The following is a 72,089-nucleotide window of genomic DNA, read 5'->3' on the forward strand; positions in this document are numbered from 1 at the left end:
ACTCGGGAGCAAGAATTTTTTTTTAAGAAGAAAAAAATCAACTCACAATTAGTTTTAAAATTGGTATGCGAAAACAAAATAATAATATAAAAAAATTACCTAGGCCCAACTTCATGGCTCAGTTAACCGTAAGCATAGAATCTGCGCTTACGAAAGCAGGAAATACCGCACTAATGATTTACCGGTTCGCATAAGGGAATGTTGATTTTGCACTTGCGCACATCGTGTACACCTTGCCCAGAAAGTCGGCGCTTACACAGTAAGCGGAGAATGGTGGTATTCGGCGGTAAGCTGGCCTGGTTACGAGGATGGTAATGAAGTCATCATTCATTTCTGTATAAACATAATTCATACATGCATGCGACTGACATGGAAGAGCTGGTAAACAAACAAGTTGCTATAATGTGTGATCGCTTCTGTTTCTGAGTTGTGTTTTTTGCATCAAAAGGCACTTTGATGTTTTTACGTTTGGAATCCCTGCTTGTTGTCTAATCCTTTATAGTAATAAATAAATACCATAAACTAACATGTGAACATTTCATTTCAAAAGGGGTAGCGTTTTTGAGATATTGCCGAAAACCTGCAAGTGTTTTGTGACGCAAGGAGAATAATGCAATTGCAATTCCCTATATGAGAAGCGTTACCGCTTGGGGGGGGGGGATAACAAGTGATATCTTTTTCCATAACCGCAGTACTTGTATCTCATATCCAACGCTGGCGACCAAAGAAGTTTTTGGAGCCATTAATATACGATACCCTTGAGTAAACCTATTGCCGCTGCAATATTATATTTTGTTTCTAAATTACTCTTTTTCTTTTATAGATTCGTCGACTGCATAAAGCCTGAATCCAACCATGTTTTATTTGGCGCCACACCAAGCGGTGATGATCGCAATCAACTTAATCGCCTTAGTTCTTGGTGCTCCTGGTAACGTTTTAGTACTTCGTGTGTATTTTAGTAAACCTCGTAAGACCAGCACTCATATCTTGATCATGGGACTCGCTTTAAGTGATCTTTTGTCACTGTTTGTGACTTTCCCGCTTGAAATAGTCGCCTGGACGAAAGAGTATGACATTACCAGTCAACCTTTCTGTAGAGTGTTGAGTTTCTTCTATCATTACTTTGCACAGTGTTCGGTGCTAATCACTGTAGCTATTGCAATAGACAGATATTATGCAGTTTGCCGTCCACATCAATGGAAGATGACAACTAGAAGAATTCAAATCATTCTCACCACGTGTTTCATGCTGAGTTCAGTAACAAGTTTTGCCGCCATTTTCTCATACAATACAACTGAACTAAACTATGAGGCGGCTTCAGTGTACTACGAATCAAACAATGTGAATGAAACAGTCACGATATCACTTTGTGACAGAGACACAACTAGCGGATTTAACCAAGCTGTATTTATCATCCATACAGTATGGTTTGGTATGTTGTTCTTGGTGTTATTGGTAGCATACATTAAGATTTATTTGACGATTCGGAAACGGGTAACTGCTGGACCAGTATCTGATGGTGATCCATCTAGAATGAGAGTAGTTCGACCAGCAATCCGGTTCATATCACACCTTACAGTGGTCACCAACAGGACGGGGAGCGCCAACCAGAACCAAGAGGAGCAATCTCAAGATAGAGGATCAAATCACGGATCCAGGGAACAAGATACTCATTCAACGGACGATTCCTCGTCACATGCTGCCGGGAAAACCCTCTCAGAGACGGCCAAATCACACTGGCTGCAAAGCGAGAAGACAAAAACACCCACCGGCAAAAGTGACAATGCCGTCGCACGGGCATTCTTAATGGCTGGGGGTTTGCATCGTCCAGTGCTCCCGTCCATTGGTCAAGCTAATGAAGAATTAAATGGCGTAAACCATTCAAGTCCAACTGGAAATACTTCTGTGCCTACTACGCCCATCGGCCAAGTTACCGAAGGTTTCAATGGGATAAACCAAACGAGTCCAAGTGAAAAAACGTCCATGCCTACCGCGCCCAACTTACTACCAAGTAGTCGAAAATCAACGGCATGGAATAAGATTTCTCTAATAAACAAGAAGCCAGTTGTAGCTGCTGTTGTTCAAGGCGAGACATCTTCAGGACGAATACTAGCTCAAGATGGAAGTACACAAGAACATGACCAACGTGGTGCTGATAGTGTAGATGTCAGTCAGCAACGAACTATTCTTGGACCTCTTGCAAAGGCTTTACAGAAGAGAACAGGTGCAGCTACCGCCATGAATCTTAAGATTCAAAAGAAGACAACGAACATGCTTCTTGTTGCTGCACTGACTGCAGTGATTACATGGCTCCCTACTGTAATTATTGAAACAGCGATGCCCAACGTGCATCAAATGATTATTACTCAGCCGGAGTTTGCAAAAATTATGATTTGTTTCATGGGGTGGTTATTTTTATTTAATTTTGTGACTAATCCAATTGTTTACAGTCTCATGAACGACCGTTTTCGGGACGAATGCTCAAAATCATTTCGCAAATGCAAGTTGTGCTCTCAGAAAACAAAAACTGAACAAAAGGAGTAATATGTCACAAAGTTAGATTTTATTTATTAAAGAAAGTGCTTATTACGTTGACACTTTTTTAAACATCTGTCTTATCTTTGTATAATAACAAAATAATAATAAAATATTATTTATATAGCGCCTTATGCCAGGCCTTATGGCGCTTACCACTGAAATATACAATATTTTTAAAAACAGCTCTAAATATAGAAAAGGCAGTTTAAAAACCACAAGAGGGTAACAAATTTAATCTAAACAAAACCACCAGGAGAAAACCATGTTTAAAGAATACTAGAGGATGGCAGGTTACCAGCACCTGGCCCTTACGTCAAGAACCGAGCAACAGCATACATAAAAATACAACAAATATTTAAATACAATGACAATAAATATCAAGGTGGTTTATGAAGATTGTTTCCAACAAGTCAGAAACATCGAAACACAGCGGGGATGTGACCCGAGAATGTTGCGGAAAGTAGACAAACAAGTGAGTGAAATGGTTTAATTAAGGGCGTGAACGTTGATGCATGACCGGAGTAATAATAGGTCGCGCTTTTAAATAATTAACGATAACTGTTTCTATTGTTACACGTGGACAAATTTAGTTATGATAATATATCTATCGGGGACTCTTTTTGGTGCCGAGTTTTTAACGAGGTTCAGCCCATCGCCGTGTGCAGTGTACCTCAACTCACATGCTGAGGTTTATTTCCTAGTTTGTGTGAAAAACCACATCAAGGAAACAAGAGCTCATATTCAAAACACCATGAAGCATAACAATTACTGTTCTTCTTTGATAAATAGCCCTTATTAGTTTGTCTTCGTAGTTACCTATTACGAAAAATAATGTTCAGAATTTGCGTGGCACTTCGTAAGTTTAGTTTGGTTTTGACTGACTGCTAAATGACCTGAAAACACTAACATCGCTCTAAAATCATCAAGGTTTGTTTTAAAAGACGAAAAACATTCTTTAAGACGAACTTCATTTTGAATAAGAGAAAATCAGGAAGGCATCATTAATTACTCTCACCGCGCTGCCGTGAATTTATTGATTTAACTACTTTTGCTAACATTTTTTTTTTCCGACGTTATCGTTTGCTTCATTTTGTAAAAAAAAAAACAACGTTTTCTCACTGTGTTTTCCTGTGGCTTTTTCGTGACCAAAAGTAAATATTAACGTCGGTGCCAGTTAGTATATTCGTTATTATTCATAACTCAGTTTATTATATCATATTGTTGTGACTTGTATTTGCCTCTGCCGAAGGCCCGGTTCGGATGAAAAGCTAAGGCCATCTACCCTTCTAATTTTATTTAAGTGTTGCATGTATTTATATAATTTCAGTATTGTCAATGTGCATAACTACAATTAATTGTTTAAGAATGGTGGAACAATTAAGGTATGCACAACTTGGGAAGGGCGTGTCTACCACCTTAGCATGAGAGTAAGTATTTGGTTGGTCAATATGGGGTAATTTCAATCGTTTGTTTAATATTAAAGCGATAAATTGGTTGTTCTGTAAAATCTGCAACGACCGCTATTATTTATAATTAATTAATTGTTTTATTAACACCTGCCATCAAGCAAGGAACCAATTTGATATTTTGAAAAATCAAATCATTGTTTTTCTCATCGATGTGTCGAAAGGTGCAAATTAGTATCGTTGTATACCATGTTTTTGGAGGGGCACTATTGTTGTCACGCAAGATGGGGAAATTAATTTTGTTTCTGAAAGCTTGTATATAAAAGCACAAACATGCTCAAGTTATCGGCTACCATCATTATTATCGTCTTTTTTGATTGGTTATTATTTTGTTTAATACGCACTCTTTGAAATTGCAACAGGCAAAATATTTGAAGTGATGTTTTACCTTCCGTCATATTTGAAAAGGGTGCATGTAAAGTAAGTACAAATTGCCCGAATTGCCAACATTCAAAAATTCCAAGTAAAGAGTACAAAGGAATGATTTGGTAAAGGATTTGGGGTTGAACAAACCCAATTTTACTCGAGTGGGAATAAGCCATTTGCGTTTTAGCCTTAGTCTGGTACAATGACGTGCTCGATCATCACTTAAATTCGAATTCCTCAGACTAGAGACAGTGCTACGTCAAATGAATAGGGGCAAGCTTTTTCTTAGTAGCGTCGAGACGGTGAACACCCATACACAATTCTGAATAGATGTGTATGGTACAATGACCTGGGTTTGCTCATCTGGAGGTTGCTATACAAAAGCTTGCCCAGAACCATTTTTACATATCAACTGTCTCTATAGTCTGAGGAATTCAAATGTACGAGATTTATTGTGACTAAGCAAGTCATTCATATTCAAATCTGACTTGCAAATGGCTTTTTCAGCTTTTTGCATCGGGGATAAAGAATATTATTACTATTTTATTTTATTATTTATATTGTTTTTACACGAATAATCCGTTTGAATCAATACCATACTGTATTGCACGCAGCATATCACCATTTGACCCACCAGTTCGACACTTAATTGCTTGTGGCAGTTAAATACTGTCAAAAAATAAATAATAAATTGTCAAATTCAGAATTACATTTCCACCAGGCGCTTTAAAATATTACAAATACATGTATAGCCCCAACACCAGCGTGTTATTTTTTTTTAAAGTCTGAATGCCAAATCCTGTACAGTTTTTTAAAAGAAATTAATCTGAAGGCAGTTATTATTATTTGTTACCCTTGTTCCAAACTGGTTATGTATACACATCATTATTACACATAGTCGATCATACTACTTTTGAAACGCTATGGCAACGACCCTTGGCAACCGAATATGATTTCCTCTTTGAGCTAATTACATATTTCATCATGCATGACAGAGTCAGTAGAGCTTCATTGTTGCGTTTCCATGACAACCAAAGACCGAATTGCCTTGTTTTCACGTCTGGTTATCGATCACACAGCATGTGCGGCCTTCTCTCTACAGGTTGTCGTCTCAGAAAACTGTCATTTACATAATGTCTAATTTGGTTGAATTTGGGATAATTCAGTCCTGTAGTTATATTTTTCTTACCTATGTTGTTTATGGTCGTCAGTTAATTAATTCACCTGGGTTTGAACCAGTTAGTGATCAGACATAACGTTTTCAGAATAATCCATACCAAGTTATGATTCTGGCCCTTAGATCAATCAACGTAACAAGCGCAACATTTTAAACTGAGACTTTGGTGTTTTGTTTTCAAAGTTCTCGACAAAATCATTGCAAAACATCTGACATAAAGAACACAAACTTGAAGTGGTCAATGATTTTGTTTCAATGTACTTCAGATAGGGGATTAAACGTGCGTTTTGTTTGACACATGGAAGCACTAATGACAACAAAAACAAAGCCTGACCAAGAATACCAAATATCACAGACGGGTGTAATTGGAAAATAAATCATAAATTGACAAAAATAAAATGTGAACCAATAAGAGATTATTTTATTTAGGGATTGGATCTGGTACCAGGCGGTAACAACTCATTGCCTGTCAAGTGTACAAAGCTCTTCCACAAAAGAGAGTTACCTAGTATCACTTGATTATACCAATGATGGCACTTTGGACTATTCTGTGAATAACACCGCAAGTTAATCATTCACGTTTTCTATGTGGTTGCATTGCGTCCGGTTACTGGGCATTCCCTCTGATGCCCAAATCTAAGACTGTGTCTTTGTAGCACTTGTTCCAGAACTTGTATCCTCCGTCTGGTTACTAGACGTCTTGCTTTCCAACATCTTCTTCCTAAGTTCGTTTTCCCTGAATGTCCGATGGAAGAGTGAGTCTATAACGGTGTCTTTACTATAACCTTCAAGATGTCCAGTCCACGATGGTTCATGGAATGTAATGTCATACATATTGGCCCATTTGGCAAATACAGCCTTCTCTGTAAAGTATTTATGTCCATGTCTTAAATCAGCCTCGCTCCTGGAGTAGTACGCGCATTCACGCTTAACCTTGTCGTAATAGTGGTAGGGTTGAGTGTCATTTAAATTCTCACTGAAAATGGGGAAACAAGAATGGAAATAATGATATTATTTCATTTCAATATTTCAACGATAATTTAAATGAGTTGAGATGTTTTCCCCCAAATGATCTTCTGATCAGTAACACATTAAAGTTGTTTTTTGTTGTCTCTTTCTAGCGATTCATATGAAGAGCTCGTTTGTGCACTCAGAACAACAACACCAACCACAACAACACCACCACCACCAACAACAACAACAACAACAACAACAACAACAACAACAAAACAGAAAAAGAAAAACCCCAAAACAAACAATAAAATAAAACAACAAAACAGCAGAACAACAAAACAATAAATCAACAACAACAACAACAACAACAACAACAACAACAACAACAACAACAACAACAACAACAACAACAACAACAACAACAACAACAACAACACCAACAACAGCAACAGCAACAGCAACAACAACAACAACAGCAACAGCAACAGCAACAGCAACAGCAACAGCAACGGCAACAGCAACAGCAACAGCAACAGCAACAGCAACAGCAACAACAGCAACAACGACGACGACCACAGCGACATCAAGAGCAAAGAAGCAATTAAGTCTAGTACATTAGTGTTGATAAAGTAAGCGTATAGTCGGTTACCTGCAAAAGTTTTCGTGTATCATGCCATAAACTTGGATAGACTGACACATGTCCAGAGCAAACAGCATAGTTCCCCAACCTGTTGACATCCAAAACGATCCCGACGATCTGCAGAAAAATCATCAGAACATAAAAACTTGGATTTATAATTATCTGATCATTCTGATGAAAATGCCGAGTACCATCATGTTTGATAACCAAACCCCACCCCTTCCCCACCCCACCCCATTCCTTGTGTGGGAGTGACCTGATGTTTAAAAACACCTTTTAAATTCAATGTAATTTCTTGGCAGGCAAGGTATTGCACTAATCGTATAATATTTTTTACATTCTGTTAACATTCAATGTTTCGCAGAGAATAAGCTTCGAGATTTGCACCTTTCTTCATATCAAAAGTTGATAAAAAAGGTAGAAGTTTAATCTTCACACAAATTACTATTTTGTGTTCTTCCTTTGAGCTGTGTACGGATCGTAGCTGCATAAACTCCAGACAAGGTGATTCTTTCGTCAACATATGACAGGTCAAAGTACATGTCAAAATGTACAATTAAAATGTTCATGCAATCTAACTGGATGTAGGGAAACAACGTCCTGCAATATAATAGATGTTAAGTTTGCATCGGGGAATAGAAGCATCTTTTTCTTCACATAAACCGATGTGTGTTAGCACTGTATACTCAGTATACTCAAGCATAACTATTAACTCTTGTGGGATTCGAACCACCGAACCTTGCAATTCTAGAGCAGCTAGTGTCTTGCCAACTCATACCAACTTTGAACGCGCTGGTTCCTGCCTCCGTGGTTGGTCTGAACATGGAGGTAGAAACCTCCATGGTCTGAACGACCTCGTCTGAATTATTACCCAATTAGTATAGTAGACCTGTTGACAAGTCGTTAATAGTCTGCAGCGGTGAGATAGTCGAGTAGTGGTGGTGATGTAATAATTCAGGTTTCCGCGATCGAATGCTGCACCCGACTTCTACTCGCCATTAAAATGGGATCATAGTCGTGACAGCAGTAGTCTCGTGGGGCCGGCAGTCTGCGGGGAGACTCGGAATCGCTCGGTGATTGAGAGCGAGAGAGTCGGAACGCTATCAGGGCGACAGACAATTAACGACTTGTCAACAAGTCTAGCAGCATATATGGTTCTACAACAAACAATAGCTTCATAGTACCGATAATTTATTAATCTCAGTATATTATCAGTTGTTATGATGATGTCCGTGATAATAATATCTACTCCCTGTATTCATACACTGCAATTGCAATCTAGAGAGATGTTCACGTAATGTTTGAATTATGAGATTAGTTAATGGAAATTGTATCGTTATTATTAATAGCTGCCGTGAATTAAATAACGTCATAAGCCGTATAACCATGGATCATGCAGATAAGAAACAGATGGATTAAAAACTGAATAATGTTTCTGCTAACAATTGCAACGACTCTATAACGGCCAACCTGTTCACTTAAGTTCGCTTTACCACCGGTCTGCCCTGGGGTGGATTTCACAAAGAGTTAGGACTAGTCTTATCTCGAGTTAGGACCAGTTACTCGTCTTCACTTAGGACTATCTATGCAATTTGTATATCTCCTAGGACTAGTCCTAACTCTTTGTGAAATCGACCCCGTCTGCCCCGGCAAATGGGAATAGCCAGCCCGCTCTATAGGGTAAGCGGCAAAACTACCGGGTATTCTTCTTGAAACGTGCAACCGATATCCCATGTAATAGAAACACAATGTGAACGCGCCCCGGGGATAGCCGTGGGGTGAAACAAGTCTTGGGCCTCCCCAGGGCTGAATTCCACGGGGATGAGATGCAATGTGAAATGTTATTTGGATTAATGAAAGTTATTTGATCTAGTGACTATCTGATCAACTTACTTTGTAATATTCAGTTCCTTGTAGAACATAACCTCGTTCCTTTTCATCACCTCCTCCCCAGATAGGTACACCGCAGCGTGAGGACGTGTTAAACAGTTTTTCATGCAAAACTTATTCAATTCCTTCTTGGTGATGTTCCACCCATAATGCCACACGATTACTAGGTCAGATCTGGTCGCTACGTCATCAAGATATTTACTTCTTTCTTTGACTTTTTTCAGCATGCTTGGTAAGTTTCTATGACCTATGACCCGAAATGTAGTCCTAGAGCCAACATCGGCCTCGTACTTGTGGGTTGGGGCGGTATTCATGCGAATGACGCAATCTGCTTTGTCTATGACGTCTCCGACCTGTGACCCTAGTAGTCGACCAGCGCTGTTAACTATTGAACAGGAGTTACACTGGCGAGGTGTCTGTTGGATAAACACAAAGATCAATTAATACACAATATCCAGCATGGATTGAGATTGGGTGTTTTCCGCATCCATCAACAAAAGGTCGATATAAGGAGCTGCCTTTAGTGAGATCAAAAACAAACTGTCATTTGGTGGAAGTGGGATAATGTCAACAATAATCAATCAGTTCAAAATGGCTTTAATAACCGAATGGTGACTTTATATTTTGATATAAAACTCCTCTTGAATTCAAAGTGCATTATTGCACAATAATATCACATGAAGAAAGAATACAACTTTCTGGATCAAAGACACCAGAAACTATTGGTAAATTGTCAAATACCCTCATTTGGTGTATCTTCACATGCAAAAAATAACCGACCTGTAAAAAATTGAGCTCAATTGGTCGTTGAAGTTGCAAGAGAATATTTGAAGAACTTGTCACACGAAGTTGTGCGCTTGATTTCGGGATGCTTGATTTCGGGACCTCAAATTCAAATTCTGATGTCTCGAAATCATATTCAAATATTTTTAAGGTAAGGTAAGGTAAGGTAAGGTTCATTTATTTGCAACCACATTATGGTTGGATTCATTAAAACAAAAAACTTAAACTTACAAAATACATCACAAAAACAATACATGTATTTCCAAGATGAAGGTTCAAAGAGTAAACGTTACATATCAAAGAATGGCCAGTGAAAGACATTACCTCTTTCTCAAAAACTACGATACTTCAGAGGGAGCGGTTTTGTCACAATGTGTTATACTATCAACAGCTCTCCATTACTCGTTACCAAGTAAGTTTTTATGCTACAACTATTTTGAGTGGTATCCGTCCAGTGCCTTTAAACCTCGTTAAATAAAAGATTTTCACGGAAAAATAATTTCTTTAAACAACTAAAAAAAAATTGTTGAGTCGACCTTGTGACTGCACGAAGAGTGCTTGACATCCCCCCCCCCCAACAACGGTCACATAGTGGCGAACTGTGTACAGACTTCTTCTGATAGCGCCCTCTGTTGAATCATCCTCCTTCAGCCCATGTAGATTCTCCATGGGAAAATTTCCCCATGACAACGGACTCAAATAATTGACGTCATGCCGTTTTTTATAACGGCGTCTTTGTTTAAGGGCAAGTCACAAAAATGAAAACGTCACTACAGAATTGGATTTTACGGTGTAAGCATTTTATGTAGGCCCCCTAACTGATTTTGTTTTCAGTTTGTGTTTAACGACACTAGACACTATTGGTAATTGTCAAAGACCAGTCTTCTCACTTGGTGTATCTCAACATATATCCATAAAATAATCAACCTGTGAAAAGTTCACACCCCAAAGAACACCCTTGCCAAACGAAGTTGTGTGCTTTTAGATGCTTGATTTCGAGACCTCAATTAATTCTAAGTCTGAGGTCTCGAAGTCAAATTCGTGGAAAATTACTTCTTTCTCGAAAACTTTCTACTTCACTTCAGAGGGAGCCGTTTCTCACAATATTTTATACTATAATTTTTTAGTACATACCAATGTGTCCACTGCCTTTAAATGGTGAATTACAGGAAGTGCTTACACTGACAGCTAATGTTTGTGAGTAAAAACCAATTCTGTAAGGTTCTTTAAAAAAGAGAGAAGGTTTTTGACCCTTTATGTGGATTTACAGTTCAAACATTGTTTGCCCATGCCCACCCCTCCCATGTGTTGTTCTTTAAAAAATTAGCCCCATCATACCCCTCTTCATTCTACAACTTCAAACACCACATCCGACCCTTGCCTACAATAAAGCAAATCCTTGCTCTCCCATGACCGCGTCCTCTAGTTTGGGTCCTTTTTGTAACACAAAACACAATGTTCACAGATTGACATTATTCTCACTAAAACTCGGTTTCACTGTGTTCTGTGTGTTACCTTTCATACTTATATTTTCTCGTGATTATTTTGTTTGTGCATAGATTTTATGGTTCAGCGAATAATATTTTGGCAACAGCAAACGTTTGTCCCTTTGAGTTGAATGCACGAATTATTATCTCAGTTCTTCTCACGTAGCTAGTGAGTTCAAAACGTGAGGTCAGTAACAATTTTTCTGCACGTACACCATGTAGTTTTAGTTGGAAGCAGTTTGCTAACAGCCATTTATATTACCTTTTGAAATAAAATCAGTAGTTTAAAAGGTTTGCTTGCTACAGAAAACAAAAATTAAGATGATACCTGTATTTATTTATACAATCGGATAACACTTTAAACAATATTAATTACTCGTTAATTGAACACAATTTGTCCCGATGTATGAGTTAAACCTCTACTTCCCTGACATGTATAACTTCACAGATTAAATTATTAGCAGTCTTAAATTGGTATCTCACAACTTTGAGCGCACTTTTCTCAAGACAGGGGACTTGTGATAACTCGGAATCTCGTCTTTCAGAGATGTCACACCTTTGAATTCTGTAGTTCCGAGCTGGCTATCTTTGCATACCGTGTTTTCGTTATAGAGTATCTTTTTTTGATAAACGAGTTTCCGAGATGTAATAACACGGAATCCCGTGTCAAACCTTTGAATTCTTTATTTCCAAGTTGTTATATTAATTGTTTGCATTCCCTATTTTTGAGGTAGAGTATCTTTGAAATCCGAGTTTCCGATATGTGATAATTTGTCAAATCCGTTATTCCGAGTTATTATATCTTGCATGAGATCTTTGCAATTGTTCAATGAACAATGAAGTCTTACCTTGTTTGATTTGTACGTCTTGTAACCCTGGGGTCCAATCCATTCTGCTAATCTTGCTTTTCGTCTTGATTCAACTGGTCTTAAAGTTGTAGAGTCTCCCCCTACGGATGGAGTTGTTAAGTTTATGACTAAGTCTTGATTGTTACTGGAAGGCTTGCATCTGATGTCATCCGAATCGCAATGATTACGAACTGAAATAACAACTGACATCCGACTGGATAGTTCGTCGAAACATAGCATGGCAACTACACTTAGTACAACGTACAAGCCGACAATTGCAACGAATGCTTTCATTTTCTGTGAATTAATATGTTGGAAAAGAAAAGAAAGTTATTATACAAAAGTATTTGTACTGCCGACCCCATGTCGTTCAATGCTTGATAATTTAAAGGGTAATGTACAACAATGAAGTGCAACATAATACTCACTGCATGTTTGGTTGAGCTTGCCATAGTGAATGCTCTAATTGAGTTGGTTCTACACTCTGTAACGACACTCTCTCGCCTAGTTATACACCGAGCCGAATTTAAGGACAGTCTCTGGCCGAGTTGGTTATAAACGCTGTATTGACAGTGTCGAGTTGGTTATACACGCTATAGTGACAGTGTCGAGTTGGTTATACACGCTGTAGCGACTGTCTCTGACCGATTTGGTTATACACGCTGTAGTGACACTGTAACGACATTATAACATAATATTACCTCACCATCACGGATGTGTATAGCTCTCCAACATTCATCCCTGACTCTAAACTCAAAATCAGATTTAAACACAAGATATTTCTTTCAATAAAAGACTCAAAATCAAAAAGAAAGAACAAAACCTTATGGAATAATGATCTGTCAGTACTGTCCGTGTAATAGTAAAACACACGTTTGAACGTGGCAATCAGCATTGGCACTACCAATAGAGAATTGTTATAAGAAGTATTATATTATAAAGCAGGTCGAAGTCCAACGTTCTTTGACACGGATTTCCTTTTGGAAGCATCACTATGCAAAACGTTCTTTGACACGGATTTCCTTTTGGAAGCATCACTATGCAAACACTAATATTGATAAAATATCGGTTCAACAATCATTTCAATATTAAAATATATAGAATATCTGGGTGTGTCCAATTATTGCTTATCTCTACTTCTAATGACGTCATGCAGGCCTACTTTTAATTTTTTAAATATTTTTTTATATTATTATTATTATTATTATTGTAAATATACATTTGTCAATATTTTTATGTATTTTTTCCTTAATTCGGCCTCTGGCTGTTATGACGTTTTTTACCAATAAACCATTTTTACTTAAATTCAATTGAGTTATACCCGTTTGGTGTGCAAGGTAAACTTGTACACTTCTATTGTTCGTACATCTTATAGGTATTGTATTTTTGTTATGACAACTAATAAAATAAAATATCTAAGACGAACCATAGTGAGGTTTGTTGAACCCTTTCTAAACACCGAACGGATAAAGAAGAGAACATACCGTTAATCTGAACGGACATGTCCGTAACACAACAAACACCAAGCGTGTCCAATACGTGAATGAGAATGAGAAATACACCAGTTGACATAGTGATAAGCCCTCTTGCAATGAACAACCCACTTTAATCTAATTAATCCCAGCATCTGATTTCAAGTGAGTCTCAGTTTAATTAGCCATTTTTAGATATGGTAGACACAATACTAGCACACTCTTGGGTTTGGGTAAACCTGTCTGCCCAAACCACAAAATGCAAACCGATATTTCCACCAATTTCTCAGAAATGCTATTATAAGGGATTGTGGTTAAACCGAATCGCTTCAACACTGTTGGAGCGTGTTAACTCCATTGTACAAAATACAGCGTACATCCAGGAGGCTTACCTCGTCATTTTACGAGTAAATTTGCAAGTTTTAAAATTATTATAATTATGCCAGTGTGGCGCCACATTGTCTATAATAAAAGGCACATTATACTTACATACACAGTGGGCGTTAACTCCAGAAACAGTGCAATCTACATTGCTGTAATTGATGGCGACAGCTGAATTGAAGATAATATAATGACTTTTCTTTACATACGGTAGTCATCTCCGATCATCTCATTTGGTCTTTTCATAAGCTAGGGTCTACTCCAACTTGTGAATGAAACGAATTAACTGATGAATGATGACAATGATGGTGTTATATTGTATATGAACACGCCTATTGTTATCCGAATCCAATCAATTGGGATCCAAATACTGAGCCAATTTGACCGATCCATCCATCGCACAATGGCGAGCAGGGCTGACAGTTAGTGCGACCTAAAAGTCAAAATGCACATTGTTTCAAATAACATTCATATTGCGGGTTCGGCTTTAAAGGAACAGTTCATGCGCATTTCATGTTACTCTATTTCTAAAGGAATATTAAAAATGTCACTCTGGTATAATGTGTAACAACGAATGACGTCACCCCTTTCCTTTAACCCTCTAGTCACTGCACCGCCCGAGTTTCTGAAAACCAATTTTTCAAGATTCTTGCAGTAAACAACTGGAATCGTAGTTCGATTTTTAAAATATTTATGCACATTTTTTTACCCTTTTGGTAATGATTGTATAAAAGTACAAGCTCCCATTGGGAACAATAATCGGCTCTCGAATATTTTTTTGTAAGGATAAAATGGACACAATAGCTTTTCAAGGCTTTTATCTGGCTCAATGCTCATACTAATTAAATGCGAAGGCGTTAGTTTTCGACAATATCAATATTAATGATGAATAAACACAGTTTCCTTTTTGTTTACTTTTTGTTCATCGAAGCTAATGACGATGAAATAATTTAGCTCATACCAATTAGTAAACAAAAAGGAAACTGTATTTATCAAAACTTAGCTAAATATGTATCATCATCAAGTAATAGTAAGAAACATAGAAGTGCGTTCTATAAGATTTGTATAGTTTAAAAAATATTGAAAGCTAAGGGAATAATAAAGTAAACATACAGTTTGGTTTAGGCCTTCGTGTACCATTATAGAGTAGCATGAGTTGAAGGCCTGATTTACTTTTTGTAATTACTCAGTAAAATAATGACCATAGGACCTAAAAACTTAGGCCTATTTGGTAAAGAGTACTGGTTGATATTCTTAAAACATTGTTAGAAAGCGTATCTTTGAATTGTTATTATTTAACAGAAATACTTTTTAAAGAAGTTTTTCTGTATAGACGATTCTGTCCACGGCTTAGAATCCTGGGTGATGGTGAGGGGGGGGGGGGGGTTCACACCCAGGTGTGCATACTGACAGCAGCTGTTTGACAGGTCGAGCCAATTAATTGCAATTACATGTATTAATCAATTAATTGCAATTACTAAGTATTAATCAATACATGTAATTGCAATTAATTGGCTCGACCTGTCAAACAGCTGCTGTCAGTATGCACACCTGGGTGTGAACCCCCCCCCCTCACCATCACCCAGGATTCTAAGCCGTGGACAGAATCGTCTATACAGAAAAACTTCTTTAAAAAGTATTTCTGTTAAATAATAACAATTCAAAGATACGCTCACAGTTTGAAGTAGCTTTTTGGTTCGTTTGATATTGTCGTTGCCTCCTCATTGTTGTATTCCCGTGTGTCTTACTTTTCTCCCCATCTCCCCTTCCCTGTCTGTCTGTCTGTCTGTCTTCTCCCCATCTCCCCTTCCCTGTCTGTCTGTCTGTCTGTCTGTTTTCTCCCCATCTCCCCTTCCCTGTCTGTCTGTCTGTCTGTTTTCTCCCCATCTCCCCTTCCCTGTCTGTCTGTCTGTCTGTCTGTTTTCTCCCCATCTCCCCTTCCCTGTCTGTCTGTCTGTCTGTCTGTCTGTTGTGTTCCCTGTAACCTCAACCTCGACCCCAACCCCTTTTTGTTACCTCCACCCCTGCTTCCCATACTGTGCACTTTTATCTCTATCATTTATTTTCCCTTGACTGCTTTTGTTTTACCAGTAACTGTTGGTGTATGTTGAATTGCCATTAGCCTTCCTTCGATTAAGACTTTTTCTAGAGTCGAAACATTGGGCCTAAATTTGTTTGCATATAAATCAGACAATATTAATATTTTTACGGAAACGTATTGGCGCCAATAAAAAACAATTCAGCTCTAATCGTGTATGTACGCAATAACTGTCGATGCACAAACAAAAGAACCTTAGAGTAAATAAATCATTTGCGTACGATTGTCATGTACACGCACGATTTACATGATGTACCGAAATGTCATGCACGCATACATGATTGATACTGTATAATTTTTTTTTTTTTATGTAATTTTTATAAATCTTTTTATCTTCTCCATTTTATTACGTTTTGAGGAAATAAATAAATAAATAAAATATCTGCACCACATCTGTCCACTATAAATAGCCTCTGGCTAATAAGACAATACAATTAAATGATTTGGTTTTGTTATGGGGTTCGCTTTACCCCTGTAAATTATTTATTTATTGCCATTATTTGCTTTACCCCTGTAAATTATTTATTTAGTGCCATTATTCGGGGCAGTCGGGTCTTGGGTGTGGTGCCGTCAACATCTATCGCCCTCTCGCGGTTTATTTCAGTAGCAATGTACCCCTGTTATTTTATAATGAAGTATTCTAGACCATATATTTATGGTGTCGCACATCAGTTTTTTATGTCTGTTTAACATCACTAAAAATTAAAACATAATACCTGCATTATTTCAGACTTTCCCTACGGTAACAAACACACATCGACAACAACAACAACAACATCTAATGTATGGAGAAAACCCAGTCTGTCGCAAAGTATACACTAACTCCATACTCCATATTCATGGTTCAGTGTGTACGGTAATTTACCGTTCGTCCTTTTTGTTCTTGTTTGTGTTAGTCGCCCCTAAAATAACAAACCTGTGAAAATTTGAGCTCAATATTGGTCATCGAAGTTGCGAGAAAATGATGAGAGAAAAAAACACTCTTGTTGACGAATGTGTGCACTACATCCGATCTTTGGTCACTTCTCGCCTTGACAATGGTAATTCCATATTATACTGAGTTACTGAACACCAGCGCCACAAACTACAACTTTTACAAAATGCTGCCGCTCGTGTTTGAACAAAATAAAAAAAAACATGATCATATTACACCTAATAATGCATGCAGGAACTTCACTGGCTTCCCATTCGACAACGAATTCAATTCAATTTTACTTAATGCATTTAAATCTCAGTTCGGCTTAACTCCGTCTTACATTGCAAATCTTCTTGTACCTTACACTCCCTCTCGCACTCTTCGTTCTTTTGCTAAGTCTCTTTTAACTATTCCTAGAACTTCCTCATCGTATGGCGATCGTGCCTTTTCCGCTTGTGCTCCTAAACTTTGGAACGCTTTACCTAAGTAATAACATCAGGTGATGTAGTTCTCTTCCATTGTTTAAAAACTTGCTGAAAACTCATTTATTTAAATCCTCTTACACTTAGCTCGTTACATGTCTTGACAGTAGATTATTCATTGTACACTTTTTTATTGTTAGGATTCTATAATTATTTCTTTTTTGTTGTATATGTCTTGTTTTTGTTCTGCGCCTCGGAATAGGGTCTTGTACACTAGATAGATGGCGCAATATAATTGCATTATTATTATTAATAAAATACTTCCGGCTAGAAGTCTTTTTATTAAAATGTCTATTTTCATGGTTCATGGTACGGTAGTTCCCCGTTTTCCCTACTACGCTCGATCGTTGGTCGTTCCGGCCGCGGCCAAATCGCATGGAACCCACAATATGGAGCCAATCCTGTTGTTACTAATTATGCACACTAAACTAACAAACAACACACACACTACTAGGCTTGCGTGGCCTCAATAATGGTCCATTTTCATGGTTCATGGTACGGAATTTCCAGTTCTCCCTACTACGCTCGATCGTTGGTCGTTCCGGCCGCGGCCAAATCGCATGGAACCCACAATATGGAGCCAATCCTGTTGTTACTAATTATGCACGCTAAACTAACAAACAACACACACACTACTAGGCTTGCGTGGCCTCAATAATGGTCCATTTTCATGGTTCATGGTACGGAATTTCCAGTTTTCACCACTACGCTCCATCGTTAGTCGCTCCGGTCGCGGCCAAACCCACAATCTGATCCATTTTTATGGTTCAGGGTACGTGAAGTTCACGTTTTCCCCTCGTTGTATATAGATAGCTCCAGCCGCGGCCAAGCTGCATACACTACTCGGCTTGCCTGGCCACAATTATGGTCCATATTCATGGGTATACGGTATTTTACCGTTTTCTAAAGGTTGTTGTTTGTGTTGGTCGCTCTAGCCACGAATAAGCCAGCCGCCTAGAACCGAATCCTGTGATGTACGCCAGGACCGGCCGGTCGTATACGGTATTTTACGGATTTCAGCGTTGTTGTGTCTCTTCCCCCTCGTGCCTACTAGATTTGGTTCCAAGTCTTCGATCGTGGCTTTTTAGTCGTCCTGCCTGATAGCCGCTACAAACAGCGCCCTCTTGTGACCTTTCTTCGTCATTTAGCCTTAGATTGCGAGTTAGGACGGGGCGCGTGATAGCTAATATTAATAATGTGGGGGGCGTTTTCCTGGCTGAGATGCAGAAGAATAACCGCAATCTAAGACTTAAATCAAGTCTACCTCCTGCCGCGACCGAGCCGCAGTGAACCCTCAATATAGACACAATCTCTGTCGTTCATTACTAAAGTTTCATTTCATTTTAGCAAAGCTTCGCTTATTCTTGTTGATGCTTCATGTCACTTTTAGCAAAAGTTACAAGGGTTGATAAACTCTTATCAAAAACACTGAATACTATTTTTCCATACCTACAATTTTCGACCGAGACTACAATCTTTATGAGCAGAATGACCCGGATGACCCGGGTGTAGCATCCATGACGTTGCAGACACGTGACCCTTAACACCACTTCATAGACATTATGGAAGTTTGTTGACGTCACGTTTCTCTACGTTCACAAGTAAAGAGCTAATTTATTTTCTCCGATTTACGTACTGCAAATCGAACCGACCCCCTTCCAATCAAATCCCAGAATCCTTCAATAAAATCTCGGATCCTCACACCATTCATCAAATCTTCCCACTACCAGTTTCACAGGGCAGCTGCAGGGCTACATAAGAAGCAAGTTCAGTGCAGTTTCACAGGGCAGCTGCAGGGCTACATAAGAAGCAAGTTCAGTGCAGTTTCACAGGGCAGCTGCAGGGCTACATAAGAAGCAAGTTTGACATGATCTCAGAACTCTCTGTGTTTCTATACCGAGGCTATATAGTGACTCAAAACTTAGCATGTTGTGTTTTCAAGTGTGGTTGGTTATTTTCTAATTATCCATAGTTCATTCTCAAGACCTGTGAGAGGTTGAACTTGCGATTATTGATAGCTGTTACAAAATTTAAATTGAACTCACCATAATCATGTCTCATCGCATCCTCTCCCTGTCTCGGGCCTCATCAACCAAGTATCTGTATTCAACTAGTTAAATTGACAGTGAGTGCTGATTGGAGGAAAGGAAGTGAGAAGGAAATTGTATAAAACTCTTTAAGGCGGCATTACTTGATAAGTTACTCAGTACTGATAAAGTTAAACATCACCATTATGTAACTGATGTTAAATTTGCATCGGGTACAAAAAAAGGATTTTTTATTATTGTTTACCCATACACCGATGTGTGAGACACTGCTCTAGAATTGCGAGTGTTATGAGTTCGAATCCCATCCGAGTAACATGCCTGTGATATTTGTTTCTTCCTCAGACTCGGGAAGTATTAAGAATACAGTGCTAACACACATCGGTGCATGGTAGAACCAATAAATTGATATCACAATATGATTACAATCGATGGCTAAAGCATGACCAGATTAAACCCTCCCAGAATGATTCTAGATTGAACTTGGCTTTAAAGTCACCTGGAAATAGAATTTTTTTCCTTTCAAACATAAGAGTAATGCTTACGAACAATAAAACAATTTTTTTAGTAATTGTTTGTCACGATTTATATGTTTAAAAAATATATAAAGTTGTTTTGGGGGCTGACTCCGCCTACCCCTTTTGTGACGTCAATCGAGGCAGACTTTGCCTGCAATGCGTATAGTAAACACACGTGCAAAGTACATGTACGTCCAAGTCGTGAGTTGGTACGTTTCAAAAAGTGTTTTTCTGCATTCAGCAGCAATACACCTGGTCGGCATTGCCGGAAAAAACATTTTTTTTTTTTTTTTTTTTTAACGTACAAACAGACGACTTGGTCCGTACATGTACTTGCAATTGTGTTTACTCTACGCATTACAGGCAAAGTCTGCCTCGATTGACGTCACGAACAGCGCCCTCTCGGGTCGGGGTCTACTCTTAAATTTGTAAATAACATAAGAACTGATTGTTTAAAACCTTAGTTAACTGTTTATTCACATTCCACTCATCAAAACTCATATATTAGTGACAAAAGCTTTATTTTGAAAAAATACCACTTCCAGGTGACTTTAAATGTCCCTTCATTGCAATCTAACATGGGACAATGCAAATAAGCAATGTTCCAAGTGTGAACATTAGTTACACACCTTCAAACACGAGTCACACTTTCTTGCTGTTCTATTACCAATGTTGAGTGGTGAAGCCTATCTCCGACTCATGGTTAAACTCCTTGACATCCATCTTCACCCCTATAAGCATCAAGAAAATATGCACATAATTAAAACGTATAATTCAGTATTTTGTGTAAACTTAAGATTTGGCAGGCTGCTTTAAGAACCCAAATGACCGGTGCGGTGGTATGATTGCATTTTGTTTCCAGCCCCAGCATGCACAGTGTTTCTAAACAAACAAAGTGAAAATGGTTGAAACATTCGCTCCGGAGTTTCGGTCATATCTCAAATTAATGTGACCACCATTTGAAAAAAACAAAACACAGGTTGTTTTATTGTATACAACTACATTGTATAATATCTGAAAACAAAAAGGCATGTTTTTCTTCAAATTAAAAGCTTGCGCCAATTTCTCTTTTGTGGAATCTTTTTCTAATAATTATTCGACATTGAAAGAGTGCGACGTTAAGCTCAGGCCTAGCAGTTAACGTCCATTTCCCCTTGCAAAATGAACTGCTTCGCCTGGTAAAGTTACCATCGCACTGATTTTCAGCTTTTGTGAAGAAATATTTTGCTAAATAAAACGAAACTTGAAAATACAGATTGCTAACAAATTCAACGATTCCTCGACCAAAGAGCAGATGTCAAACCTTTATTTGAAACCTTAAAAAACAGATCATTATTGTGTCTCTCTAGTATCTAATAAAATATAATATTTTTATAAATTTTTTATCTCGAAAACAAGGGCAAAGAACTAGTGAGAACACCATCTGCTAGACCCATTTTCATTATAACACGAATCTCCTTTGACGCAAATTAATTACATCTCGACATCAGACTTGTCAAAATGATTTAATCCTACCTTGAGCTTGGCGCAATAAGTGATACAACAGGTTTTGAAAACGGGACGTTTTGCTGAGATCTGTCAAAACAATTATGACTCTTTTGTTTTTGAGAATCACCAAATTAAAATAAGTTTCGCCAGAGACTTTTGTGAAGGTTCGCATGGACCCCCGACCCCTGATGTCATCATTACAGTAATAATTATTGTTGCTCCATTGAAGAAATTTTCACCGTGTGTTAGGCCCTTTCTAAACTTGCGGCTACAGCTATGGCTACGAATGTTGCTAAGGTTGTCTATACTTCAACGCACGAGGACGCGGAAATCTAGCCGTAGCCGTAGCTGTAGCCGCTTATTCGAACACAACCTTATACAGTGTGGTGCTTTATAAGCCGGAGACTGTTTGAGCAAACCTGTGGCTTGGCAATCATTTACTCTGTCTGTTCTCCCCCCCCTCGAATCCCCCACCCCCTACCACTCACCCAACGCCCTTCCCTCTCTCCAGTCCAAATTTTCGTTTAATACACACATGCCTCCAATGGTTTCAAAATAGCCTGTCCCATAAAAGTGCTCTTCATTTTACAATGATTGAGCCTTAACTATTACAGATATCTGAAATACTGTGAGTATGTACTGGTTTTACTTTTTCTGTTTGTCTTAAGGCCTTTACATACACTAACAAAGTTGTTTGATGCACCCATGTCCTGGGAAAATATCAATCAGAACTGTCTTCGTGGCTAGTGACTCTCTTCCCTCTTCACAAAATTTTCTTTCCCTGCAGGCTACATGTATGATTTCACTCTTCTTTTCCAAACAGTTTATTTTTCATTTTAATGCTTTCGTGTTTTTTTTTTTTTTTAATCCAAGGATTTTTGTGTGTAACGGCTTTTATTACATTTATGGTTGATTTTAATTACATTTATGGTTGGTTGGGTCATTACATTTATGGTTGATTTTTATTACATTGATGGTTGATGGGTTATTACATTTATGGTTGATTTTTATTACATTTATGGTTGATATTACATTTATGGTTGATTTTTATAACATTTACGGTTGTTATTACATTTATGGTTGTTATTACATTATGGTTGATACAAGGTCAACACGTGATTTAGAAAACCTAAAAATAAGTATTCTGGGAAACTTTTCTCACACATATCAGTGTTTCGTTAGAGCTGTAAAGAAGAAAACATTTATTTAGTCGCACGCACGGACACACGAGATAGCAAACCTTATAAACTTGACAACATTTGAGAAGAGCGCCCTCAACTATAAGGTTGCTCGTTGGCTCATCTTGTGCACCGCACCGCTGCCCCCCCCCCCCCTTTACGGCGAACTGTGTACAAGCTACTGATAGCGCCCTCTTTCGAATCATCCTTCTTCAGCATACGTTTATTTCTAATACGGTGGACAGAATCTCCAAGGAGACAGACTTCCCTGGGACACCATGCGTTATCCATTGTGTCACTATTGTTTTACTTTGAAAATGACGGCGTTGTAGTGTCAACGCAAACGGTCCATGCCTCGAAAATAGTCTTACGTACATAATAAAACTTATATAATTACTCGACGTGCGACTAATAGCTCGTACGTACGACTTAACGCGTGCGTATGAGTGATTCATACCTGCTGCGACTGCGTGCACGCATCCGACAATGGGGGTCTTCATTGTATATCATGCAACTTATCGCGTAAGTACTACGTACAGCTACGCAGGCATGCGTGTCACTTATTATCACCTGGGCCCAATTTCATAGAGCTGCTTACGGGTGCACCAATCAAGTTTTTCATTTCATAGCCTTGCTTAAACAAGGTTTTTTGCTTAAAACGGCTAGGCAAGCAAACAAAAAGGGTCCTTAAAGCCTCTATTTTGCTTAAGCACCCTATTCACACAGCGCATATTGCAACACTCATTGCAAACGATGTTATTGTGCCGGCACCGCGGTGATTGTACGTGCGTTTGTATGGTAGGTGTAGCGAATAAACGAGTGTCTAAAATGCTTCAGAATCATGCTGTACAATGTATTATCTTCTTGTTTACTTTCAAGTTAGTGTGTAAACCTTTCGAGGGGCACTTTGAACCATTACAAATAATACATATCAGACACAGAAGGTAATATATTTTGTCGCTATAAGCAAACGATCTAGAATGTTGCGCGCGCAGTTTGTTTACGTGCTTAAGCTAGCAACCGCCGGTGAAATAGGTTTACGCTTAAGCAATTGTTGTTGCTACGTTAAGCCAACATATTTGCTTACCGTTAAGCAGCCCTAGGCCATGAACACAGTGCAAAATACACTGCCTTCTTCTGTTTTGCTTAAGCAAACGATCTAAAATCTCCACGCGCAGATTGTTTACGTGCTTAAGCTCGTGTACGTTTAGCATGGAATCCGAATGATAATAATAATATTAATATTTATTCGGGCAATCACACTTACAAGCACATGTACATACATTAAAAATATCTAAGAAAACAAAGTAAAACAACAGGGGGGGGGGTGCCCAGGAGAGCATACAAGTTAAAAAAATAACTGTCGCCAAAAGGCGTTTGTCTCCTAATGGTTTGAAGCAATTATTTTTGCTACGTTAAGCGAACAAATTTGCTTACCGTTAAGCAGCTCTATGAAATTGGGCCCTGTTTATACGTACAGTTTCAACTTCTCATATGTTATCTTGCGTACAACTTGTGCCTTCGAGTTAGTCGTCGTATGTAGTAATGGTGTCCGTATACGATCTAGTTGTTTAAAGTGTTTTACGTGGCAGCTGAATGGTTCTGCAGTTTCGAAAAGGGCATAATGTCGGTGTTTGTATCTCATGTCAAGACAAGATAAATCGTTATTAGATTAGTGGCATGAAACAGGTCTTAATGATGCTATACTTCATGCTTTAGTATGATCGATTGAGGCCCCCGGCGACTGTTTCATATCTTAGGATGATTATGATATTCATTAGCAGGTGTGTAGCTGATCTTGGCAAAATACGGGCGATTAAGATGTTCCAATGTCTCGTTTATAATTGATTGGAGCTTCAGGTGCTTTGGGCCGAGTATACAACAAAATGGGTAATAATATAATCAGTGAGTCTGTATTGCAATTGATTTATGTAGCAATACAATGTCTTTGGAAATAAAACAATTAAGCTTGCCAGTGGCAGTTCAGTAAATTATATTTCAATTCGGCATATGAGTTTTCAGGGGGTCTTGTTTTTGAGGTTTTGCTGAAAATCTGGATTGAATAATGTTCATGACGCAGGAAGAATTAGAGAAGAGTGGCACGAAATCCTTTTAAGGAATATTCTAATTTTAGGGCACACTTATACTCTTATCATTTTTCATAATCACATTACTTCAAAGTGAAATGTTTCTAAAAATGCTTTATACTATCAAACGCTGCTGTAGGCTCTTCTAATCAACGGTTTGTATTGCTATTCCATTTTTAGAGTGAACCAAACTTATATCCTATTAGACGTGACATTATCTCCCAATTTGTAATTGAACCACATCCACCCTCTGGTTGTAGTTTTCTTGTATGTCTGGCTGTTTTTAAAAGCTCATGCTTTAATACCACAACGGCCCCGTACTCTATTTATTTGTTCATGTGTACTCTTACTTAAAGATTTGATTTGCTTTACTCCGTAATACATGTAACTGTAGTTATTCTTTTATGAGAGTATGGAAATAAATGTATTCTTGAATTGAATCGAATTGAATCGAATCATTCCCTTTAAGGCAACACCTGCGTATCCTCTTTGTCTTTGCACCGTTCCGTTACTGCCCAGGACACACGATTCAACTTGGCAAAGCGTGAACGCTCTACTTGAAATCCGAATCGTGGAATTTAACAGAGCGTTTCTGTGCAATATTTATATCACATCCACAGAATTACATTGCAATCAAAGTATGATATTAATAAACCATGATGTCATTAACAGAGGATTGGCCTGTAACAGGGTCGGGGCACCAGACAGCCCTAATCGCATTAAGACTGGACATGTTCCAGTGATTCTTCTATATAATTAAGTAGCTATGAATGTCTTTGACACCATGGAAATAACCTATGTCTCCGTGCCTCGCTGCTTCCATAGATGGTTTAAAATTAAATAAAATATTAAAAATCGAAATATTGCCTGATGACCAGTTGCTTTATAGACTCGATTGGTGATTTCGAAACAAATATTTGAATTGTTTTTATCAATTTGAAGAGCTGCTTCCAAAGTGAAAACGAAGAAATGAGCTTTTCAGCTCCAATTCCCCTTCAAAAAAATGGATATGATTTATAAACATAAACACACCATAAGAAGCGAACATAATATGTTTTCACTGCTTTTCGATTGCTGCCATATAGAAAACAAACACGCGCTTCAATATACATTCTTAGTTTTTAGCATAACTAATATCCAAGCTATTTTCATCCAAAATCGAAAACTCATCTGGTTAACATGTTTTACAAATTGATTGCATGACACGTGTATTGAAAGAACAACTGTATTAGAGGCGTTTACTTTTTAGAATCACAATATATAACGCATAATATCGGTGCAATAAGAGTTCAGGCAAGGGCAGCAACCTCCGCTAGCACCAAACCCTATAAATATACGAACATTCCCCTGCTGGTTTATACGAACATTCCCCTGCTGGTTTATTAAACTATAATGCTCCCTTGGAATAACGGACAAGGATGGACATGTTGTTGGGAGTCTGGAGTATCTTACAAGAGGGCAATAAGTTTGTTTATTACGCTAAACTAAGGGATGTATAAATGGACGAGTACCGGATAGTCGGGGGCAGCTGTCCGGGAAAACTACCTTAAATCCCAGACCCATCCCAAGAGGCTTCATGTGATTGCAACTCTCATCACCAACCCTCACCATAAACATTATAGCTGTGGCTGTGTCATGGGTTACTGCATGAGCCACGGAGGAAGAAAATAAAATGAGCCATGGTAATGTCGCTGCTTCATGATGACCATAAGCTTTAAGCTACATTCGACCACATAGCTAGAAATACGCCCTCTGGCGATACAAACAAGTTTTACCTTTTCGACCATGTGCAAGTCTCGCTCGGATTCGAACATTGGGAAGTTACCCACGTTACATGCACTGGACACTATTGGTAATTACTCGAAATAGTTTGAACCGCATAAAAATGTTCTAATACGAGCGAGACTTAAACGGTCCGTTAAAACTACCCGATTCACTTGAACCTCGAAAAAAAAAGGAAAAAAAAAGCAAAGCCAGTGAGAGAAACCTTTTCTATATTGATACCATTTTGATATCCGATAATTATTGCTTGATTTTACATCTGGAGGAATCTACTGGTGTACGCTTACTAGGCTGAACAATCCATCATTCCACTCACACGTAGCCGTGAAGTCCACGCATGGTTAGGCGAGTATGAAATAAAGTGACACTCGACGCATGTTTTTGGAATTATTACAATAAAGACGGGACTATTGCAAACTCAACGCCACTCATCAAATTATAAACATTACGACAAATATTCTCAAGATGTTTGAATGCTGCTCAAAGAGTAGCTCAAAACGTCATAGCTTTCTTTTTATACCCTTACAACAATGTAAAGTGCTATCTTTGTACTCATAAGTTCCCTAACTCTCTAAAAAAGGGCCGCAGATTTCAACAGTTTTCAATAAAAACACTACAGCCAACAAACAGCCCTGTTGAACATTAAGTAAAATGTAATAAAGTGGCCTTGGCTCCGAGAATGCGCCTGATTGATTGATTGATTGATTGATTGATTGATTGAATTGTTTTGCACGTATGCGCATGTTTACATTTAGTTTGATGGAGCCGATAAACTGTAATATCTTATTGAACAGTTTCTCATAACTATCTACAAAGCTGCTGCTGTGCTGCTTACCAAGTAAATGTGTCTTGCCATTACCAAGCCAAACATACACACCCTTCTTTTTCCATACAACAAACGTTTTGAGCAATATTGCACAACGCTCACGCTGTTGGCACGCCATGTCACTCCATGTCACTCCAGACAATTAATAGAGGCAATCTCCAAGAAGAGAATCCATTCACATTTGAAAAGTGGATCGTAAGACATTGTTTGAAAAATGACCCACGCTACCAAAGTGGTCCTGTAGCATACACTGCAGTTAGTCGCTTCTAAATTTTGCTTGTAGAAGATGCATCGTGTGTCAAGGCCCTTAATACAACGAAATTTACAACGATATTGTTAACCACATGCACAAGGCGCAACGGTTGCTGGTTCACGCAAATTTGTACGCACCAATAACTGCTCTCCAGTTGGTATGACACTGCTCTAGAATTGCAAAGGTCGTGGGTTCGAATCCCACCCGAGTAAAAATGCCTGTGATTTTTTTCACAGGACTCGGGAAAGTACTGAGAATACAGTGCTACACACATCGGTGTATATGGGTAAAAACCAAAAATGTATATTCTTTATCCCCGATGCAAATTTAACATCTATAAAATCGTTTGCAGTACCCATTGCTAAAACATAGGATTCGAACTGCCTCTAGCTACCGGGCAATCTCGGTGGTCTAGTTAGTATTACACTGCTCTAGAATTGCAAAGGTCGTGGGTTCGAATCCCACCCGAGTAAAAATGCCTGTGATTTTTTTTCACAGGACTCGGGAAAGTACTGAGTATACAGTGCTACACACATCGGTGTAAATGGGTAAAAAAAAAAAAAAAAAGTAATATGCTCTCCAATAGTTTCGCTAGTCCCAAGCACATAAAACCAAAGGTCTTGGATAGACCTGGCCGCTGAGGTCGAGCGAATCCTATAGTTTGTCCACTGTTGTATCGGTGAGGGCGCTGTTTAAGAGTTTGTAGTCATGCAAGGTGTCTAGTTACCAATTTTTTGTTTGTTTTCATTAAAACAGAAGCAGCCAATAATAACATATATCAATGTCCTCGATGGCTTTCAGAAAGAAAAAAAAAGTGTCAACCGGCAACAGCTTGTACTATAAACATATGGGCTACTTGAATTGTGACTAAATGCTCCCAAAATGCTCACCCATCTTTTGTTTTCAAGGTTTAATGCGATTTGGGTCAGCTAGAAGTGGCCTTTGCGGTGTTATGATCTTTGTAGTAATTGTTTTGTTGTGGATAATGAAGTTATTGTCTGTATTTAATCGAAGGTTTTTTTTTACGAGCGAGTGTGTCAAACAGCTGTTAAGCAATTATCGAAATATGGTCACGTTTGTCGTGTATCTTCAGATGAAGCACAGGTTCGGTAATTATAAATAAACAAAAAATGCTCGCTCCTCGAAACGCCCTACACTGATTTAACACCAGTGTAAATTATTCATAGCAATATTGTTTCAATTTGACATTGTAGTGAAAAACAACACACAATCACCTTTTATTTATTCCAATTGCGTGGTTTCCACATAGGGGTCATTTAAAGACACTGGACACTATTAGTAATTGTCAAAGACCAGTATTCTCACTTGGTGTGAAGACATTTCAACATATGCATGCGATAACAAGCCTGTGAAAATTTGAGCTCAATTGGTTTTCAAAGTTGCGATATAATAATGAAAGAGTGAAACACCTTGTCGAGACCTCAATTTCTAAATCTGAGGGTCTCGAAGTCGCGAAAAATTACTTCTTTCTCGAAAACTAAGTCACTTCAGAGGGAGCCGTTCCTCACAATGTTTTATATAATATAATATATATTATTACCAACCTCGTTCCAAAGTAATTTGTTATGCTAATAATTACTTTGAGTAATTACCAATAGTGTCCACTGCCTTTACTGATTCGACATTAAAACAAGCACACTAACCCCAGTATAGTAAGAAAGAACACAACCTCGTTCTCAAAAGTCTGACCACCTTGGTCCGAACCAGATTGCCACACCCCTCTTTAGTGACAATGTTTTATTGCACCTTAGTAGCGATTGTTTAGTAGCGATTGTTGTTCCCTGGTTATTTGTTTGTTCAATTGTCTTCTGTTGCTGAATAATTTCTGTCGTGCTTTTTATAAATTTGTTTACCCCATGTAATATAATTTCATTTTTGTGGCGCAATTTGTTCTTGTTGCCTTACTTGTTTTATACTCGTACTTGCATTTATTGCTGTATTTTGAGGTTGGCAATATGTATTTTTAAATTGCTCTGTATAATTATTTGGCCAGAATGCCCCATATGTTTTGTGCGAGGTTAATTGCCCATGAAATTGGTCAGCTAGCAGTGGCCTTTAACTGGCCTTTTGGTCAGCTAAAAGTGGCCTTTAGGTGTTTTGATCTTGTAGTAAGCGTTTCGTTGTGAATGGTGGAGTTATTGTTTATTTTTAATATGATTCTTTTTTTTTTTACGAGTGAGTGTGTTAAACATCTGCTGCGCTGTTATTATTTCACTCATTAATATTGTGTATTTAGTATAATTTAATTAAGGCCTCGTATTACTCAATTTGATGAAATGTTTGTTCATTTTTTCATTGTTGCATGATGCGTTTATTATAAAAAAGTAAACATTTGATGTACTTTTAGATTGTTCACTTCCAAACAGCTATTGTACATTTCAAATTGAAACATTTGATGTACTTTTAGATTGTTCGCTTCCAAACAGCTTTTGTACATTTCAAATTGAAACATTTGATGTACTTTTAGATTGTTCGCTTCCAAACAGCTATTGTACATTTCAAATTGAAACATTTGATGTACTTTTAGATTGTTCACTTCCAAACAGCTATTGTACATTTCAAATTGAAACATTTGATGTACTTTTAGATTGTTCACTTCCAAACGGCTATTGTACATTTCAAATTGAAACATTTGATGTACTTTTAGATTGTTCACTTCCAAACAGCTATTTTGTACATTTCAAATTGAACCATTTGATGTACTTTTAGATTGTTCACTTCCAAACAGCTATTGTACATTTCAAATTGAAACACACACCAACGAGGATATAGTGCAAAACTTAATCACTTTCTGATGTCTAACCACGGATGGTTTTACTGATGAGCATTAATCTCACAGTTGCACACAATAACTTGTGTTTATTCCCATTGATTGGATCACCATGCTGAATAAGGAAATGGAATTTAATCAAAACGTTTGCCTTGAATAATCAGCGGGCGTTATATGGGGGTTTAATGTGCTCGCGTGTGTCTAAGTCTGTATTACACTAAGTTGGAATGCCACGGCAATGAAATCGCATGAAGACCTGGTTAAACAACATTGCTAAAATCGTATTTCCAAGGTTGCAATTCACTTAAAATATCTGGATGGATTGCTTACCATGGACTCGTTTAGATTACTTTCATTTTATGCAGTATGATTCTATGGTGACTGTTAAGTTGTCAAAGCTCAGTATAGTGCTACCAAGGAGTCATCTGAGTTATGAGACAGTAACGAGAAATAGATTGTGAAATTACTACTGAGTTATTATTGTAAAGGCAAAGAAGGAGCAACTTGCCTGAATCAATAATGAGTTGCATATAACGTGTGAACACGTTTGGTTTACAGGGCTATAGTTTTAAGTTAAGCTTGAACGTGTTCATTTGTGTTGGCTTCAGGTTAAAGGCAGTGGACACTATTGGTAATTACTCAAAATAATTATTAGCATAAACATTTACTTGGCAACGAGTAATGGGGAGAGGTCGATAATATCAAACATTGTGAGAAACGGCTCCCTCTGAAGTAACGTAGTTTTCGAGAAAGAAGTAATTTTCCACGTATTTCATTTCGAGGGCTCAGATTTAGAATTTGAGGTCTCAAAATCAAGCATCTAAACGCACACAACTTCGTGTGACAGTTTTTTTCCATTATTATCTCGCAACTTTGACGACCGATTGAGCTCAAATTTTCACAATTATGTCATTTTATGCATAAGTTGAAATACACCGGGTGAGAAGACTGGTCTTTAACAACTACCAATAGTGTTCAGTGTCTTTACAGGAAATGTAAACGTTGGGTCACTCTAAAAAACAATGGCAATCAAAACTTACTTTGTAAAAGTGCAATACCTTTCGATAGTAAGCATTTTGAAAATAATTTCACTCCGAAGTAATTTAATTGACAAAAAATATAACAGTTTTTATCCCCAAAATTAAAGTTGAATCAGAGAAATGTTTTTCTTTCATATAGTTTCCACAGATGGTATATTCCATTTACGGAATATTCTTCCTGTGTGGCTGAGCCTTTATGAATTAGTTGATATCTCAATAACACTACAATTGTTTGACATGAAGTTTTCACAGGTTTGTTGTTTCATGGTCTGTGCAAAAAGAACGGTGTCAAAACGAGGGACAAAATTTGAAGCGAAAATTCTTCTATGGCTTAAGGTCGAGTAAACAAGTGCAAAGAAATCAGAGGAGAAATATATGAAAACAAAATACACGAAGTACACAACAACAACGGTCTGCTTTGGCTTGAGGTATTCGACGTGTAACAAGAATCTTAACTGTTTGGGTGTAAGGCTGGTCGATTGCTAAATAGCAATATCTTTAAAACGAGATCATGCAAAGGTCACTTTACTAAGATTGACTGTTAGAGACCATTGCTTGGAATCAAAATGAGATTTCTTGCTCGTTGAAGTTAGTGCTTGAACTTTATACTGTATCCGATGTCACACTGATGGCGCTGTTGCCTGCTTCGGCCACTGGGTGGTGGTTTGGACGATTGTGTCTTCCCCCGGGTTGGAACTTGGGGTGTGGCATTTTGTATTTGCGAGTTAAATTCTCTAAATTTACAATATTCCTAGTTTAGGTGCTCCTAGGATGACCATCTCTAGTCTTTACCCACACTTTTATGAGTTGCAAATTGATCCAAATATGACCAGCCTGATGAACTTCTTTCATAATATTTCCTTGATACAGCGGACCAGTCTATGTTATAAGACATCCAGCGGCTAAACGACCTTTGCCACTCAAAGTGTGTAAGTTTATATGCCTACAATTTGTTTTGTCTGTGCTATATTTACGTTAAGTTGACATTCACAGATCTATCGCAACCTTACCTAACCCCTGAGAACATGACCCTTTTAGCGCAGAATGGTACAGCTGTAATCTGAGATAACACTATTTATTGGTTTCAATAGGTTACCACTGAGAATGACTTAGAAACAGGAAACTTGCTTTGGATACACGTTGCCGATCTGGAAACTGAGCGTTTTAGTCTTTGGATTTGACAGTAATACTAGTTTATAAACCCCTAACACAGAGACACTATCAACATCGATAAAACCCCTCAAAAGAATTGAAAAAAAAAGATTTGGTGTGTCAAGATACACTAGTCCCCAAAGGGTTTCTCAGAGGCATCGGAGGCTGTGTTTAACAACTTAGATCAGGGAGAAAAGGAAAAGGATATTGACAGAGAAAATAACTCACTGACCTCAGATTTGCCGACGATGTAGCTCTGGTTACAATATCAATAGACTGGATGGAGGAGCAGCTGTGACCAAACTAAACAAAAAAAGCAAACAAGATGATATCACAATGAATGGCAAGGATACAACTATTGTCAAAATTTTAGACATACAAAGATGGTGTCTTCGAAAACCATAAATCATAGAAAGTAGAAATTCAGCAGTCCAAAACTACTTGGCAAAATGTAACTCATTAGGGACTGGACGAAGACGTCTAAAAAAGTAACTGTATTAGATGAAATAATAACAATACGAGCACTCATCCCCCGAATAACAAAATCAACAAAAATAAAGTCACATAATTAAAAGTGGCATCAACTAACTGAATTCAAACTCTGGTGTTTCTGATCAGCAGAGTGTGGGTTCGAATCCCCAGCCATGACACTTGTGTCCTTAAGCAAGACACTTGACCATTGCTTCGTCCTTCGGATGGGACGTAAAGCCGTTGGTCCCATGTGTTGTGTAACGCATGTAAAAGAACCCAGTGCACTAATCGAAAAGAGAAGGGGTTCGCCCCGGTGTTCCTGGCTGTGGCTGCTTAATGCGCCGTAGCACCTTGTAAATCCTTAAAAGGTGCTAACTAATTGGGTCTCAAAATTCATCACTGAAAGTTTGTATATACTCAGCGCCTTGAGTACCTTGTTTGGTAGATACGTGCGCTGTATAAGACTTCGATATTATTATTATTATTATTATTATTAACGCCGAACAAAGCCAGTGCATGTACGCCCGTAAAGGCGAAAAGGTAAACCAAAGTTCAGTCCAGGTGAGCAGAACAATATTACCGTAAGCTGGAATAAATCTGATACAGATAACACGGCATAATTATTAGTGCATTGTTTCGTCATATTCATTACAAATGCTATCAGACCATGTAATTATGAATGTATGTTTTGAATGTATTATTTTGTTGTCAATGACAGACTTAATGAGATTCTGATGAACATATTGTGGCATTTTGTATTGACGAGCCAAATTCTCTAGCTTTAAAATATTTCTAGTATAGGTGCTCCTAGAATGACCATCTCTAGCCTCTATCTACACTTTTATGAGTTACAAATTCATCCAAATATGACCGAGACAAGTTTCTCTTCATACACACCGTCAGGGGGCGATTCTATGACAAGTATGACCTTGAATTTTCAGGTCACCCGTTCAATGCATATTCGTTGCTAAATTAATTCACTAATTCACCTCTTAAGAAGTGTCAGCAGAATTGGGGTTTAGATATTAGGGAATGGAAGTTGTAGTGACACAAACGAACTGGAATGTGCAGTAGTCATGACAATGACATAGCGATTTGGTTGTGCAGGGATTTATCAACTTAACGCGGAAAAAAAAGAACAATCACCTCTGAAACCTATATCATCTCCTTGCTGTTTATATTGCTGTGACTACTGCTACTGTTTTACTGCTGATAGTTAATAACACACGTAGACACCTTCAGACATGCGTAGTGAGAAGTAACTCTACCCCATTTCCAAGACGGATTTGGAAGTTCTTCACCTAGATATTCTCTTGGCTGGTTGCGAGGTGGCATGGAGTGACACCTTGAAGTAGCTAAGAAATTAAAGAAATTATCCAAAATAAGCGGCCTCCTTGAGACTCCGAGGCTCACTCGAGAAATTTAATAAAGGCGACGTACTCGATGCAGGATTCGTGGGCGCCTAGAGAGGTATTCAACGACTTCTCTGATTGGTGTATTTCGGTGAGAGTTATTGGACAACCTCTCTGATTGGTTGATCTCGGTGGCTGACTGGCAGTCGAGTTTATAAAGAGTCCTCCACGGTTGCGAGAAGGAGTTCACATCTTATTCTTGGTCTGACAGTGTAAAAACATTCGATTCTTGCTCATCCATTTCGGAATTTGTTTGTTTGGAATTTTCACTCTCTTTGTTCGGTAAAACAACATTTATGTGAGTGTAGTCAGATCATTTTAGAATGCTGTACGCGATACTGCGTAATAATATAAAGGCATATTATTACCTATCATGCAAAACACCAACTTGCAAAGGCCCCGTGTGTGCACTAGAAACAAATACATACTGACTCAAATACACAAAATGGATCCGACTATTTACCCTTCCAGCCTCACCATGGCTTTGCATTGATTTAAGGCCCTTTTCGAAACGACTGGATTTGGCTTTGGATTCGGCTCAGGCTAGCTTGGACCAGGGCTTCAGGCGAGAGGAAGGAGCCTGAAGCCGAATCCAAAGCCGAATCCGTGGTTTCGACAAAGATCTAAAGATACAAGATGGCTGCCCCATGATAATGGTCTTACCAGAGATCAGGGCCCAATTTCATGGCTCTGCTTACCGTAAGCACAGAATCGGCGCTTACGGAAGCAGGGAATTCTGTGCTTACGGCAAGCGTATTTCACGGGTTAGCGGCGAATTTTGGCTTCTGCGCGTGCGTACTTCACGTTACTAGGCATTCTACGCTTACAAGGCTAGCACAGAAATTCGGCGCTTGCACGCAAGCGGGGAATCGCGATCGTAAGCGCAGAATTTGGAGGTAAGCAGAGCCATGAAATTGGGCCCTGCTATTGGACGATCGAGGTTTGTCTGAAACATTCTCCGTAGGTGAATGTCTTGACGCTCCCGAAGGAATCTTGGTAATTTCACTTGGTAGACCGTGATACAGTGGATGTCTGTAGGCGATTGAACACATGAAGTATCGGGGAGGAATGATGAGAATGTTATTGATGAACTTTAAGCGTGTGACACTTGAGTTGGATACATAATATAAGGACAACACTAATTTACTAAGATGAAACTATCACTCGTGAACCATTAAAGGGGAATCAATGCATGGAGGGGAGGGACATGTAGACATACGTATCGCCAAACAACACATCTTTGTGTTTTGCTAGCCTAAGGTACAGACCAATCAATCAATGCATGGAGGAGAGGGACATGTAGACATACGTATTGCCAAACAACACATCTTTGTGTTTTGCTAGCCTAAGATACAGACTAATCAATAGTAAAAACTAGATTTTTTTTTAAACTATTGTATATAATTTTTGAGTTAGTAACTTTGCTTTGTTCTGAAGTCTGAAAAGCTTTGAAAGCTCATTGATTACAACGTGTACGCCCGTATCAAACAATTCAGTTTCTGCCTGAACCACTAGTAATTCCTAAAATCGCACACTGAATAAGGTTAAACATGTGCACAGAATCCCTGAAAAGATACTATTCATTGTTTTTTAAAGAATTTAATTCAGACTGGCTCTGTGATTTCATCACTTTATTTTTACCCCTAGACCCCACGCAGTTAGAACACTCGGTTCTGAACATTGAATGAGTCTTTAGTCCCCGTCTCATTGTGGTTATCCTACCCGCCCTCCCCCTTCCCCCCTCCCTGCTCGGGAGTTTCCTCCAACATTTAAAACTTACATTTCTTCATCGTCTTCTCTATACATCTTAAGACCTACGGGAACCCACAACAGAGCCGTTATGGAAACTAAACATCATATCTTGGTGAATATCCACAGGTTGGATCGATGATGTTTTGATTCAAAACTACACGATGGAATTTAATGTATACATCCACAGAACCAATGAAGTAATTATATCCTTAAAGTACATGCCAAGTCCGCAGGATAGTTTTGTATGTGAGTGGAAAACATGACCCTAGGACATACTTCGGATACTGTCATTTCTGCGGCAAGTCCCGGTATTTTGTTGTATCAAGTTATTTAGACTAGCCATAGTCATGCAAGTACTTACTCTATCGGATCTTGGAACAGATGTTTAAGCTGACTGTACTACAATCAGTAATGTTAAAGCTAAGGCGATGTTTGCAGCGTCTTAAACCTTTGAATCACTATAATGAGGTACAATTGATAATATTGAGAGCTGATATAATAATATTGCTTAGGGTGCCCTACTCCCTTGAACGAAGATACAGTGCAATTGGGATCATGCCCAACCAATTAAGATTATGTCGACGAATTTTTGGGACAAAATGAACGACCATAAGCTAGGTGCAACAGCCAGTAAGTATGTCATCAACATTCCCATAGTGTCAGTATCTGTTGATTCAAGCAAGGACCGAAGTGCACTATAAGATTTATGCGTACCTCAAACTTTACAAGGAGACACATAGAGGCCTTAAAACCATTTAAAGTCACCTGCAAGTGCTATTTTGTTTAAATAAAGCTTTCGTCACTAACATATGTGTTTTTATGAGAGGAATGTGAATAAAAAGTTAACTAAGGTTTAAAAATATTAGTTTTGATTGTATTTACAAATTTAAGAGTAGGCCCCGACCCGATAGGGCGCTGTTCGTGACGTAATTCAAGGCGCAATATTTGAAGAGAAAATTTGTAGTCAGGCCCCCGTACATTACGTCTGGGAACATGGCACATCAAAACAAATTTAGACACGATTTTACACACATACGTACATTGAAACTTGAACATGTTGAACGCCTAGTGGTTTTTACAAAAGCTATTGCTGCTATTTTTATTTAACTATGCGACTTTTTAGTGACCAAATTGGTTTTAAGATGTGGGTCTGCCTACGTATTATTATAGAAATACGGCCACGGAGCAGACTGCACGCACGCACTATGGCTGCTGTATAATGTGCGGACGGTCACATAGGACCTGCACGCACGGTGAATCATATGCGGTACCAACAAAAAATCGTGTCACTTGGCAAAAAGCTAAAAACATTTTATCTTTTTCGCAGCGTACAAACTCACGTCTTAGAATAACATGTACTTTTGCACGTGTGTTTATCTACGCATCAAGGGGGGTCTATGTTTGATCGAGGCAAAGTCTTCCTTTTCCTACGTCACAAAAGGGGTAGGCGGAGTCAACCCCCCCAAGCACTTAATGAATTTTTTTAACATATAAATCGTGACAAACAATTACTCAAAAAATTGTTTTATTGTTAATAAACATATACTCTTATGTTTAAAAGAAAAAAAATCCTATTTCCTGATGCCTTTAAGTACTTTTAGAGTTCAAGAGAAGTTTCAATAACAACGGTTCAACCCAGGCATCAAGAAGTATTTTTGTTGTACTGAGTCATTTGCATAACGTACCAGTCCATTAACAGAAGGAAACCCTTTCCCCCACTGTGCCCGACACATCAGTTTAAACGGACATAAGACCACTGGTTCACTCACCGCAATCTCAAACTAAAAAGGCAAAGAAGTGAGAGAAAATATGAAACAATAACATGCAAGCCGGATAAGAAAAAAGTCATTCACCCACACCGTCAAATGAAGCCACCGTCTGCCTGAAGCGCTGCCCTGGCACTCTCACAAATTGATTTCTCTCTTCACCGGCTCTGGTAACAAGGGTGCTGTATAATTTGAGCGATTACGTGGCAAAAAAGAAGAAGAAAACCATAACGTATTTCCATACTCGGAGCCAAATCCGAATGCTGACGGGTGTTAATGGCCAGCAAACCGGATATTTTAAAATAGTAAGAACATAGGAATAAATTGTAGTGTTTGAAAGGTCGAGACTATTAAAGAAGTGGCTGCTGCAAGTTTTGTTCCTGTGAGAGAGAATGGAGTGACGTATTCATTGTGCCTGTGTGGTTCCTATGTGAGCTCCCTTATGATCGGATGCCCGTAGGCATGGCAACGTGCCTGTGTGGTTCCTAGTGACTCCCCTGACGAGTTGATACCGGTAGGCATGGCAATGTGCCTGTGTGGTTCCTAGTGACGCCCCTGACGAGTTGATACCGGTAGGCATGGCAACGTGCCTGTGTGGTTCCTAGTGACTCCCCTGACGAGTTGATACCGGTAGGCATGGCAATGTGCCTGTGTGTTCCTAGTGACGCCCCTGACGAGTTGATACCGGTAGGCTAGGGAAGGGGCTTGTGTGGTTCCTAGTGACTCCCCTGACGAGTTGATACCGGTAGGCATGGCAATGTGCCTGTGTGTTCCTAGTGACGCCCCTGACGAGTTGATACCGGTAGGCATGGCAATGTGCCTGTGTGGTTCCTAGTGACGCCCCTGACGAGTTGATACCGGTAGGCTAGGGAAGGGGCTTGTGTGGTTCCTAGTGACTCCCCTGACGAGTTGATACCGGTAGGCTAGGGAAGGGGCTTGTGTGGTTCCTAGTGACTCCCCTGACGAGTTGATACCGGTAGGCTAGGGAAGGGGCTTGTGGTTATAAAGTCAAAATACAATCAAAGAAAAACCCCTTCCCATCTTCCGCTGTCGCATCACTACAAAGACAGCGAAATCAAAATTAGGAAATTATTAATAGTTATGAACTACTTGCACGTAATGAAATTTAAAGACATTTTGTTGAAGCTACATTCACATTGAGTGAAGGATTGAGCTATTATTGTTCACCGTCGACTTTGCACCATAGGCGAAACTGCGGATAAACTGCTGGTGACGTCATTAAACGGAAGATCTCGTTGTCGAATGATCATTTGGATCAAATTAAGCAAGTTGCTCATTTTTGAAGATGAAACACGTATGGTTAAAGTCAATCACGCCAAGATATAGGGAGTGAGTTTTATAAGTAAAAACGAAAAAATAAAATCATCAAACCTATCAATAAATAAAACGAGAAAATAAAACTAGCTGCTGCAAACAACTTACCAACCAAATGGACCGATGGTATAAATGCAAAAAAAAAAAAAAATGGCCTGACTTAATAGATGTTAAATTTGCATCGGGGATAAAGAATATTAATTTTCTGGTTTTTACCCATATACACCGATGTGTGTAGCACTGTGGCCTGACGTTTAAGTAAAACGAGTACCATTTTCAGTGATAAACAATCCCTAAATCCAATCAACAAGTTACAACAACATCAATTGAAATTATTCCCGGTGAAGTGCAACTTGGATATCTGAAAATACTATATATTGTGGAAAATGTTAAAAATGTGGAAAACACGAAAAAAAAAAATCTGGAGGCTTCATCTAACAGTTTGACCTTTGTAACCTTTAAACAAATTAATGAAATGTTTAATAGTTATTTAGAAAAATTGCTCCTGGTATGTAAAGGGTTTCATGTAGTCGGGCCATTGTCTTTCAGGAGAGAGCGATAGTGAGATACTTGTGAGGTCACCATCTGTTCACTAAGAGCCAACGGGTATCAATAACCTTCTGCTGAGAAAGCTGGCCTTTTTGTCAATTTCCGGCGAAAATTCCGAGAAATTGGTAACAAAGCAAATGTATAATGTAATGGAAAATGTAATTTTAGTTTGGAATGGTAATGGACATTTTGCGAAAGGACGGCGAGCGGTACACAACGTAATGTAAACAATTCACGTAGACAGGAAGTTTTTGAATGCTTTTTTAGATCTCCTTTCTCCTGAAAATAGTTTTTAATTGAATCAAACTGTCAGTTGATCCTGAATGGAGTATTTAGTTTAACCATGATAATACTGGTGTCTGCTAAGTAAAAGGAATTCAATGTAATAAAAAAAAAAGGTTTTTGGTTTTATTATTGGGGCTTTTACTAACTCCTCTGTCATGATGTAAACTTGTTACCCTTCCCCAGTGTTAGGGGGTATGTTCCTTTTGGTTTGAAAAAAAAAATCACTCAAATTGTTGCTTAGATAAAGATTCCCTTTTCTCACGAATAATTTCTCAATAACTTCTCAACATGAGCAGTGCTCTTTAAGTCAACAGCAGGCAAGAATAAAATCCATGCAGCTTACTCAGTGTTGGGATTGTCAAACTTGACATCCAAACTTATATTAACCTACACACTCAAGAAACCTTACGGCATTCTCTAATACATTTCACAAACTGACAGCAGCTGTCGCCTTGACTAACGAGTAGCCAAAGAGGCTGGTAAACCTTGGGTTATACACAACTCTCACACTGTTATTGATAACCTGCCAGAATAACCCACTCGCCTTAATTCCATGTACTTAAAGACCCTAAAACACAACCAGTACGTGATACCCCTGACCCTAAATCACGATCCCTCACGGATTAAATTAATAGCAGCTTTACAAAAGTAAACAAACTTGGACTTTGTGTCGAGAATTAATTGACCGAGTATATGTAACAAATGAAACATCTATTATAAAGATTTGTTTACGCTTTTACCATTGCTGGGTTGACTACGTCTGTGTGCTAGAGGCCTAACAGTCGTATATGATCGTCATAAAAATACTATAAACGCTGACCGTTTCAAGAGACACATTCAAACGATATTTTCAGGATTGTGGAAAGTTGAAATTTGATACGCTGGTTTCTTCTCCTTTTATTAAACCAAATCTAAATTGAGTCACATGGAGCTCTTGAGCTTTTTAAGAATTGAAAGTATATTGGAATGGTAACATGGCTACACGAGTAGTTTCGTGTCTGCTTCTTCTATGGCCGGGAATAGATTATACCAAAGCTCAGGCAGCAGTGAAACCAAATAATTGGGAGAGGCTGAGATAGAACGAAGGATTCAACCGAGAACTGACGATGATCCAGTAATGTCGGTGGATGAATCGCAAGGGTAGGTTCACAATCTGCAATGCTAAGATTTTCAGTCGGTAAATTTGCTCCGAATTAATATCCATTTTGCTTCTCGAATTACACTAAGGTAGACAAATTATTATATTTGTCCCTCCAACGAACTTGTTCAAAAGATGAAAATAATGATTATACAATTTGTGTGTTTATCGGCCAGTCCATGCATGTTGGCTCTTACTAATAATTTGCATAGATACAACTGAAAGACAACGGGGAAGAAAGAACAAATATTGCAGCTTCAGGTTCGGACAATGAATCTTATCTTTCGTCAAGTTTGGTAGTTACAACTTCTGCATTAGTTTACGAGTTGCCTAATTATGACAAACGTTGCAATATCGTCAGCTCTGCCTTTCACATCACAACTCTGCCTTTCTGTCATAAACACTCATAATAGGGTGATACCTAGACTTGATTCAAGTTCCGTTCTCGTGAGAGAGGTCCCTAAGCATACCCGCAGTCACTATAGCTATTTGTGGTTAAGATGGGGAATGCAGAGCAGTTTTCTAGCGATTGAGTCAAGTCTATAGCCACCCAGTAAATCATCTCCAGAGCAAACAGTGCAGAGTGATCACTATTCAAACAAACAAATATTCACATAAGAAAAACAATAAAGTTCGTGTCCCTGTGCCCAACATTATGGGAGTCCCTGGGCATGTCTAGTTATTCCCCGCCAAATAAAACACCCCAGTCTGTGTAATTTTCCAGGTCCCTGCATCAATCTTGAAGAATTTCCCTAAACATCTCACCAAGTACATGTTTAGGACCATTTCTTACGGTCTATGTCATCCAAAACACCTCAAGTTTGAAGTAACCGGTCACAATTTCGCAACATTGTCTACACTGAAACCACTTTTTGGGGGGTCTCAAATATGTCTAACAAAGAATACACCGAATTAATGAGGTCTATACGCTCTGTTTTCTTCTTGTTTAATAATTAGTGGAGTGCAACCATTCTCACAGCTAAACCAGCACATCGCCCTCTGTTGAAATGTGAAGTTATCATGTTGTTTCTGACGACAATTTCACCGGTTGGACAAGTTGATAAAAGTAAAGCTCTATACGTCTACATTTTCGTTAACCAGGTGTTCTCAGATTTGTATGAGGAGTTTTTTAAGTGTCTATTTTACCCCAACAACGTTATACCCATCGATGTTCACTGTAGTTTTGGGTTTCGTTTGAATTTTCAACACTATTGCATGTAATTCATTTATAAGATTTGTTTAATTAGGTTAAAGAGTGCATGATGGTGAGTTCAAGTATAGTTTGGAAGCTGAAACGCACGGCTTGACGCTTGAGGTGGATACCAAATACCCCAAAGAGGAAATCGACGTGAAGGTATCTCAAAATGGTGCAAGCACTAATTGATAACTTGCACAATCCATCCAGGGGAGACGTAAAAGCCTTTTCGCAGTCGACGACGTCATTAATGTTAACTAAGTGCATGTCGACTTGTGCCATCTTAACGTAGCCTCAATCCATTGTAATAATGGTAAGCATCGTTCAGGCCACGGCTTCAAGAAAAAGTTCTTCTAATGAAAATGTATGCAGGGAACCATTCACAAAATACTAGTGTGTATCCGTAGCGTGGCATTGTTTGTGTTAGAACACAATTCAGTTCAAATAGTCTAAATCTAACAAAAGTGTTTAGACTCAATAACACAACTTCCAACTTACTAAAGAGACACATGGAAGTCAACCTAGTGAAGACGAAAAATGATTGGCTAATAATTCACCCAAGGTGGTGATTTTTATAAAGAATTATTGAGGACCTTCTTTAAAGCGGTGGTCATGATTATGGGTTGTTTTTATTGAAGAGTTAAAACTTAGAGCAACTCGAAATTTTCCATAATGTCTCAATTAGAGAATTTTTGTTTGTATTATTTGTCAATTTGTTGTGTGTTAATTACACGTTGTTTGGTTTTACAAACAGACTTTTCGCATAGCATCAGCGAGTGTAAGCAGCTCCTTGTTTTTGCTCCATTGATCGCAGCTTGCACTCATCAGAGTGTGGAATCGAGTCACCAAAGTTTCCCAGGGAAGACACCTGTTATAATTAATTGCTTCCCGACAACCAGGAGTAAATGGATGCCTAAGAGGATAAATGAAGTCATGATAATAATTTCAGAGTTCGGACTTAATTTCCAATGAATAAAAATATGAATTTGATGTTGATTATTAAAGTTTCACATTAAACAGTGGTTTAGTTACATCGTAAAAGGTGTATGGAACTTGGTTAAGGTTGAGAGGCTAACACACCAAATATCTAGTATTACATTGTTGCAGTGTTTTAGAGTCCATATCAGCCTAATAATATTAATAATAATAATAATAATAATAATAATAATAATAATATGAACACTTATAGTGCGCCGGTATCCACCACAAGTGATGCTCATGGCGCAAGGAAGAAACACACAATTAATGAAAAGCAGCTGTGAAAAAGTGGGTTTTGAGGGCCTCTTTGAACTTATGAATAGAGGACATGTTACGGATATTAAGAGGCAGATTATTCCAAAGTAAAGGACCAGCATGAGAACAAGCCCTGTCACCCCAATTGTTGTGGGTTTGGGGAACAACCAGTAATGACGAAGTGGATGATCTAAGACATCTGGAAGGATTGTAACGGGTAATTAATTGACAATTATACTGAGGAGCAGAACCATGTAAAGAATGAAAAACAAGCAGAAGTAATTTGTATTGAATGCGATATTGAACAAGGAGCCAGTGAAGAGCATTTAAAACCGGAGTGATATGGGTTCTCCTGGAGGACAAAGTGACCAGCCGAGCTGCAGTGTTTTGCAGTCGTTGCAAACGAGAGATTTGATTCTGTTGTAGAAGACAGAAGAGAGAATTACAATAATCAAACCGGGAAGAAATCAGAGTATGAACAATCTTTTCTGTGGTAGAACGAGTTAAGTATTTACGGATAAAGCCCAGATTTCTTAATTGATACCAAACTGATTTACATATGTTAGAAACCTGGTTAGACATAGACATAGCAGAGTCAAATGTAACACCTAGATTTTTACAGACTACAGAAGGCTTAATTTTACAATTACCAATGTTGATATGGGAGACTTTGACCTTAGCCAGATGAGCTACAGAACCAAGTAAAATCATTTCAGATTTGTCATTGTTTAACTTGAGTGAATGGGATCCCATCCATTGTATAACATCAACTAAGCATGATTCTAGTTTGTGGATAGCACTAGAAGCATTATGTTGATTAGGAACAAAAGAAACATAGATTTGAACATCATCAGCATATCAATGGTATATAATGTGATGGCGATCAAAAAGTACATAATCAGTTGTACGTTTGAACATGTGATGAATACGATACCGATCAGTCAATCAAGCGTAGTGCATAATGCTTCTGATCATTTGCTTCATACAGTGTTCAGGTTTCATGGCGAGTAATCCTGACCTGATATTATAATCTCGGTCCAACAAGTTTGGAAATTAGGTTCTGATCCGCGTTACTATACACACAACTCAGCATGCAACAGACTTTTTAATTTATCAACAGCAGAGACGCGTTTAGTAATCTTCAGAATTTCAACCATTGCTCAAATCCACAGCTTCATTGATGTATGTTATCGATAGGCACTTAAGCTAGATTGCTTGGTCGCAGTTGGGCATCAAGGGCTTTGCGTCAACTCACTGCGTATAGGTGGACTCAAACTCCAAGATGGATTGTTCACGTTTCACGATCCGAATCACACTGTTCTAGAGAGGGGATATAACGGAGCGTTTCCCACATGAAGCAATCCGATTGGATTCCACGGTGTTTCGCTCTTTCTATCCGAGATACAAAATAAAGCCACAAATAAAACCCTTGATATCAGATTGAGCCGTGCACCCAATGATTAAGTACCGGCCTGGGTCTAAAACCCTCCAAGCCTTACCCGTGATCACCCTTCTAGTCTGTCTTCAAGGAGACTCTTATCGAGGGTCAAGTTCTCAATTCAGATCATTAGCTTGGAATCAATAACGGATAGACTCTCTCTTCTCATGCCACTATCAACCCACGGCTCTTGGTGTGAAACCAATTTCAAAGTTGTTGTATAATTCCTACACGTGCATCAATGATCCTTCAAAGTTAATCACACGCCATTGAATACGTGGAATAATCATCATACTAAGTTATTACACAATATGTTGAATGTTTATGCCTTCATGTCTATCAGTTGCCTATTTAATTCGTGGGGTCGAGGTGGCAATTTACAGGATCGGGGACAGAGGCACTAACGACCTAGTAAGTGGTTGATTGGAGGGAAGAGGTTGCCGTTGAATGAGAAGTACGTACTTTGGCTATATTGCCACGGGGGACCAGTGATTGGCTTCATTGACAATGGGGACCAATCAGTGCGTGCATTGTCAACCATCTGACCTGCAAACTAATTAGTCTAATGCTCCAGTCCGCCATGTATAAATATCGGGGCCACGATCCTTCAACCTCTGCGCAAGAATCGCGATCTTGTTAGCCCTGGCCGCGCATTCTAATGAGCACTTTGTAAGTTTGTACAACGCATCACATCACGGTCGGTGACTGTTTGCCAGTTAAAATGAGATTAATTTGTGCCAATTTACTTAGGTGGCAGGGACTGAGATTCCGACGACTCTAAGTTTTCCTTTTCGCTGTAAGTGTGGATCATGGTTCACCGAGTCCCATCATTGAATGCTAATAACCAGGTCAACTTTGATAATAGACTTACAAAGGAACCTTTTTCCCCCTTTGTCTTACTCTGGACGGCCTCTGCTTGTTATAATTATTGTATTGTCCAAAGAGTTAAAATAAATACAAAATTAAATGAAATCCTAATTATTGGTTGATTCACACAATATTGCAGTCCTGAGGCTGAATTGCACAAAGCTTTAACATCATGAACTGACAATCAAACCCTTGCCATTGCTAAATGAGGTTAATATTGATAATAATCAGTCCAGGTTAAAATCAATTACTCTTTCTCATGTTTTTGTTCATATCGATTCCCTGCATAGACATCCCTTGAGGCTAAGGTCTTCTCTGGGTCAGTCATCAATCTGTTATAAACACCGGGTAAACTGACGCAAAATGGCGTAACCAGGATTTACAGATGATCGCCTCTTGAAATGAGTTACTTAAGTATGCCATTATAGAGTTGTCAATAATTGAACGCGAATCTCGCAAAACTGAACAGTGTAATCTTACATCAGTATAAACATATTTTAAAGGGAATGTATACGTTTGGCAATCACTTTTAAAATTTCTAGCATGATGCAAACTAACACAATAGGGGCCTACGGCTGTTTTCGATAGTATAAAGCATTTTTAAGAATAATTTTAGTTCGAGGTAATCTGAGAAGCGTTAGGGCAATAACGTTTTTCAGATTGTGTATTTTTATGGGGGATTTTTTTTTCTTTCGGCGTGGGCACTTGCTCCGGATTCGCGGCGGTTTCTTAAAAACACAACCACCTTCAAATTAAATTAAGTGTACACCATGTTAGTAGTTTTGTTTACATCTTAATGTACATCTTTAGGACTACAACAAAGAACCAAAGAGAGTCTGTACATTGCTTTACCATGTTAGTAGTTTTGTTTACATCTTTATGTACATCTTTAGGACTACAACGAAGAACCAAAGAGAGTCTGTACATTGCTTTACCATGTTAGTAGTTTTGTTTACATCTTTATGTACATCTTTAGGACTACAACGAAGAACCAAAGAGAGCATGTACATTGCTTTACCATGTTAGTAGTTTTGTTTACATCTTTATGTACATCTTTAGGACTACAACGAAGAACCAAAGAGAGTCTGTACATTGCTTTACCATGTTAGTAGTTTTGTTTACATCTTTATGTACATCTTTAGGACTACAACGAAGAACCAAAGAGAGTCTGTACTTTGCTTTACCATGTTAGTAGTTTTGTTTACATCTTAATGTACATCTTTAGGACTACAACGAAGAACCAAAGAGAGTCTGTACTTTGCTTTAGGGTTTTTTTCACCATAAATGAAATTACGTTAGTGTTGGAACTGTCCTTTCAAGACACACTGTCATTGTGTATGATTACGATACATCATATAAAACGAGTCTGTCTCCTGACATTTGTAAAATAATTAAGCAAAGTCACAAAGGCACAGTTAACAAACGCTGTATTTATTAAGTTAGTGGAAGAACCAGTGTTTAAAATAGTCAACCAGTGACCCGTATATTCTTTGTGTGTATTTAAGCATTGTGAATAATATAGAGGAACATAGCATTTTGAAAGAGATGGACAAGACTTAAAAGAACCCGAGTTTTTACAGCATTAGGTCAAGTTGGACAAAGGAGACATAAATCATGGAATTATCGCTAAAAAGATTCAGCCGTTTTTGGGAGATTACAAAAATAAACCTTACCAAGGAATGAAATGGAATCCCTTATTCAGCCTTATTCAGATTTCAATTGTACTATCATGTGAAGCTAATCATGATCCACTCTCTTCTTCGTAAAACTCTTGGCTTAACTTGGCAGCTTTTCTCAAAATAGTTATATGTTACGAAGTTAATAATCCAGTAGCCAGTCATCGCAGTCGGACTAAATGCTAGTATTATTCGGGTTTTAGACTGAGCAGCGGAACGTAGTCTCCGTAATCTACCGTGTAGTCGGTCGTTTCATCGGTTGGTATCCCCAGGGAGAGAAGGTAGACGTCGTTCTACATCGTACTCTACAACAAAGCCCGTGAGAATAGGGAGCGATTTCAATCCGGGTCCCACGAGGGGTTCGCTGGACAGGTAGTACAAATCTGTTTGGCATTCTCTTTTAAAAATAAATAGAGAACAACTGCATAAAAGATTCGACTGAATCAACAACATAATCCCACACACTTTCAAAGCAAAGTAAAAAGTGCTACAGATAAAATAACTAATAAATGTTACACCCATACACCGATGTGTGTTAGCACTGTATACTCAGTACTTTCCCGAATCCTGTGAAAAAAATGTCACAGGCATGTTACTCGGGTGGGATACGAACCCACGACCCTTGTAATTCTAGAACAGTGTCTCGCCAACTAGACTACCGAGGTTGCTCGGTAGCTAGAGGCAGTTCGAATCTTATGTTTTGGCAGCGGGTACCGCAACGATATAATAGATGTTAAATTTGCATCGGGGTTGTCATTGTGAACCATTTTTGATTCATTTGACAAAAACATGAGATAAACTAGAAAGAGTTGATGTGGTGTTTTGTAGATGCAAATTCATGTCCACTCGTTAAACCGACAAAATGCTCGGGAAAGATTACTTGAACATGAACGGAATTGTTTCATCGCCTGTACGGATTGGTTGAACATTGCACTGAAAACCACACACGTTAAAGAATTCAACAGCAATATTACCTTAGGGTTCATCCAGGGAGAGGCATTATCACTATTTGTATGATACCATTGTCGTTATCGATGTAGGATACCATTGTCGTTATCAATGTAGGATACCAATGTCGTTACCAATGTAGGATAGCATTGTCGTTATCGATGTAGGATACCATTGTCGTTATCAATGTAGGATACCATTGTCGTTATCGATGTAGGATACCATTGTCGTTATCGATGTAGGATACCACTGTCGTTACCGATGTAGGATACCATTGTCGTTATCGATGTGGGATACCATTGTCGTTATCGATGTAGGATACCATTGTCGTTATCGATGTATGATACCATTGTCGTTATCGATATAGGATACCATTGTCGTTATCGATGTAGGATACCATTGTCGTTATCGATGTAGGATACCACTGTCGTTATCGATGTAGGATACCATTGTCGTTATCGATGTGGGATACCATTGTCGTTATCAATGTAGGATACCATTGTCATTATCGATGTAGGATACCATTGTCGTTATCGATGTATGATACCATTGTCATTATCGATATAGGATACCATTGTCGTTATCGATGTAGGATACCATTGTCATTATCGATATAGGATACCATTGTCGTTATCGATGTAGGATACCATTGTCGTTATCAATGTAGGATACCACTGTCGTTATCGATGTAGGATACCATTGTCGTTATCGATATAGGATACCATTGTCGTTATCAATGTAGGATACCATTGTCGTTATCGATGTAGGATACCATTGTCGTTATCGATATAGGATACCATTGTCGTTATCGATGTAGGATACCATTGTCGTTATCAATGTAGGATACCATTGTCGTTATCAATGTAGGATACCATTGTCATTATCGATGTAGGATACCATTGTCATTATCGATATAGGGTACCACCTGCGAATTTTTCTTTTCTTTTGCTCTGACAGAATAAGCCTTTTTATATTTTCGCCCGATAACCCAGCCAATTTTGGTCCTTTTCTATGGTTACCTATTATAATGATGCCCGAATTAAGCCTTGGGACATGATTATGATTGAGAGCCTTCTACCGAGGCTGAGATGCACCAAGTGTACTGGCCAGTACGGTCTATACGCACTTTGGTGATAAATGATAAACCCACAGCCAATTGTTTCCATCAAACTCAACATCTTGCTGTCGGGTTAGAAGACGCTGTGATGTGTGTGATCAGGTGGTTTGGAGACCGTCGAAACGGATGGAGACATCGAACAAGGACGGGCATATAGGCCCCGTTAGTTTAATGGATGTGTCAAATATATCTTCTGTCAGAATAAAGGGAACGTCATGGTCAGAGTTTGAACCGTTCGATTGTTTTATTCCTATTTACAAATGAAGATATTTAAAATTAAAATAACATGTGGAAATGTCATTTCAAAAGGTGGTCGAAATTTTGAGATATCGCCGACAATCCGGAGCAAAATGTCCGCAAGGAATGAATAATTAATACTTAATGGGATTACACAATCTCCGATTCAAATTTTGGGTCATAAAACTGAAGAAGTGAAATGTTTCCCAAATTGCTTTATCCCCACCGCAATCTGTTATAGGCTTCTTATCAAACGTTTGTATTACAATTAACTTCGAGATACGGGTTCTGGACACTATACAATGTACGTTCGTCGGGTACCAGCATTCCACGTGACTTGCAAGGACTCTGGGGGCGTGGCACAGTGTTGAACATATTTCAAGTTCACAACACATTTAAGAGGTTTATCTTTAAGTAAATTAAATTGTTTTAAAGGTTCAAAATAGCTACAGTTATATTTAACTCAAACCCAGTATTTATTTGCATTAATTACAAATCCAATTCTCCTTTGAGAGCACAAACATTAAGTTTTCAGAACGGTATTAAAAGTCCTATTATCAGACACCACGAAAAACTCCTTTAATATCTGATCGTTTTATAAGAGAGAAAATATTCTGGATGGTGCCGGCCGAAAAGAAATCTATCCTTGAAAGCCATTACCGTCTCGGTGATTCGCAATCACAGGAAATATTTATTTTTTCAAGGCGTTGCTTAATAATCACGAAGAAGCCAAGCTAAAAAAATCGATCAATACATTTAAAAAAATTGTTGATTACGATTCGACCATGAAGGAATCTTGGTCGGAATGCAATCTAGAATTACGAGGTGTTGTATAATGATGTGTCAGTCAGAGTTATAAGAAATCCGACTTTTGCTTTTCCTTCTTTATAGTAATGAATATTATCCCCGCCAATACCTGCCAGTAAAACTTTACATTTTTATAAAAACCGTAGTCAGAAAAGGGCCGACGATTGGCAATGTTGTATTTGTGGTTATATGCGCATTTCTTTTTTTTAACAGAGGGGATTTGCACGGAGAATATATACGCTTTGCTCCACAAACTGCTCCATAAATAGAAGATGTTACTCACCCTTACCAGGATGTAGTTAACTCGAGCTTCAAAAGGAAGTGTGTAAACAAATCATGAATTCATTCCACATCAATAATAAGTAATTCTTAATATAAATATTACTTTAAGAGCGAACAACATTGTGGGATTAAAGACAAAGATTAAATGTTTGAATCCTTTATAAATATAGACGTCATACAATAAAACTAACTAGGTGGACATTTCAATCCAAAGGGTGGTCGCGTTTTTGAGATAATTGCCGAATCTCCGGAGCAATGTCCACGTACAAAGAATAAATTCTAATAAAGGGGAAACACAATATGGGAAACGAAAGCGGTAACACGTCTCAGATACAAATTTTGAGGCTTAAAAACTGACATATTATTTTAACATAACCACAATACATCGAAGTGAAATATTTCTCAAAATGCTTTATGCTATATCGCAAGCTATTGTAGGCTTATTACCAAAGCTTTTGCTGCCGCCCATGTTAAGAGTGATTACCATAACGTTAACATAAACCCTTTAACAACAGTAAACAGCAGTGACACGTGTTTCTATGTCCTGTTTTTCTGCAGTCAACAAATAAATCAACACCTTTCTCGACTCGCAACGTTATTTATTGAAGAAGATCTTGTAATATTATAGATCGCCAAGTCAGAACCTATCATATTTGTCACAGGTGTGTATCGCTCCCAGGGCTGAATTTAATATATGCTTCCCCCTAATTTCAGTCCTCGAATGCGAAAGCACACGACGTGATTTAATTTGTAAGCGTTATTTCAATTTGTTCGTGCCAAAATTAGTTGGTTGCCATGCCTCAAGACGAGGCTCGACCCTCTATTTAGACCTTCCGGATGTCTTGTGGAATATACACGTATTTGGAAACACTTCTGGAACTTGGCAACTAAGCATTACGGTTTTCGGTAAAGATCAAAACAGGAAGTGGATATTAACAATTTTCTTACTTGTTTTGCGTTTGTAGGTTTATTTTTGGAGGAACAGTGAGCTGATGAAAAGGCAAGACTACCTGGATACGACTCAATTAGGGGTTTCTGTTTTGCGGAAAATGACCTAACGAATTGTATTGCAAGTAGTTTATCAATTTTGCAACTGTACGGTTTGCTGAAGTCACCTCAAATGACGTGAGCCATTACGGGACCGACTGGCGTAGCTACCTTTAAGATGTCGGTTAAAATATATAAAACACAAATATCCAAAATCATTTCCTTTGTTTAAATAAAAATTACTTCAATAACAAGCTTAGCATTTTTACAACAATTTTAAATACAACAAGGGTATTTTTTCAATCTAAAAGCTGACAGTTTGTAAATGTCACATCAGTGCCAATCCTATAAAAACACATTCACAATTAAGTCATCCATAAGTACCTCAGACAGTTTCGCTATTACTATTGTTGGAGACGCGTGGGTGTGTATAAACCTTTGTTTATGACCAGTAAAAAGTGTTGAAACACTGAAGTGACATGCGAGCTTGCACCTGAGTGCAACGGCCGAGACAGTAAAGGCCGGTTCATACTCGCTGCGTGTTCACTGCGAACGCACCCATTTTTTAAAAGTCCGCAGTGCGTAAGAGAAAGCGCACTGCGTAATCGTTTTTCGCAAATGCGTACAAATTTTGACAAAATGAAAATTAGGTCGTACACACTAATCGGATGCGTAGTCGGACGTATTGAAATATTTTAACATTTGTCGGATGCGTAGACGCAATTTCAGTGAATAATGGCAAGAACCTGTAACGAAAAAATAAAAACTGTGCTTCTTTTTCCAAATCTGTGTAACACAAGCTTGAAAGAATACCGAGATTTAAAAAGAACAGTGATTTCATGGACGGAAATTGAGAAATTTGCGATAAAGATTTGGACGGAAGGCATTTTATTTTATGAAAAATCCTTGCACCGGACGAATGTATGAACAGAAGTTGACGCGCTCGTTTCCGCGCGCGAACGCAATTTTAATGCGTATTTATTTTGTATTTGTATGAAGTATGAACGCTAAATCCAATTTGGAATTGACGGGTGCGTGCACGCAGTCGCAGCGAGTATGAACCGGCCTTTAAGTTGTGCCACATCACGCAATACGTGCGACGCGCACAGCATTCCCTGCGATGGGAATTGTGTTGAAAGAATTAGAAATCATCCAACAATTGTAATGTTTGCATTTATTTAACTTTTTGACCAAAAGTGTTGATGTTTTTTGACTCGGTAAAATTATCAAAAACCAGACCTGGTTGGGTTTAAACCACTAGTTAAAAACCTCTTCACCACACATTGATTCTCTTAATGAATAATGGAAAGAAATTCCCCCATTTCAGTATGTCTTCTATCGATCGCCCCAATCGAAATAAAGAGAGCAAACTGCCGATGAAATGCGGGCATACTTTTAATACGTTGTTGTCGGATTGGGATCACCGAATTTTGATAAATCTTTGGCTGTGTTGTGTTAAATACAGAAAGTTGAAATGCATTTACTGTTTTGGACGTGTTTTGTCCCAGCGCTCCACTCTTTGCCGAGCGCTATATAAATGCCATTTGTATTGTATGTTTTATATTCAGATAAAAATGCACTTGGAATATCCTTTCATAAAAGGCGATTGAATACAATTGGGGCAATTCTTGACTGCCAAAATATGGTTTCAACTTCATATCAATATCAAGTATCAAACAAGATAAAACCCTTGAGATACAGTCAGTGTAATTTGCCACCGCTTTATTTATTAAAGCACTAATATTTTGATCTTATTTATCAGGGGGTCAAATTACATGACACATAACACTGAAGAGTAGTTTTTGACTGATTTTAAACAAAACAGTTTTAAACAAAACAACTTGTATGTTTATTTTCATAGTTTATTTTTGTTAGATATCCACACTGCCTTGGACAAATCGCCCCTTGGTTTTTCAAGCCCCCTTTGGCATGTATTTCCATCTCTTTAATAAATCGAAGTAAGTGAGATATGAAAGTAAACATTTGCCAGCTGAATATTAATAGTAAATTCGACATAGTATGAATCGATTGGCCTGTAAGGTGTCAGGGATCGCACAGTTGCAATTGTTCGCCTTCGGTTGGTGTTGTGATAAAGATCGCGTGACAATGCGAACACTCCCGTTTTAAAAGAGAAAGTTAAACAAGAAAGTTGTTGTCGAGAAACCCTGTCGAGAAACCGTCAGACAAGAATCTTTCAAACTTGTATTCACATACACTTTAGAAACTTCCAGGTCAGATTCTATAACCGGATCCCGGTTCTTTGGGGCCTGACCCGTATCTGTGCCAGTATGACCCGGAAAATATTTAAACATAACCCAAAAATGGGTTAAAAAGACGTGTAATCTCAGAAAAGTTTTATTTTAAACTATTGTCTGCTTTCAGCATGACCCGAAAATGGGTCAGTCCCCCCACCCGTTCACTCACACGCACATTCTACCTTTTGCATCCATGTGGGTATATATTTTTCTTTAGCCCTCCTATTGACTCTGTAAACAAAATTCATTGTAAAACACTCAGTTTTTTTATTACTTTAGAGATTCATTTAACCCCTTAATCTGTTTTGTTCTCGACGTTCTCCATAAGGTTGCGAATGTTAAATCATAATTCCAGGAATCCCGTCGATTCTGGCCCTGGGGTCCTTAGAGTTTAGAGTGGCATTACTTTAAACATTATATTATGTGAATATTGGTTTTTCACTCTAACGTAAGCCTCCGTCTAGCTGTGTGAGTGCTACACATGGATATCGTCTGTAAACATTACAGAGTGCCTTCAATGAACATGTGTACAAACACACTCAAGTGTGTGAATCGTGTGTTCCAAATGTAAAGCAAAGAGCAAGAATTACAACTAAGTATCCCAGCTGTTTTGTTGTCTCAAGTCCACGTCTTTTTCATCGCCTTTTTTTTAGCCTGCCAGGATTTAAACGATATCATGGTAACACCGCGTGATTTGACACGAATGAAATCAAACCCTTCCCATGAACCGCCCCTTAACTTTTAAAAAATGTGTGAACTGCGCGTGATATTCCATGTAAATACATCATTGTAGGAACGGCACATATAACAACAGTAAGGGGCGGATGCATGTCACGATGTCCCAACCAAGTCGTGCATGATGAGTTTTAAGCAGGAGATATTAAGGGATGTAAGCTCGCAGGTGATACTTCTTTAGTTTTCTGACAGATGACTGTCACTATGTAAATAACTTGTTATGCCCTCGGCTCGGTGCATTTAGCAAGATGCCTATTATGAACCAATACGTATGTATGTATATACGCCCCTTTACACGAGATATGAGAGAGAGCAGAGACCTGATATATCGATTAGGAACTCACATGCACCTGATATATCAATCAGGAGCTCATAGATGCTTGATATATCGATTAGGAACTCACATGCACCTGATATATCAATCAGGAGCTCATAGATGCTTGATATATTGATCAGGAATTTACAGAGACCCGATATTTTGATCAGGAATTTACAGAGACCCGATATTTCGATCAGAAACTCACAGACACCTGATATATCAACCAGGAACTCACAAAGACCTGATACATCGATCAAGAACTCACAGAGACATGTTATATCACAGAGTTATCCTCCGAACGTTAACATTATGTTAACTGTATTTATAAATTGCTATGTTTTGCTGTATTTTCAGATATTTGGGATATTTTGGTAAAATGTTGATGTTTTTTGTAAATATTCTTTTCGAAAGATTTTACTCTAATATCGTTAATGGAAATTAAAGAGGTTAAACGAATCAACCAGATCGTAGAACTGAAACTAGTCGCCCGAGTTTTATTTAAGAGTAACACACAATGCGCTACATTTTCTTTTGCCCTTGCTTTTTGGTTAAGAAACATCAAAACCTTCACTCTCTTAACCTCTTTGATGTTGTCTTTCCTCGAAGAGTTTTCACTTCGAATCGCCACAATCGAATGGGGTCACGTCAAAATGCTGACATTAAGTCGTCTCATGGACGCTGTTTCATTTCTATGGCAACCCCTTTTTATTTAACTGACAATCCTTCTTTAAAAAAAAACCAAGACAACAAACCGTCCCGTCGATGGCGAGAGTTACCATTTCCCTAGATGCATGCTATGCAATAACTATAAGAAGCCAATCTCCGTGGTTAACTGTCATCATGGACTGACAGTCACTTACGCCAGATAGGTAAAACCCACATGAAAGAGGGGGGCATATTAACTTAAATAAGACGCTCGAATCATACAGGCGTGGTCGCAAGAGCATGTGTTGATACACATAGACGCCACAAGACGGGATCCCCTGAAGAACAATGAAAACCCCACCTCCAATGCACCGACATAGACCTAACTGATAGATTTGTTCAGTTCAGCGAGCGCCAATTTGACTAGAACGGACGTGACTTGAACGCATTGCCAATGTGTGAACCGAGGGAAACAGTTTGGCGATTGCTCTCGTGGCGTTTGGCTGTCAGCGCTTATAATGCGACTACGAGATAGACAATTACCACCACAGTAGTACTTGATGATCCGCGCCCATTTTAACCAATATCATTAATACATGCATTCCACCCTAAGTTTATTAGTGTTTTGTGCTTGATATCCCCGACGTGTGTTTGGGGAATTGAGATTTTAGAGAGCATTCTAAACAGCATGTCACGCACGCAATCTCGTTTACCCGCCATTGGCACAAATCCCAACGGGTAAAATGCTTTACAACCTCCACCTGAGATATCATGTTATTGTTGCACCGCTCCATTATTTAGCAAAAGCGAAATGTGCATTTGCATTCGTGCAAAATAATGGAGGGCTGGAACAGTAGCGTGACTTCCCAAATTGAGGCTAGGTAGATTAGTGCCCTTTGAGATAAAAAAGAGTATGCCCTCATGCCCCCAGGCCCGCCCTTTGGTCATTCCAACCCATGAATGACGCGCACCTCGGGCATTATTTTATATCCGAAAGTCCTCTTAGGGAACTTTACGTTGACACTTCAGGTCATGTCAATATCCGTAACCAAGATTTGTTCAGCCTGAACACAATCAATGGAATGGTCACTTAATCCCGACAATATAGGGCGCCACCAAGAGGTTGACACGGGGCAGCAATTCTTTCGCAGTGTATCACAAACAAGATTTGACTTCACAATTCAAAGTTCAATTTATTTCCACCCAATCATTTCGAGTAAGAAAATAAACATTACATGAGAGAAAACTGAATAGATTAAGTGGGAGGTCTCCTAAAAGCAAGCTTGTTGGATGGAGACCTACGTGTCTATGTGAAAGAACAGTGCAATAATAGACTTGATCCGCACTTTATACACAGAGTTCACAAGCTATGCAATGTCAAGTAAATGTAACTAATAAGATAAAGAGTTTAACTTATTAAACTAAAGCATCAATGTGTTAGGGGTATTGAAGTATGGCTTTTTCATAATGATAAGGATTGCAGAGGATTCGAAACGCTTTGTTGTGTGTTGTGTGTTACAAACAAAGTCTCTTTCTACTTCTTTTTTATAATTCTTCCTATATCATAATGTATTATGATAGCATTAAGTTGCTTACACCGTGTGTTTGGGTTGGCAACGTTGCTAATAAATTCAAAGAAACAACGTCATGAATTCACTTCATAACTACTTCTATTTTCTCGTGATGTATCTATTTGTTATAAATCCTGTGTAATCTATTTGTTCAGTATACGAACAACTCAATGATTTCCCATATGGATCCCAGCTCATATAATTGTATATTTCAATATCAAATAATAAAAATGTAGTAATGATTTTCGGATAAGTCCTCAATTCGCGTAATGCACCAGCTGTGTCTACCGTGGAGCTATAAAATATCTTGTCGGGCAGATTAAGTGAACTTCAATGTTACAAAACTGTTGATGGTACGAATTATGTCTTGCAGTTTTTCTGCAAACAGTGTTTCAAAGTAAATGGTCGTTTCTGGACTATCCAAGTGAAGGCATTGTTGTTAAAGATTATTAGGACCCACCTGTTCATGTTCATCTGAATATCAAATTAGTTATGTACCTCAAGATAAATTTAGTTTGGTACTCTTCAAACATGTAGTTCTACCATTTGTTGGCTAGATTTGTTCCCATACCTTGTAGATTTAACAGCCAATACATATTACATAAACTGTCTTACAGCGTGTTCAAATGTCATCAAAAATTGATCCGATTTTATGTTGCTAAGGAGAGAGAGTGTGTTCATGTTCATTATGTGACTGTTTTCATCGGCGGCAATTGTCATGCGGGTATGTCCATACAGGCTGGGTTTTCTTTACAATTTCTGTGAAGATTTCTCTTGAGGATAGGAAATAGCATCAGCTCTTAAAGGAGCTTGGATCCATTCATCCCAACCCCTCCTCCCCACAAACGCAATTATCAATTACCATTCTTCGTCTGCTTAGGACCAGACAATAAATAGTGCACAGTAGTCCAAACACTGGACCCATCGCATACGCTCCAATAACAATGACATGCATGTGCAGGAGATTATTGTCATAATGTATAATATAATATTTTAGTTTATAAAAAAACTGTGAAGAGAACCTGTTAGATGATTACTCATGATTAAGAAATAGCCAAGTGCATGTGGCAATTTGAAATAATGAATGAGAGTCGACCGACAGTAGCTTACATAATTTCTAATCTTCCAATTAAGTCAAATATATTAAATTTAATTGGCTTACAATATAGGCAAATGTGTAGTTGATGAAAAGAAACATGTATTTAAAATCGGTTTCTACCTTCAGGAGACATGATCAAGACGAGACAAAACGATTTGGCAGTTTCATTAACGTAATATGTTTTTAATCATCAATCACATACAAATGCCTGGTTTAACATTGCCGGCAAGTCATTATTATGAAAGCCTCACATAGAGCATAATGTATGGCTGATGAAAAGTACATGTGGCTTTAGCAACTTCACAATCGTGAAATAGTGTTAATTAGTGTAGCCTTTTAATGTTTCAATTGATGTTCAATTCTTTTAGACATTTCGGCTTATTAAAGATTATAATAAGTAATATTGTTGCGTTAAATATTAAGTCTAAATTACTATTGAGGAGAATCAGAGTAATGTCGAGATAAGGCTCTATCCGGAGCCAACAGCCACCCCCCCCCCCCCCCCCCACCACGAAGAGATTTACACAGGTGGTACCCGCGCGTCTACTGAATAAAAATATTTACGCAAAAATGAATGAATACACACCAATAATGATACATTTTGGTGTCAGTTACATGTTACAGTCTCCCCACTTGACTGAAATCTACCAGATAAAGAGTTTCCCCAAAGTAAGTCATGGGGCGAGGTGGGGCGGGGGCTTTTTCGAGTACTCTGCCATCTCAAGTCTTGTTTATTAACTTGAAAGTTCTGTGTCATGTCCCAAATAGAGTGTCATATCACATGCGCTGATTGTGTCATTAAAGTCAATGGATGATCGCCACTATACCTTAAGCTACTCGCCTCGCTTTACAACATGCATCCTGTTGGCAAGGGGGAAAAGACTGGACAATAAGATTCCAGTATTAAGTTATAAATAACAGGCTAGGTTTCGGATGGCAGGCTAATTCGTCACAATTGTTGGCATGGAGCTAAGAGCGCCTCATGGAAAGTGCGGTTAAGTGCGCATTTCCAGTCGGTAGCAGCAGTTCCTATACTGCATTATGTGAGGTTAGCGCCCCGCACTTAGACAAGCCGTTAAAGTGACGGCTCTTATTCTCAACAAATTGGATTCTGAGGGGAAATGATGCCATTTAGGAAGATTGAGGGCTATATTATATTTCATTTCAGCCTTGTGCTCTCAACACAAACATAATATACAACAACTTTTGCACGCAGGAGTAGCTTTTTACAAGAAAGGTCATCTGGTTAACGTTTGTTTGATTAAACAAGGACCCCAATGCCCCCTATAGCTTTTAGTGCAGATTCCTGGTTTTTGAAATCGTTTCTTTATCATTCGTAACAAACACACACACACAGGGGGAATAGTCATAGGATAGATTTCAATCGAACGTTCCTTAAAACACGTGGTGTTCATGTAAAGACCCCTTCCCGTGTAGTGATTTCCCTTTAGAAGCCAACTATAACAAACAGCAGTGGCAAGCATGCACCATCCCAACAATTTCCAAAATATTGGCCAGATTTTTGTAATAGTAGGCGGACCAGAATGAGACGGACTCAGCAAGGGATTTGTTTTAGAAAAAAAATAAAAAATAAAATAAATAAAAAACCCATGTGAATCGATTCAATGTATGGATTACTATAGTGACAGCGAGATTTAAATAAAGATAGAAGATTAAAGGTGCTCTGACGTCACCACGAAAAGGGTCACGTGACGATGCGTATTTGTTTTCAGGTGAAAAAATACACCACTTGGATGAGCACACCGGGGTCGACCCAGGGAAGCTAAACTATAACTCAACCAACGTCTATCAACAAAACAAACAACACAGCCCTCACGCGACGAGTCATGGAGAGGAACACTCGTTTCTTCATTGCGATTTACGTCACAATAGCCGAGAACATGTTGAGGGTTTCAGTTTTGTGGCACAATTTATGTCATCCCTGCAGGGAATAATGTCAGTCATTATAATAATAATAATAATAATATTTATTCGGGCAATCACATTTACAAGCACATGTACATACATTAAACATATTTAAGAAAACAAAGTAAAACAACAGTGGGGTGCACAGGAGAGCATAAAAGTAAAAAAAATAACTGTCGCCAAAAGGCGTATGTCTCCTAAATCCCCAAAAATACATTAAGGCAAGAGAGGGCATACAAAAAAGCACAGAAGATAATAACAATCACTGAAAACACTGATAATAACAGTTATTGAAATCTCGATATTAAAATGGTTATTTATCTGCCTTAGGCAATCCCCCCTTTAGATACCAAAGTCTACACACAGCGGGTAGGATGCTCACTGCAGTAAAACGACTAATTAAGTCTCATGTTACAGTCGCAGCTCCCATCTGACACTGATGGATGAACGTTCCAGGATGACAACAATGGATGTGTGACGTTAAACATGATAACCATAAGACATTTATAATCAATTGAAAACAGTCAGTATTGTATTGTAATGTATTGTAAGAAGATTGTCAACATGAACTGATCCGTTGAGAAACTGACCGACACAGACTTCTAAAACTTATGACAACCAGAATTATGACACAGTTAATATTTAAGGACAATCGTTCACTAATCATTGTACTTATTTCCTTTTCACAAAATCTGCATTGACTTTCATATAAAAGTGAATTAAGCGAGCACATTTTGATGTTTTTTTGCCTCTGCAATGAATCAGATAAATTTCCAGAAAAAAGGCGAGGGAGGGTGGCTTAAAAATCGCAGTAAGTGTGCGGTTGAAGCATATTCTAACCTATAAATAGTGACGAGAGGACAAAACCCTATCAAGATTTAATTAATTCACTCTTGAGGCACTCATCCCAAAGTCAGAATTTGAAATACTGTTTCCAAAGGTCAAACTCTACATTAAAACCTGCCGCGTTAACCCGATCATTGTCAAGCCAAGGTAAGTGTTACAGATGGTTACAAAAATGACGTACTGAAGAGGGAAGGTATTAATTATAATAGTTGATTGAGGCAGCAGGGGAGCGAATCATGCAACGAGGTAAGACGGTTACGGGGGAAATAAGCCAAAGTTACGGCGGGGGTTATCTTGAGACAGATGTCCGGGGATTAATCGAGTGAATCGGAGTATAGTGTCGTGCTCACTACTATAAACGTCTGCTTTGTGCTGACTCTAACGATCCGTATCACTATTTTCGGTCAAGTTTCAAGCCGTAAATCCCCCGGCCAGATGATATATAGCAACCGTCAACTTATGCAAATGAGTAAAAATCATGATTATGTAAATGAATCTGATACCAAATTTCTCATGTATTCTGCAATACCGCCATCGTCTTTATGTAATATGCAACAAGATGGATTAAAGTATTTACTGCGTCCAAGTTATTTTGTCATTCAAATGTCAGCAGATTCAGCCGGGACGGTCTTGTGTCGATTTACACACACTCGGTTTTAAAAACAACCCCCTGAAAACTCCAAAACTCATGGTCGTGTACAAGACTGGCTTTCTCTTTCGTGAAATCCTTCATCTGCAACGTGACAAAATAATTTCGCGTGACAAACCCTTGCTCTGTGGTTTCAGTTTGCATGACAAACCCTTGCTTTATGGTTTTAGTTTGCGTGACAAACCCTTGCTTTATGGTTTTAGTTTGCGTGACAAACCCTTGCATTGTGGTTTTAGTTTGCGTGACAAACCCTTGCATTGTGGTTTCATTGTGCGGGACTAATAAAATACTCCACCTTTTTTTATTGGAATTCCTATAATCCTCTTAATTCACGCTGCAATGCCGTATTACTGAATATACATAACATTAATATCAATACAATAATACCAAATTAAACAGGTTACCCGGACCTACCAATCTTACAACGTTACAATCGAATTAAATAGTTACAGAAATACCATCGACTGGGATTGACTTAGCCCAAGTAACCTGCTCAATCTAAATTCAACAACGAATCATTGATATATCCTATTACTTTTATTTGAAACGAAAGTATGAACTTACAAATCGTTGCCGGGTTCAAGCACAACAGCACACACAATGGGAACTGGACGGTGGTTTCCAGAACATAGTGGGTTTTACGGCAGCATTCCAGGCTGGAGTTTGACTATAGAGATGAACCGAACTTAATTCTCAACAGAAACAGGGACATGGAGGATTCAAATATCGGGCAAGCAGAGTGACGTCATCAGCCTGGTCATACTGGACAGTGGCTACCTGACATGCAGAATCATTGATAAACAGAGTGTAAATAACATGTATGATAAGACTTTCACATTGGTGTTAGATTTAGAGAGCGTGTTGTACCTCTATTGTGTCTTAGATGTGTGTCTGGAATGTTAGGAATTCTTTAGAGGACCTTGGAGGGGGGGGGGGGGTACTTTTCTGTACAATAATGTGGTAAAGTATTGGAAACTTTAGTATCCAATACCTATAAAGATCATTGTATAAAATACCATACGACCAGTTTGCGAAAGTTTCTAACATTATGTGATTGTTTGGGGTAAACCGATTTGTTATGCGCATTCGAACACGTGCTTTATTCAGCTTGGTAACTGTGGACAAACTACCGGGACATTGTTTTTTGCAGAAAATATTTTTTTTAATGATAGATTTTCTTAAAGCATTGTTCGCACGAATATTTATTGCATTATTAAAAAAAATGATTTAATTTTGGAGGCAATTTTAACTTGGAATACTGTAAAGAAGTACACTTTTATGATAGATTGATGATTATTTACACTATTATGATAGATTGATGATTATTTACACTTTTATGATAGATTGATGATTATTTACACTATTATGATAGATTGATGATTATTTACACTTTTATGATAGATTGATGATTATTTACACTTTTATGATAGATTGATGATTATTTACACTTTTATGATAGATTGATGATTATTTACACTTTTATGATAGATTGATGATTATTTACACTATTATGATAGATTGATGATTATTTACACTTTTATGATAGATTGATGGTTATTTACACTTTTATGATAGATTGATGATTATTTACACTATTATGATAGATTGATGATTATTTACACTATTATGATAGATTGATGATTATTTACACTATTATGATAGATTGATGATTATTTACACTTTTATGATAGATTGATGGTTATTTACACTTTTATGATAGATTGATGATTATTTACACTATTATGATAGATTGATGATTATTTACACTATTATGATAGATTGATGATTATTTACACTATTATGATAGATTGATGATTATTTACACTATTATGATAGATTGATGATTATTTACACTATTATGATAGATTGATGGTTATTTACACTTTTATGATAGATTGATGATTATTTACACTTTTATGATAGATTGATGATTATTTACACTTTTATGATAGATTGATGATTATTTACACTTTTATGATAGATTGATGGTTATTTACACTTTGTAATATAAGGGATGCATTTAGCATACATCACTTACAATGGGCTACTCGTTATACCTCTGTGAACCAGTACACTGTTCCACTATTCAAATAATAAAAACAACATCTGTATAAGCAGCAACTACTAGAAAAAGCTTATGCAAAAAATGTAATAATGATAATAATTAAATTACAAATAAATTAAATCCAATTTTCGTTCACTGACCAGCTGTAAACTATGCCCCCAAGTCAGAAACCTAGAGATACAAAAAAAATCGTTTACAAAGGAACACTTTAACTGTGGCCTGCCGCTCCTGCAAATTGGAAAGGTTAAAGTATCAATTTTTTGTAGAAGTTGTAGCGATCCTCACTCCGTGCGAAACTGCTCTGAGGCAAAGTATACCTTTGGTGTTTAGCAGTTTAATTGTTTTTATCACATTGTTATTTGTAAATGTATACAATCAAACTCATGTGAAAATTTAATTCAAAAAGTGTGTCACTTTTTTTCTCTTTTTCTTTTTTACGTATACCTCCTTTAAGCAGCTTGAGTAATGCAGTTTTACACTTTTTATATGAAACATTTGTGATACATGACGTCCCCGGGCGAGTTCACGTCCCAATGAAACCGTATTCCATACAATGTCTATATTATTGCTTTGCTACTGGGCAGATATACTTTAATTTTTGTCCATCTCACCTTTCTATTTTTTCAGATTTTGCCTGCGTAGCTGAGTAAATAGGGTGATAGATCATTTTAGCTTAGCGGCGACTGCTCTCAGAATCAGACATGGGTTATATTACTATACCAGCATGACCTTTACCTGCAAAATGCACCCGCCTTAAAGTCACCTGGAAATATAATTTTGTTTTCTGCAAACATTAGAGTATATGTTTCTGATCAATAAAATAATTTGTTGAGTAATTGTTTTTAACGATTTATATGTTTTAAAACAAAGTTGTGTGGGGATGACTCCGCATACCCCTTGTGTGACGTCAATCGAGGCAGACTTTGCCTCGATCGAACATCGTACACACGAACGTGCAAGTGCATTCAAGTCCCAGTAGTGAGTTTGTACGTTTCGAAAAAAAGTTTTCTGTTGCATTTTTCCGGCAATGTCGACCAGGTGTATTGCTGGATGCAGCAACACAACTAAAGATGGGGTCAGTTTGCAAGTCTTTTCCAGCGCTGTGCAGCAAACACTTCGAGCCGTCGTGCTTCGGAGAATCTGGAATACACTACACATTTTGACATAAAGAGAAAAGTTCTTTTCTAAAACATGACGCCATCCCAACAATTTGTCCAGCTAGTGGGGAAGTCGAAGAAGGTACCTGAAAGACGTAACGAACCTAAAGGAGCATTTGCCTGACTTGAAAAAAAATCAGGTATTGTTTCAACTTTGAGGGCATGTTTTTAACTTGCGCCAAGTGCCACTATCTTGTGTTGATACTGCATGCGATTCATCGCGCCTCGATTGACGTCACGAACCTCGCCCTCTCGGGTCGGGCTTATTTTCAAATTTGTAAATAACATGGAAACCAATTTTTTTTTAAACCTAACTTAACTGTTTATTCATATTCCACTCATCAAAAAACATATTTTAGTGACAAAAGCTTAATTTTGACAAAATACCACTTCCAGGTGACTTTAAAACCTGTGATAACTAACATTTTGCCGATGATGCATAGGCTGCGCATTGCTCTTTTAATCTATAATAATGGCTTTATGCTAGAATCGAAACGTCGGGCCGTTTAATGTTTTTGTTGCCATTAAACATAGGTAATTTTGGTTCAATTGGTTGGCATGCAGTGTGCAACAGCTTTCGTATTATTTTCCTACTGTGTAACTAAAAAGCAGAAGAGAAGAAATTAAGCCAATCAAAGAACAATTAAGATACACAACATGTTGGTAGTTTACTGCGCTAGAGGCAAATGACAATTATAGAAAGAAATATTTTGTACAAAAAATACGTTCTTTACACTCCAGTTTATAAACCAAAACGTGCAAACTCGTAACAGTCTTTGATCAAAAATATTCTAAAGCCACTTCTCAGCTGCTATTGATTTGAAAATCTTTCTCCGCTGTGATTTCAGAGAGATTCGCGAAAGGCCGCTTTACGTCATCACTTGTACGTCATATTATGTGGGAGCTCCGTTTTCTATAGCAGCGTTGTTTGAGTATACGTACAGAGTTATAACAAAGTAAACTCCCACACATGACGTCAAAGTATTGTCACTTTGACGCACGCCGTCAACGGCAGAAGTGTTTCGAATTTTCAAAACCTTGAGGTTGGGCCAAATTTGTTGATAAACGATTACGAACAAATCAGAAGAGTAAACATATCTAGGCCTACATTACATTTGCATTGAATGATAAACATATACATTACAAACAAGTTCAAATAGCATTCGCGTTTAAAAAATTGCTGTTAAATTTTGCTAAGTACCTATAAGCAAACTATAGGAAGTGTAACTGCGGACATTTGAGATATTTATTACTTATCTTAAGATGACGTCATATTAAAACAAACTGGGGTCAGGTTTCCCTGCATTCACCTCTGTGGACGCCGGTTCTAATCCCACCTCAGCCTGGCCCTGCATACGGATTAGGTTTCGGTCCCTATCGGATAGCGTGGGTCCTCCCATTTAATGATTTTACTCAAACATCCAAAACTTAGGATTTCGTCTCGTTCCTATAATGACGCTTAATGTGCCGTCTTGCATGTGCTCAAATAAGTACATAACTGAATAAATAAACACGACAGAGCAGGATGTTTTATCTGTGTATCAATTTCTAACACTAAGATGCCGTCTTTCTCAGAGAAAACACATCTTGGGAAGTCGGCATCGCTTTGATAAGATGCTGACATCCCAAGATATTTATCTTCGGATGACAGTTCTGTAAGATATTGTCATCATGGAGTAATTATCTCATGTTATTAACAAGTCTCATGCCTTCTCCAGTGGTCCATGTAGAAATGCATGTAGATGCACCACACAGCAACTAGCGAATGCAATGTAGAAAAATACTGTCATAAATTTGAAGGCTTCAAGCCTCTTACTCTATGTAAAAACCAACCAAACATATTTTCTGACACCTGGCCCTTAGATTTCGTTTCAATTTTTGGCAGGTCAGCCGTTTGAATTTTTTGCTAGTTACCCCCCAAAAGACACCTTCGAAAATGTGTTTTCCCAAGCCGATTTGCTGCAAGGTAGCGCGAGGCACTTATCCACTTCCTAAACCAAATAGGATAAACATTCAAGCCTAAATGTATACAGTATCCTCATAGGTTGAGGCACGGAACCCCCAGACTCGGAGAGATTGTGTATATTTACGCAACCTATTTATTACATGATCCCCAAAACATTATTATTCGGCGCATGCATTTATGTGGTGCACCCATTTTATGGATAATGATTAATTAGTAATTAAGGAACGGATACAATCGTGAAGCCTTAAAGGTATTCATAAAACTACTTCCTGCTTCCCGTACAATACGGAAGCCTCCTACATTGAGGCCTCATAGTGATGTATGTTTTGTACTCTGAGTGTGACAGAGAAGTGTTATGATTTATTATTGAGCTTTAGGCTTCATTTTGAAGAATGGGCTTACTTTGTAATATTCCTTTCTTTGATTGTTAGGTATCTGCTCAGCATTAAAGCTGTTTTTGTTGTTGACGACTACATTATTTGAGATGTGGAAAAAACACTAGCTCACTAGATAAAAACATATTGATCCAAGCTACTGAAATTCGCTGAATCAAACACAATTGTCTTGATTTGTTTGACGTGGACAAACCAGAGTCTTGTAAAGCGAGTTTGGTAAGTTCCTGAAAAACCTCTCTACAATATTGATACATTTCTAAAATTATCTTTGAAAGAACAAATCAAAGCAAAGAGTTTAACTATGACGTCAAACAGACTTATTTGTTGGTGGCGGGGTGACAAGTTTATGTAAGAAGACAATACAATATTGACTCTTAAAAGGTCAAGTCGACACGTCAAACTGACTTGTGAGATTTGAGAGATCTCAACCTGTCTATCTCCAAATGATCCGACTATTCCTCATTACAGCTGTCAAGCGGCACGGCCAAAGTCTCGCACTCACAGCAAAGCTCTCCAACTGTGACTCTAAAGGCATTCTCGTCATGCGTGTGTAGAAACCCTCACGTCCATCCTTAACTTCATATATTCTTACAAAAAAATGATGGCACCTTAAGATGCTTGTGTTGACATTTCACATGGTTGTCAGTAACAACACATTTTAGAGGTTGTCGCCAGTCGGAGCCCTCTTCCCTCCCCCAATCCAACAACGAAAAGGCAGTTTGACTCCATCTATGAGGAGAGATTGAAGATTTCAGGCGACTGGATCATCCCGATCGAGACCTAAAGTACATACAAACACCTCCCGTTGATGCACGCACGACAACTGCGGTTCCCTGCATTGCGTCAAGGCGTCAACATTCATAACGGTCAAAAACGACGAAAAAGGGCGTCGACTCCTGCAAGTTGGCCCGGTTCACACCATCGGCCCTCGGGAATTTACCAAAATCTACACACCATAATGAGATGATACTTTGCAAGTTGGCCCGAATCACACCACGAACTTACCAAAATCTACACACTAGAGATATGAAATAGACTTTATAGTTTGTGGTCGGACATAAATAGTTCTTTGGGTGTTATTTATCAGTACGGATTCATCATCTGACATTTGAGCTCCCCAAAAGTTTGACACATTCTCAAGTTATTCTTTCCCAGCTCAACTAGCGACACCAAATAAAATGCGTTACATAAAGTTTCCACTTGTTTACCGTAACCAAAGTCTGTGAGACTAACTATGACGTTATGCGTATGAGCAATGGCAGGTGTTCATTGTGTAGAACTCTATAACAATCACTGATTGTTTTCTCAAACCCAGCACAATCTGGGGATACTAAAGTATTTCTTATTGACGTCTTCTAAGTCTCAGTGTGCGTACGACAGGTGGTTGATTGTGCACTGGGACAAAAATGTAAAACAAAATGTAAAAAAGTAGTTTTCCACTCTAGTTTACAACAAGCCTCTGAGGTTGTTGTAGCGTACTGTATTGGTTGAAACAGTGACAGGTGGCTATGTGTGGGTTGTGATACTCTGTCATCTCGTTGTCAGGTCAATGATATTGATTTCTAGAAGAAGCTACCCGGGCATCAACAGCCGACTGCTACAGGTTCAATCTGGTAGTATACGCAGCAAGATTTCTAGGCCACGCAGACAACACCATCTCCAGCTGACCAGCAGGCTGGTTGGGCGCCGCTGGATGGCCGTTTAGTGGCGGAAAGCATCTGCCCTAAGACCAAGCGACAGATTTATAAATACCGCTGGGATCTTACTAGAACATCTCCTTAATTATCTATACGTGCCAAGTGTTAAGCCTCAAGACGATTCCCATAAGAAGAACAGCCATGTGCTCTCTTTTGGTCATTATGTTTTAACATGCCGACACTCATGTCAAATGTATACTAAGAAACATGATTCATGGCATTCTATTGTAGTGACATTATGAAATATTGATATTGATATTGACGTTTAACTAATCATGGGCAAAGCCGCGAGGCGGGAATATCGCCAGCCAATATTCAACATTTCTTTCGATATATGAACATGGCCAAGCCTAATAACAAGGTAACGACTGATGGGTACATAGTATGACTACTCTACTTCAGACATGAGTCTGTCTTTCAGTACATCATGTCATACTCAGCCCTTTCCAGTAACTTACGTCTACATCAAGGAGTAGGTTTTGATGATGTTAAAGTTACAGACTTGTATAATAGAAATGTTCAGCATTGGTTCGAGCACAGAGCAAGTCCTTGCCCTATGGTTAGAGCCTAGCTCCATTTCTTTTAGAGTATCATGTACATGACGCTATACATGCCGACATTTATTTATTTATTTATTTCCCTTTATTGTTTATCCTTACCCCATCTGTTATTTTTACTTATTTATTTATTTTTAATTTAATTTATTTTTTATTCTTAATATATATTTAGCATTTTCTATTGGTTTTTAATTTTCTGCTTTTATTATTGCTTTGTGTACTATATTATGTTAAATCTATATTAATTTTATTGTGTACCCCAGATGTGGGGCAACAGATCTACGGATCATAGTATGTATTTGCTTTCGTTGTCACTTGCCCATCTTGGGGTATAATGTTGTCAATGTATTTTGTTTTGTACTGTTATGGCGAATAAAATAATAATAATAATAAAATAACATGTTGATGTCAATATCGATCCCACAGTGCCAATCGCACCTCAAACACACCTGGTCTAGCTAGAAACACGTGTACACAACACCGATTTCAGATTGAATTTAGTGTGGCATCCTTTCCTCGCCGTCATGTCTGCTGGTCCTTTATATGCAGCGATTGTCCGTACGGTTGTAGATCTCTTGATTTCCGGAACGAAGAATTAGTCTGGAGTGATATGGTGTATGAAATAATATTGCTTTCTAATAATGAGACGTCTGACTGCATGCGCAACAAATTGGGTGTCCGCCTGGATGTGTGTCCATATCGTTCATATTGAAACAACAAGTACAGAACACCTTAAACTAGAATCATCATTGTCAATAAAAAAAAACTTCCAGTAGAAAGCTCACACACTAATATGTCAGCGACAATTTCCGTCTAAAAAAATTGTTCAAAGACAATACAACATATAAAGACTGGAATGGTCTGAGTAACTCAATTAAAAAATCAATTACTCTACCTGTCTTTACAAGAAATTTGAAAAAGCAACTACTTGATGGATATTCATAGATTATGACTGTTCCTGCATTGTCTAGGTTATGTTATCTTTCAACACACCTTACATTAGCCGTTGTTGTGTTTGTCTGTCAAGTCTATTGTCTGTACAATATGTGCTGGTGCTGTTATTTTTGTGTTCGTCTGTCCATAGGTTAAGGAACAAAAGCCACGCCTTCACCTGAACCTAATTGTTGTCCTACCGCTTATTACATATAAAATTGTTATTAATCTATTATTTATATTGCGTATACATTGTAATAGCCTACTTTATCATAAACATGTTATTGTGTAACTGAATGTAATGTTAATCTATGTATTGTAAGATGAATGGACAACGATGAAATAAATGTTAATTAATAAAATAATAATAATAATAATAATAATAATAATAATAATAATAATAATAAAGACAACAACCGCATCAATAACAATAGTTCCTTTAGAGCAGTTTACCGGTAGCTCTATAATGGCAATATATGTTGTAGGCCTACGACAGCAACAACAGCAATACAGCAGCAGCTGAAACAGTTGCAACAATAACATCAACAGAGACAGAGACAACGACATTGACAGCGACAGCGGATGCGACAACGACAGCGACAGCTAAAACAATTGCAACAATAACATAAACAACGTCGACAGAGACAGGGACAACGACATTTTCATTGACATTGACATTGACAGCGACAGCGATATCGACAACGGCAGCAACAGTAACAGCTATAACAATTGCGACAATAACATCATCAACGACAACGACAACGCCAATGAAAGTGACAGTGAAAGCGAAACTTACAGCGGTAGCAGAAAAGACAATGACAACCTCAATGCCAACAATGACACTAACCGCATCAATGACATTAGTTCCATCACGCGTAGCAGTTTACTGGTAGCTCTATGTACCATCAACACTGCAACAATAGCAAACATGGTAACTATCACAAAAACAACAAAGACAACGACCACTGCACCAACAAACAGGACTACGACAACACAACTTCAGCAGCAGCAATATCCACAACATTAACAACAGACGACGACCATCTCTCTCTAAGACAAACAACCACAATTCAGTCATTTAATTCCACCCGCAAATTGTTATCAAACTCTGAGAGTGAGTA

The 72,089-nt window shown here is 38.2% G+C and overlaps 3 protein-coding genes across 4 annotated transcripts; 2 read left to right on the forward strand and 1 right to left on the reverse strand.

The window, feature by feature from the left end:
• Positions 1-855: 855 nt before the first annotated feature.
• Positions 856-2,544, forward strand: LOC117294644 (5-hydroxytryptamine receptor 2B-like). The gene has a single exon (XM_033777147.1). It carries the CDS (start codon positions 856-858, stop codon positions 2,542-2,544), a length of 1,689 nt encoding a protein of 562 aa, XP_033633038.1.
• Positions 2,545-6,172: 3,628 nt separating this feature from the next.
• Positions 6,173-19,560, reverse strand: LOC117294646 (alpha-N-acetyl-neuraminyl-2,3-beta-galactosyl-1,3-N-acetyl-galactosaminide alpha-2,6-sialyltransferase-like). 2 transcript variants are annotated; one of them, XM_033777148.1, is made up of 6 exons: positions 19,544-19,560; positions 12,578-12,822; positions 12,150-12,446; positions 9,035-9,447; positions 7,151-7,258; positions 6,173-6,523 (listed from the first exon to the last, which is right to left on the reverse strand). In XM_033777148.1, the coding sequence occupies exons 2-6, from the start codon at positions 12,599-12,601 to the stop codon at positions 6,184-6,186; spliced, it is 1,182 nt and encodes a 393-aa protein (XP_033633039.1). In that variant the 5' UTR covers positions 12,602-12,822; positions 19,544-19,560; the 3' UTR covers positions 6,173-6,183. The 2 variants fall into 2 exon arrangements, with proteins under 2 accessions (XP_033633039.1, XP_033633040.1); XM_033777149.1 differs by lacking the exon at positions 19,544-19,560 and adding an exon at positions 14,111-14,132.
• Positions 19,561-69,882: 50,322 nt separating this feature from the next.
• Positions 69,883-71,995, forward strand: LOC117294652 (anaphase-promoting complex subunit cdh1-like). Its single transcript, XM_033777157.1, has 2 exons — positions 69,883-69,950; positions 71,653-71,995. The coding sequence occupies exons 1-2, from the start codon at positions 69,883-69,885 to the stop codon at positions 71,993-71,995; spliced, it is 411 nt and encodes a 136-aa protein (XP_033633048.1).
• Positions 71,996-72,089: the final 94 nt, after the last annotated feature.

This window comes from Asterias rubens, chromosome 9 (assembly GCF_902459465.1).
Source record: "Asterias rubens chromosome 9, eAstRub1.3, whole genome shotgun sequence".
In the NCBI taxonomy this organism is placed as follows: domain Eukaryota; kingdom Metazoa; phylum Echinodermata; class Asteroidea; order Forcipulatida; family Asteriidae; genus Asterias; species Asterias rubens.

Excerpts from the sequence above, each read along its gene's own strand:
- LOC117294644 (XM_033777147.1), top strand. The coding sequence starts at position 856 with ATGTTTTATTTGGCGCCACACCAAGCGGTGATGATCGCAATCAACTTA.
- LOC117294646 (XM_033777148.1), bottom strand. The coding sequence starts at position 12,601 with ATGGCAAGCTCAACCAAACATGCA. Across the intron at positions 7,259-9,034 it reads AAGGAACTGAATATTACAAA|ATCGTCGGGATCGTTTTGGA; the intron begins GTAAGTTGATCA and ends ATTTTTCTGCAG. Across the intron at positions 6,524-7,150 it reads ATACACGAAAACTTTTGCAG|TGAGAATTTAAATGACACTC; the intron begins GTAACCGACTAT and ends CCCCATTTTCAG.
- LOC117294652 (XM_033777157.1), top strand. The coding sequence starts at position 69,883 with ATGAGTCTGTCTTTCAGTACATCATGTCATACTCAGCCCTTTCCAGTA. Across the intron at positions 69,951-71,652 it reads ACTTACGTCTACATCAAGGA|CGACAGCGATATCGACAACG; the intron begins GTAGGTTTTGAT and ends TGACATTGACAG.